Source organism: Meriones unguiculatus, chromosome 18 (genome assembly GCF_030254825.1).
Source record: "Meriones unguiculatus strain TT.TT164.6M chromosome 18, Bangor_MerUng_6.1, whole genome shotgun sequence".
Taxonomy (NCBI): Eukaryota; Metazoa; Chordata; class Mammalia; order Rodentia; family Muridae; genus Meriones; species Meriones unguiculatus.
Window position 1 is genome coordinate 36,649,977 of NC_083365.1, and position 58,018 is coordinate 36,707,994.

At 42.3% G+C, this 58,018-nt stretch overlaps 1 protein-coding gene, 1 long non-coding RNA gene and 1 pseudogene across 5 annotated transcripts; 2 read left to right on the plus strand and 1 right to left on the minus strand.

Annotated features, from left to right (window-relative positions):
• The first annotated feature begins 6,550 nt into the window (after positions 1–6,550).
• On the plus strand, positions 6,551–9,145 carry LOC132648967 (small ribosomal subunit protein eS1-like; annotated as a pseudogene).
• A 20,945-nt stretch (positions 9,146–30,090) lies between these two features.
• Prrg4 (proline rich and Gla domain 4) lies at positions 30,091–56,912 on the plus strand. Of its 4 annotated transcripts, none has more exons than XM_060372191.1 (6): positions 30,091–30,278; positions 31,080–31,192; positions 38,820–38,983; positions 41,277–41,325; positions 43,338–43,470; positions 52,146–56,912. In XM_060372191.1, the coding sequence occupies exons 1-6, from the start codon at positions 30,193–30,195 to the stop codon at positions 52,375–52,377; spliced, it is 777 nt and encodes a 258-aa protein (XP_060228174.1). In that variant the 5' UTR covers positions 30,091–30,192; the 3' UTR covers positions 52,378–56,912. The 4 variants fall into 4 exon arrangements, with proteins under 4 accessions (XP_060228174.1, XP_060228173.1, XP_021502034.1 ...); XM_060372190.1 differs by having other exon boundaries at positions 30,092–30,278; positions 31,068–31,192; XM_021646359.2 differs by lacking the exon at positions 30,091–30,278 and adding an exon at positions 30,337–30,710.
• Positions 32,188–41,388, minus strand: LOC132649086 (uncharacterized). The gene is made up of 3 exons (XR_009587514.1): positions 41,250–41,388; positions 32,882–32,984; positions 32,188–32,603 (listed from the first exon to the last, which is right to left on the minus strand). It is a non-coding gene; the product is annotated as an uncharacterized LOC132649086 (long non-coding RNA).
• Positions 56,913–58,018: the final 1,106 nt, after the last annotated feature.

The window sequence follows — 58,018 nt, forward strand, 5'->3', positions numbered from 1 at the left end:
ACTCAAGGAAAAGTTGCTGATAACTCACAGCCTCTCACATAACGATTGGTAGTATCACCTGTGGCTGAAATCTCTCTAAAAATTGCTGGATTTGTTGACTTTTCACTCTGATGCATTTAACATGGCAGTCATCGATAGAATTGAAGACACCATGGAGGAATCTGTAAGGCATTATCGAAATTATATGCTACACATGAAAGAGGCTCTGCTGTGAATTTAATTCATTGATTACGTATACACATGGAAAGAAAAAGGAAAAGTGGGGCTAGAGAGAGGTTTCAGCAGGTTAAGAACACTCATTTCAGGTGGCCAACTACCACCTGAAACTCCAGCATGCCTCTGGCCTCCTCAGAAACCTGTACCCATATGCACATGCAGACACATGAACATCCATGTAATTAAAATTTTTTAATCTCTTTTAAGTTTTAAGAATACCAAAATGTGGGGGTTTGAATAAGAATGGACCTCATAGGCTCATATTTTTGAATGCTTAATGACCAGGAAGTAGAACTGGTTTCAAAGGATTAGAAGGATTAGGAGGTGTGGCCTTATTGGTGTAGGTATGGCCTTGTTGGAGGAAGTATGTCACTGGGGTGGGCTTTGTGGTTTCAAAAACCCATACTAGGTTCAGGCTACCTCTCTCTGCTTGTGGATCAGGATGTAGCTCTCAGCTACTTCTCCAGCACTATGTCTGCTTACTGTCATGCTTCCAGCCATGATGATAATGAACTAAACCTCTGAAACTCTAAGCAAGCTCCCACTTGAATGTTTTCTATTATAAGAGTTGCTTTAATCCCACCACTTGGGAAGGCAGAGGCAGACAGATCACTGAGTTAGAGGCCAGCCTGGTCTGTAAATCAAGTCCAGGACAGCCAAGACAACACAGAAAAACCCTGTCTTGAAAGAACCCATGCCTTTAGTCCCAGCACTCGGGAGGCAGAGATCAGATCTCCAAGTTCAAGACCAGCATGACCTACAGGACAGCCAGGACTACACAGAGAAACTCTGTCTCAAAAAAAAAAAGTTTCCTTTGTCATAGTGCCTCTTCACAGCAATAGAACAGTGATTTAGACATATGTTATTCACTTTACTTTGCTATTCTAGATTCCTCCTCAGACTTTGGCTTTTTTTCCCCTGACAATTATCCATCTTTGTTGGTGTTCTGTTTATTTGAATTTCTAAGTCAAACTAAATGAAGGGCTCAACAAGAACACTCACTGCATAAAATGCCAGCCACCAAGGCTCACAACATGAGTTTAATCCCAGCGACCCACATGGTAGAAGGAGGGAACTGACTCTTTCATGCACACATGTACATATACACACATGCACACATGAGAGAAAGAAAGAAAGAAAGAAAGAAAGAAAGAAAGAAAGAAAGAAAGAAAGAGAGAGAGAGAGGAAGGAAGGAAGGAAGGAAGGAAGGAAGGAAGGAAAGAAGGAAGGAAGGAAGGAAGAAAGGAAGAAAGGAAGGAAGGGAAAAGAGAAGAGAAGAGAAGAGAAGAGAAGAGAAGAGAAGAGAAGAGAAGAGAAGAGAAGAGAAGAGAAGAGAAGAGAAGAATGAAAAAGTAAAGACATAAAAGAGTGACTTGACAATTTTATAACATGTACCTTCTTGGCCCTCTGAACTGAACCCTCATCCTGACTACCTTACTTGTGTTTTAATAACACCATTCTCCCAGTTAACCAAAAAACCTGACACTTTCTCTCTTAGTCTTCTCCTCCAAATTACAGGTCTTCCTCACAGATTTGGGATGGAATAAGTAAAAGAAAGTGAAAGAATGGGTTCTAAGATGGGTTGGTGGGGTTTCCACTTAATGAAATTATATTTTTTAAGTCAACATTTTAGGGATAAAATTTTTAATTATTATTTAGGGTGCTTCCTTACTACAGATAACAGAAAAACTCCATTTAAGTTGAGTTAGGAAAAATATTGTTTCAGACCAAGGGGAGGCAGACAGTGGACTCCAGATGTTGTTGGATCTTCTCAATGATCCCCTCTGAAATGGGCACCATTTTAAGACAGCTCGCATGACAGCTTTCAGGTCTGAAGACCAGGTTCAACATCCAGGTACATAACGCAAAGATGAAGAACAAGACTGTCCTGTCTAGTGACTACTTAGAAGAGAGAAAAGCCTTTTCTAGAAACCTCCCAGCAGACACGCTGCCACGACTCATTAATTAATTAATACACATTCATTCATGTGTAAACTATTAGCAGCTGCGCTGGCCATGCTTGCCCGGGGGTCACCAGGATCCACCTCCATGTTGAATATGGTGTCACCCACCTGTAATCTCCGCACTGGAAGCTGGGGCAAGATCATGACTGAGACCAGTCTGGGCTATGCAGAAAGACTCTGTCTCAAAAAGAGAGAAAGAGAGAGAGAGCTGGTGAGATGGCTCAGTAACTAAGAGCACACACTGCTCTTGCAGAAGTCTGGAGTTCCCAGTATGCACATCAGGAGGCTCACAGCTGCCTGTAACTCCAGTTCAGGGACATCCAAAGCCTCTGACCTCCACGAGCACTGACATACAAGTATACACACACACAATATCAAATAATTTTTAAAATAATGATCAGCAAATTGTAACTAGCATGTGTTGCCATGCTGAACGTACACAAATTAATTAGCCTAGGTAATATAATGAGGCGTGATGCCATGATTTTTATATTTGAAAATTAGACTGCTGCTCAGGACCTGCTCTCTTTAATTCTAATATGTGACCCTAAAGCTTATGGTCTTGTCAGAGTAAAGGCTGTCATTTCCAGTTACCTTTTCCTTCATGGTCAGGAGTTTTCTTTACTAACTAGAACTGGTTAAAATACCAGGGAGGGACTGGAGAGATGGCTCCATGGCTAAAATCACTAGCTGCTCTTCCAGATGACCCAGATTTTAAAGTGCTCAGGTTGTGCTGAGCCTCCCGAATTTTCTTCCTTCTCTCTAGTGTACCTCAATTAAAGAGATAGGCCACAGCCTCAAAACACAGGTTTACTTGTGTAAATGTCTGCTTACCTTTGATGAATGGAGTACAGATATTCACTTCTTACTATTCTAGAGCATGCAACACATGCCCATCCTGTCCAGCCTTTCTTCCTTGAATATTAGTTACGTAATGTAGATGAAGCACCTTATTAATGTAGGAGTCTCTCCCCTCTCCAACTGAAGAAAAGAGTAGATATAGCAACAAAGTATCAGAGAATAAAACTAACCAGCAAAAGAAACAGTCTGTCACTGGGATCAATGACACCGGAATACAAATACACAAAATGTTGTTTTTTTTAATTTTTTGTGTATGGGTGTTTTGTCCACCTGTATGTATGTGCACCTCACGTGCATATGGTACCTAGGAAGGCCAGAAGAGGGTGTTGGGTCCATTAGGACTGGAGTTGTAGGAATTAAATCGTCATGTGGATGCTGGGAGTAAAACCCGGATCTTCAGGGAGAGCAGCCAGTGTTCTTAACCACTGAGCCATCCATCAATCCAGCCCCATACAGAGCCTTTTATGCAAAAAAAAAAAAAAAAAAAAAAAAAAAAGATATTCCCTTCCTCAGCCTGAGTAGTGAGTCCCAACCTTACAGAGAACAATGGGGCAGCTACCCAGTTAATTAACTCATTTGCCCCTCCAATTCTGTCCAGTTGCTTAACTAAATGTATCTTCAACATCCTATTTGTCTGTCTTCAAAGAACTAGGGCTTCTATACAATGTTTACAAACATGCAGTACCATTTTTATGCCGAAGCATTGCTCATCAACTTTCCAAGGGCACAGACTCTTCTCTCAATCACAGTAAATCCCTGTCACATTAATTAATAGAACTTTTACATAGAAGGAAAAGGATGAAAGAGCTCTTAAATTTTACACTGCTATAAAGTACCCAGAATATTTGCTGGGCTCCTCTATTCACAGGGTTCGGTAGGTCAAATCAAGTGTGAGAAACCGTATCCAAAATGTGCGTCTAACTTAAGCACAACACATAAGCAAATTCAAAGCCAATTTGAGGTAGTTTATCTAGAAAAGTCTTCAGACCCGATTTCTTGAGCGTGCAAATTCAAATTCAATTGAATGAAATGTTGCTTAAAACACCCAGTGGAGACCAGCAAGATCTTGGCTCCGGGGTAAAGGCGCTTGATATTACAAGTCTGGAAACCTAAGTTCAATCCTCAGAACACAGGGAAAGGTGGAAAGAGAGAACCACCTCCACAGGGTTGGCCTCTCAGGGCCGCATGCACACTGTGGCACACACACTCACACATCCCCGTATGGTGCATACAAGCAGACAATAATAATAATAATTTAAGACATTCATCAGGAATAGGTTAACAGCTTCACTCCAGGATGCAGCAAGAGAGCCTAGGACACTACTGAGCAAAGCCATGGCATCACTTCTGATCTAACTTCCCATCTTCACATACTGTCCTCCTACTCCTGAGCTGCCCTCTGTACCACAAAGTGCCAAGGGTTACTGGACCTGACCAGAGTTAAGATCTGTACTCAACTGCAGCATCAAAGGTTTTAGAGCCAGAAAAAAACAAAACTCTCAGTTCAAACTCCTGGGCCACAGATTTAAAAAAAAAAAAAAAAAGTCAGAAGGCCAGAGAATTCAAATAGTCTCCCCAAAGTCAAATACATTCCTAATGTATGTTCATCTGTGCTTCAAAGACCAAAGACTCACTGATTAGACTTAACATAATAAATGTTGTTTAAATCATTTTGCCCTATATAAATCTCCCAACTACTGTGTATATATCCATGCTGTGGACCACTAATGTGAGAAACAGGATTATGTAAGAAGGAAAAAAAAAAGTCTTCTAAAGAGACTTTTCCAACATAATTAGCTTTCCAAAGTCCAAGTAACAGAACAGCCCAGAAAGCTTGAAAAGTATGTCTTTTGGAGACCATGGCCAGGACAATCAGAGCCCATGAGGAAGACAGGTGGCAAGGTTGAGAATTCTCATTTGGTAGGTCTACCATAGGAGAGTCCAGACAGTCAAAATTCTGAAAAGTCACCATTTGATGCTGGTTCTGACCCCTGTTGATAAACAATGACAGGCAAAGAAAGAAAGTCTCCATGGAACTGGAAAGATTAAGATCATGAACAGGACCCAAATTTGTTTCCCAACACCCATGTTGGTCAGCTCACAACTGCCTGTAAGTCCAGCTCCAGGGGATCTGATGCCCTCTTCTGGCCTCTGCAGGAACCTGCACTCACATGCACATACACACACAGATACACACATGTACTTAGAATGTAAAATATATATATATATACACTATTTTAAAAGAAAAAATTCTCAGGCTGAAGATGCAGCTCAGATAGCAGAGTTCTTATCTAGTATGTAGATGCTCTGGGTTCAATTACCAATACCTCCTAAAGCCAGGTACGAGGGTGCCTGCCTACAGTCCTAACTTAGGTGTTAGAAGCAGGACAATCAAGAACTTAAGGTCATCTTCAGCGACATATGGAGTTTGAGGCTAACACATATGAAAAAATTTTGCTATTCAAGAATGAAAAAGTGAAAAACAAACAAACAAACAACAACAAAAAACAGTGTAGATTTCAACAAGTGTTCTGGAATTCAAATTCAAGTAAAAATAATTCAGTGTAGTGAAAGATCACATGCAGGAAATAAAAATCTATTGTATTCTCCCCCAGATTCTACTGGCTGCCTTGCTGCCTATTTCTTTTGTTTGTTTGTTTGTTGTCTTTTCTATTTTTGTTCTTCATTTTATTTAAATGTAGCCAAATAAAGTCTCACTCATTTAAAAATAAAAAAAAAAAGAATGAAAAAGTGGTGATGACAGAAATATGGCTAAGTACTGTAGAGCAGTCCGTGTCCAGAAGCAGGAAACAACCTTGCTTCTCTAGCCAGGAATGCAGGAGGGAGCTGTCATTTCTTACCTCCTCCTAAATGAGTCCTCCTACCTAGAAACTATGAACGAGGGTGGAACTGAAACTCAGTCCACACACTGATCTCGTCAGGTAGTCAGCACTGAGATTACACCACTAGATTTTCATGGTGGAAATTGGGTTATATCTATTCCCTAGTTTCACCCCATTAAGATCTCCACTCTTAGGGGAAAATGTTACAGTCGCCTTACAGGGCATTGAGGTTATCAGGACTCTGCTGAGTCTCAGACAAGGAAAGTTATTTCCTCTTGATCAACAGAATGGAATCTACGTCTGGCCTTGGGTGGAGGCATGACATTCTGATCTGCCCTAAAGATTAGAACATTTCATACTGTTGTCTCCTCCCTGAAGCGACCAGTTGGGCCTGTCAATCAGCTGGCCAAGAGACCACTCTTTAGGAAGGATGGTTCATCTTAAGCCATACTAAAGAATGGGAGGAATAATGAGAATAATATATTTTTCTCTTTCAGAAACCCCAATCTTGCTTACAGAGCCTTCTGCTAAGCCTGCTGCCTTTTCTGAATTTCTCTTTCTTTCAGGAACTGGCCAGAACCAGTTTCAGAAAAAGGCCTGGACATATTCTTTCTGACACTTTGGGCTCCTTCAATCTTTCTCTGAAGTTTCTCCCAGTACCCTAACATGTGGCTGCTTGCTGACCCCCATGCCTCCTTCAAAAGGTATGACTTTTTTTTTCCCTCTTCTTCCATCTTTCTCTGATGGCTGCCAATTGTTGTAACTTGCCTGTCCTGTTTTTGTTTGTTTGTTTGTTTGTTTGTTTGTTTTTGAATTGTTTTGTTTTAACTCGAATAAAATTGTCCCTTAGCTTCCTTCTGGGTCTACTCTTAAATTCTTTCATTAAAAAGACTTAGAACCCACAGAGAGGTCCTCAGTTTACCTTGATAACATAGGGGAATCCCAAATGGGCTTCCCCATAGTTTCCCCAAACTTTCACCTAGAAAAGGAAGCAACGATGTTTTGGTTTTTGTTTGGAGGGAATTTTGTTTTGCCTTTGTGGAGTTTGTTGTTGTTGTTTTTTGTTTGTTTGTTTTTTGGTTTTGGTTTGGTTTGGTTTGGTTTGGTATGGTTTCTGGAAAAGGGCCAAACAATAACTATCTCAGGTTTGCAGACAATACAATCTCTACCATAGCTCTGTCCTACTTCATAGCAAGGAGGGAAAAAAACAAACAAACTGTTGTAACCTTTGAGAATGGCCCACAGAGGCTCATATGTTTAAATATTGGTACCCAGTTGGTGGAGCCCATTTGAAAGTTGGGAAAGAATTAGAGTGTGTGGCTTTGTTGTCAGAAATGTGTGAAGCCTCAAAAATCCCACACCATCCCCAGTTAATCTCCTTCTGCCTCCTGCTTGTGGATAAGATTATAAGTAAGCTCTCCTCCAACACCATGTCTACCTGCTACTCTGCTCCCCATGGACCACTGAAATTGGGATCCCCAAATAAACTTTTTCTTCTATAAATTGCCTTTGTCATAACATCTCTTCATAGTCATAGAAAAGTAGCTAAGACACAGTGTGGGGAGAAAGAAAAACCTCACAGATCTGGGCAGGGCTATGATAACAGACTTGAAGCCTATTGGTACAGTGGCTCATTACTGCAATCTCAAAACTCAGATACTAACGTGGAAGAAAGACACATATTTGAAGTAGGCCTGGACAGTGCTGTGCACTCCTGTCTCAAAAGAAAAAGAAAAAAACTGGCGGCATGAGTTTGTCCTCAAAACCTAGAATATTCAGAAAAATGACACCCTATAAAATAAATTTTCTAAAACCTTGAGAAAAATTTAGCAAGTCCCTGATTCTTTTTTTCTCAGTTAGACCTAGGAATAAATTGAACTTATAACAGAATAAACATTCATTAAAAACCAAACAATTTTAAACAGAACAGGCTGAACTTTAAAATAGTTGTCAAAATTAAAATTGAAAGCTGGAAATATGGCTCAGTGGCTAAAAGTACTTACTGTGTGACCCCGAGGACCTGTTCAGATCCCAACATGCATGGGAGAAAAATGTGTAACCATGTAAGCATCTGTATTTCTAGCACTGTGGGGTTGGAGACAAGGGTGTTTCTGGAGCTCACCAACCACCATCTTTGCTCCAGGCTCACCAGGAGACCCTGATTCAAGGGAATAGAGAGTGGTACAGTATGGCACCCAATGTTTTCTTCTGACCTCTGCTTAGGTACCAACATGGCACACGCACACACATTTGAATACTTTACACAAACACTCTGATCACAGACACACACAAATTAAAATTTCATGGAAAGCAGTGTACAAGTTGGAAACGGAATTAGGCAGGAGTTGGATTCATAAATTTAACCAAAATAAGAAAATCCAAGAGAAAAGAAAGGTGTGAGAACAAGAAATGCATACATAGAAGAAAAAGATGTTGAAGAATTCCTAAATGGAACAGACACAATTGTGTGTATAGATAGTCCTAGCAATTTGGCTTCTGCATTTATTTATTTGTTTGGTTGGTTATTATATGCAGAGAGGTCACATGTGTGTTGTAGCACTGTGTGAAAGTCAGAGAACAGCTTGTGAGTATTGGTTTTCTCTTTCCACCATGTGATTCCTGAGAATGAGGCTGTCAGGCATGGTATATCTGTGTCACTGCCTGACCTGGAGGGTCCCAGCTCCCTGAAGTAGAAGAATTGCTTGTGTCCGGAAGTTCCAAATCAGCCTAAATAACACAGAAAGATATTATCTCAAAAAAAAAAAAAATCCAGATACTCTCTGACTAGTTTTTAAGCTGTGGATCTTCCCCAGGACTAAATGTGTTCCATGGTCAAAAAGCAGCCACTCACTACTGAAGCACATGTTAATGTCAAGACAGACATCAGGAGGTTATTTGCTCTGTCTGTTCTGTGTTGGTTTCACTGAAAACAAACAAACAGAAAACAAAAACAGTTCAACAGCTAGATCAGGAAGACGTCCAGATCCGGAAGATGACGATGGAATTCGTGACAGAGAAGGGCAGACAAATGACTTGAAGGAAGTGGTGAGTAAAGTGATTCCAGGGTTGGGAAAGTCAGGAAAGGTGTGATCCTCTTCACGGTGTCTTCCTTAGAAAGGTAAAAAAAAAAAAAAAAAATGCTGAAGAAACCCAAGTTTGAGTTGGAGCGTCATGGGGAAGGTGGTAGTTCTGGAGAAACTACTGGTGGTTAAGACAGGTGCTAAAGTTGAGCAAGCTGATGGATGTGACCCACCAGTGTAAGAACCTGCTTAAAATCCAGATTTTGAATAGTGACAAATAAAAAGTCCAATTTGAGGGAAAAAAAATCCTAAAAAGTAAAGTAACACACATATGTATAGAACACATATGTATTGGTTAAATAATAATTAAACAAAAAAAAATCTTCCTGAGCTGAGAAGTTAGCGTGAATAAAGAGGAAAAAAAAAAAAAAACAAGTATAAGATGGTTACTATTGTTCTGGTTTTGTAAATTTCTCTGAGAATCAATTTTAAATTATTTTTAGGATTTCTTCATTATGAAATAATTTACTTTAGCTTTTTAAAAATGTGTTTAAATTTTACATATTTTCTGTGTATGGGTGTTTTGCCTGCATGTATGTACGGGCACCACATGTGTGCCTGGTACCCATGGATGCCGGAAGAGGGCATGGGATCCCCTAGAAATGGAGTTACAGAGGTTGTATACTGCCGTGTGGGTACTGGGAATCAACTCTCAGTCCTCTGGAAGAGTAGGCAGTGCTCTTAACTGAGACCCTTCTCCACAGCCCTCCACTTTAATTTTTGAGATGGGGTCTTTTATGGAACCTGGAGTTAGTTCATCATCTCAGCCTGCCTGGCCAGAAAGCCCCCCAGCACCTGCCTGGGTCTGCATTCCCCCGCCACCGTCCCCAGCTTCTGTGTGAGTACTGCGGATCAGAACTCAAGTCTTCATGCCTGGGCAACAAGCTACGCTGATTGGGAAAACTATAATTAGCAAAGCTTGTAATAGTTGCTATGCTTCAGACACAAGAGATCATCAGTAAATTTTGCTAAGTCAAACATCCTGAGAAGGAAAGATATTTTGCCCTAACTACGTCACTACTAAGCAAGCTTGGCTTTTACAATTGCAAAAATTTTAAGTTTACTTTTAAAACATTGTTTAAACAACAGCAGACGCTCAGAGCCTTAGGTGAGAGAGAGGAAGAAAAGCCCCCAGCTGGTTCAGTTGCTCAGTCTGTTACATTAATTTCTCAGCCTGTGAAGGGGTGGATTGCTCCTTGAATGGTAATGGGAAATTAGTTTCTTTATTTCTTCATTAAGACCGTGGGAGGAAAATTAATACTCTCTTCAGCTTTTCCAAATTAATAGAATATATCTTTATTAAAATGATGGATGGATAGGCCTACTTTTTTTTTTTTTTTTTCTGGTTGAGAGGCCTTTTTACACAAGGGATGCTTAAAGCTGAGCCCGGGCAATTGTCCAGTCCAAAAACTCAAGTTCAGTGAGGCCTAGTTATAGATTCAAGGTCACACTACTAATTAAGGACACCGTCATATAGCAGGCTGGGTCTGTCTTTTTTTCCAATTTTGTGTTTGTGTGTGTGTGTGTGTGTGTGATTTGCATGTGTTTGTTTGTGAGTGGGAAGAGGCCAGAGGAAGCTGATGAGTGTCCTGCCCCACCACTCTCTCTTTCTTATCCCCTTGAGAAAAGCTCTCTCACTGAACCTGGATCTAGGCTGGCAGCCAGGAAACCCGGACAGTCCTCTTCCTCTGTCTCCCAGGGCACGTGGTTACAGGCATGAGCGGCCATATCTAGCTATTAACAGGAATGCTAGAGCTTCAAAGTCAGGTCCTCATGCCTGTACAGCCAGCACCACTCACTCCTTCTCCCGCTGCATCCAAAAGTTAGGTTTTGGATTCTTTTTTGTAAGATTTATTCCTTTTCTCTTATGTAAATGGTTGTTTTTCCTGCGTATATATATATATGTGCACCCTGAGTGCGCATTGCCCACAAAGGCCAGAAGAAGAATGCACAATTCTCAGGGACTGAAGTTACAGGTGACGCTGCCTCCAGCGGCCTGGTGCGTAGCTGCAAATGTATACGCCCAAGTGTCTATTTCTTCTTGAGGCAAGAATTGGCCCTTCTTTCCATCACACGCAATGCTAGTGAGAATGTTCCCATACCCATCTCCTGCTGGCGGGCGGGCAAGAGCAACCCAGTTGGACCTGCTGGACAGCCTGGCACGGTGTCTTCAGGAGTGTCTGGAGATATTTTTGACAGTTTCCCTTCACCTCACATGGTTGGCTCCCTTTTATCGACATCTGTGAACATCAAACACCGTTTTGTTTTGTTTTGTTTTGTTTTTCAGTTCTTCCAATTAGAAGTTTTATTTTACTTTTATCTGGTTAATACTGATGATTGTGTTGTCAGATCCTCACTGGCCATTCTAATTTGTCTGGTGACCATTTTTACTGAATTACCTTTTTCTTAGCAGTGGGTGCGAGTTCTTTATACGTTCTGAATGATGTTTCTTGGTTATCTATTGAGGGTTTTTTTTTTCTTTTTGTAACTTATTTTCATTTTTTTTTCACTTGTATTTTTTGAGACAGAGTCTCACTGTGTAGCCCTGACTGTCCGGGAGCTTGCAATGTAGACCAGGCTGGCCTCAATCTCTGCAGGAAGTGCCAGGATTAAAGGGCTGTGCCAGCATGCCAAGCTATTTTTTATTATTTTTCATTTTCTCTGTTCACATATAAATCTTTAAACATCCCAAAATATATTTCTATATAGTGTATGAGAAAAATGTGAAAAATTGTCTGGTATGATATCTGAAACAGCCCTTTAAATCTTTATGTCAATGCCAACTCTATTGAAATGGGGTTTAAAGTCACGAATTCTGCGTGTGTCTGTTACCTGGCCTATATTCAGTTCCATTAATCATATCAGTCTGGTATCACACCATCTTAATCCCTGTAGCTTTGGAAGTCATATTATCATCTGATCAGGCATCTCCTTCCACCGTATTTCCTCTAGGAGAGCCTTGGTTATTTTTAGTTTTCTGTTTTTCTAGATCAACTTTAGAATTGTTAATGTCAAGTTTTCACAAACGATCCTGTTGGAATTTTTTTTGAAGATTTATTTATTTATTATTTATACAACATTCTGCCTGAATGAGTGCCTGCACACCAGAAGAGGGTGCCAGATCTCACTATAGATGGTTGTGAGCCATGTGGTTGCTGGGAGTTGAATTCAGGACCTTGGGAAGAACAGCCAGTGTCCTTAACCTCTGAGCCATCTCTCCAGCCCCTCTCCCATTGGAATTTCTATTCTATTATATTGAGTTGTCTATATGAGGAAAAAGCCAACCTTTCTGTGATTGGACATGTTCTCTTTATGTAGGGTGTTCTTTTTTTTTGCTCAGTAAAGTTTTCTAGTTTTCCTCATAGAGTTTACATGCTAGCTAACGTTGCTTAAATTTATTTTTAGGTTGAATTCAATACTTCTCAATCAAGTTATGCCGAATGATTTTAATCAGGAGCCTTGAATGCAGTTATCTGTGGGGTCAGTATAACAGTATCTGAAGAACTGGCAAGAAGGCTTAGCAGGTGGAGGTGCCCAAAGCCAAACCCGACAACCTGAGTTCAGTCCCTGCGACCCATGGATCCACACGGTGGGAGGAAAAAACCAACAACTACCAGTGTTTCTCTATCCTCCACATGCACACGGTAGCACACGTACGTCATGGCTCACATGCACACACATAAAAATGTTAAAAATCAATGTCAAAGGAAGCTGTGCTGGTTAGGTGTTGTCCTTTGCTTGCTTGCTTGCTTGTTTGTTTTTGTCATTTTGTATGACTGAGACATTGCCTCCGTCAGACTGGCCTTTAGGTTCCTTTAGACCAGTCTGTGGGCACTTCCTTGGTAAATGATGATGTGAGAGGGCACAGCCCATTGTTGGCAGGGCCACCTCTGGGCAGGGGGTCTGGATTTTACACAGAAGCAAGCTGGGTGATCTGTGGGGAACAAGCCAGTAAGCCACATTTCTTCATGGCTTCTGTTTCAGTTCCTGCCTCGCCTGAGTTTCTGCCCTGAATTCTGATTAGGATGGACTGTACCCTGTACAGTAAAATAAACCCTTTCCATCTCAAGTTGCTTTGATGTGGATAGCACTGGAAAGCAATCTAACACAGCAGCCCAGGAGCAACACAGAAGCAAAGGAGTGTTGGAGGTCTCTACCTATTGCTATTATTATTATTGTTGTGAACGCCTCCAATATTTCAGGCTAATCAGAAATGCCCTGTGTAGATGGCTAGTTTCAGTCACCTCCAGATGATCTGAAGTAAAAAAAATGGAGAGTAAAATGCAACTTGCCAGGTGGTGCAACCTGAAATACCAGTGACTCATGCTTGGAACCATACCTTCAAGGAAGATGGAGACAGAAGGATTGAGGGTTTTTTTTTTTTTTTTGGCTTCTCAGTACAGCTAAGAAAACTTAAGCTCCAGGTTCAGGGAGAGACCCTGCCTCAAAGGAATATGAAGGAAATGACAAAGAAGTGCTGTAGAAAATGGTTATTAATATTTACTATTAATCCATTTGATTATTGCAGGGGTTATTATTTAACCAGCTATCCCATCAATAAAAGACACAGACACCTGTTAGATTGTTAACATACCTAGACACTGGAACTGGGCAGAACTAACCCCTTAAACTATCTTTCACCTGCCAGCCCCACATTCCATGCCATTTGCTCTAACCATTCCTAGCTGGGCTACTTTCCATCCAAACTCCCATAAATATTTGCATGTTTTCCATCTAGGCTGCTTCTCTCCATCTCCCAATCCTCAGAGCCAGCTCGTCCCAGCCACACGATTCTAGCTCTAGCTTAACCCATGGCAGCTCTGTGTTCTCTTCTGCCTCTCCTCTTCCCCTGTCCTCACCCCCCACCCCTGCTATGATCCTTCTGTCTTACAAGCCCAAGAACCTTTTGCTCCACCTACCTCACTTCTGCCCAATCCAGGTATGTAGGCAACTTTATTTAGACAATCAGGGATAATTTGGGAGGCAAGGTTACACAGCATCACTTGGCATACACGAGGGTTTGCTTGTAAGAATCTCGAGGTGGGGCAAGGAAAAGGAGCAATTAACATCTGAATACCTGGTGGCTCTAGATCAACTACCACAATTCTCCCTTTCTGTCTAACTTTAAAAGGCTGTTTTTTATAACAAACAATATACAGTAAGAACAATTATGAAACAATCATAAAAACTATTAGGTGAGACATATATATAATGTTCAGTGAATATGTATTTGGCAACCTTGAAGAAAATACTATGTATCCTGTCTTGATGAGTCTGAAATTATTTGCTATCACTGCTTGTATCTATCAACCTAACAACATCTTTCTAGACCTTGAAACATCTTCTTAGGGACTGGAGAGATGGCTCAGTAGTTAAGAGCACTGGCTGCTCTTCCAGAGGAATTGAGTTCAATTCCCAGCAACCACATGGTGGCTCACAACCATCTATAATGAGATCTGGTGCCCTCTTCTGGCATGCAGGTGTACATGTACCTACAGAACATTGTATACATAATAAATAAACAAACAAACAAATAGTTCTAAAGAAACATCTTAAACAACTAAGTTTACTTGCAAACTGTAACTATACGGTCTTCAACCTTACCAGAGACTTGAGAAGGAATAAAAAAAAAAAACAAAAAAACACCTGTTGTTGATAATCTAAAAATAAGGTCTAATAATGTTTTTATTATCCCTGTAATTATTATAGTGGAATTATCTAACCCACTAGTATAATCAACAAAGAACACAGACATCTCATAGATTTAACAATAGCCTTATTTCACCTGGGGCAAGGAGGTATTACCTCCCAAGCTACGTTTACCTCCCAAGCCCCCATCCCACATCATCTGTTCTAATAATTCTTATCTGGGCTACTTCCGGTCCATAATCTTAAAACACTGGCTAATGGTCTTCACCTGGGTTGCTTTCCTCCATCCACTCCAATCCAGCCAGGTGCTCCTCTCCACACCCATCATGGTTCTTGGCTTCCTTCCTCTTCTGGTACCTGTCTCTGTTCTTCCCAAGATCCTTCTCTCCCCAAAGCCTTCGAACCCGAGCCATACCTTCCTCCTGCCCTGCCCAAGTGTAGGCCTTTTGATCAGCCAATCAGGGATAATTGGGGAAATTCCTTATCATCACTTGGGTACAGGAGATAGTTCAATATTAATAACAATGCCCATGGCAGGGCGGTAACCAGCATTCAAGGCACTGAAATCAGCATCTGAAAACACAGATGGAATGGAGGTAGGCCTGTTAATCCTAGCATTTGAGAGGCTGAGGCAGGAAGATGGAAAGTTTAAGGTCAGTTTAAGAAAGAGAGAGACCCTGCCTCTCAATTTAAATAAATAAATAAATAAATAAATAAATAAGTGGTTATAAACAAAATGACCAGGAAGTAAAAATTGTCCGTGAAACTTTAGTAAGTACAGGTTGTAATAAATTGTTTAAAATTTTGCTTAACAAATTTCTCCTCGTTTTATTATTTATTCATTTAGTTTTAGATTATTTGATCTCACAACCACTATCACCCTCCTTTTCTTTTCTGTTTATTTAGTTAGTTAGTTAGCTATTTCAACAGAGCCTGATGAATTCCAGATGGCCTCAAACTTCCTGACTGAACTAGAACTTGCCATATAGCCAAGGATGACCTTGAACCTCTGTGTGTGTGTGTGTGTGTGTATGTATGTATGTGTGTGTTGTGCATACAAATGAGTGTGTTTGTATGTGTGCATGTATGCATACAGACATGTGTATGTATGAGTGAATTTGCACATGTGGGATCAGAGATTGACAGTGGATGCCTTTTTCTTTCTTTTTTTTAATAATTTATTTAACTTTTATTTTATGTGCATTAGTGTAAAGGTGTCAGATCGTTTAGAATGGGCATTATAGACAGTTGTGAGCTGCCATGTGGGTGCTGGGAATTGAACCCTGGTCCTTTGGAAGAGCAGACAGTGCTCTTAACAACTGAGCCATCTCTCCAGCCCCCGCCTTTTTCTTTCTTTGAGACAGTCTCTCATTGTGAACCCAGAGCTTTATCTCCAATTGCTAATTTTGCTTAATATTGCCCTAAATAGGATCTTTCTCCTTGCCTTTTTTTTTTTTTTTTTTTTTGCTTTTTATCTTTCTCCATATCACTTCATCTTGCGTGTCCTGACCAGTTCTGAATCAGGACTCCTGTGGTCTCAGTTCTCTATTGAGAAAGTTTTATTCACTGTCTGTAAACAGAGGACTTTTTTTTTTTTTTTGAAAGCGTCTCTCTGTGCAGCCTGGAACACACAGAGATTCCCCAGCCTCTGCCTCCGGAGTATTAGGATTAAGGGCGTGACCACCACTAAGAACTCGTTAGCCTGTTATGTAAGGATCTGCAGTGTGGCTTCCTGGCCCATTTCTTACCTCAGCATCCACTTTCTTACACATACTGTCCGGGTCATGGGGCCATCATTCTCTTCTAAAGCATGACCCACAGTTTCTCATCTCTTTGTCATCAGCCAGTGATGAACATTTACGTCACCAGTTTGACACATCTCCCTTCTCTCACCCATGGCAGGCACTGCTAATTAATCATCCCACCCTTTTCCACTGAGCAGGGATAGAGTATCTCAAGGTAGAGCCACAGACCGCTGCATCTGATGGCACGAAATGGGCGTTTGAAGTGAAACTAACTTTCCAATGGCCTTTTCACCTAGCGGGCATTCTCCCTAGCTCCTCTTCTGGAATCGGTTCAGTGAGATTCTTTTCAAATGCTCCCTCCTTTTCAGTCTCTGCTCTCCACCTCCAATTCTCTAAACACACAGTCCAGCTCCTGTACTTCTGAAACCTCTGTGCCTTTGAAAAAAATAAAAACCGTGTGCTATCTCATGTGTGTCTTAAAACAGTAAGAGGGCTAACACTTCGTGTTCTGGAGCCAGACTGCGTGAGAGGACTCTTCAACCAGTCGCTCATTGTCTTTGAACATCAGGATCCTCAATGACAGAATGAGACCTACTGCAGAAAGTTGTGAGGATTTGATGAAGAAAATGCAGGTCAGATGCTTACCCAAGTAACATGCACACACACACACACACACACACACACACACACACACGTGCGCCCAAAACCTTCAAGAATATTACACAGAGAGAAAGAGGCAGGCAAATCTCTGTGAGTTCAAAGACCAGGCTAGTCTCATAGCAAGTTTCAGGTCATCCAGGAATGAAAAAAAAAAAAAAAAAGTTACATATCTGGAGCTGGAGAGATGGCTCAGGGATTATGAGTGGGCACTACACTTGCAGATGAGGCCAGTTTGGTTCCCAGAACCTCCATCAATCAGCTCACAACCACTTGTAACTCTAGCTTCAGGGATCTCACACCCTCTTCTAGCCACTGCAAGCACCTGCTCTCATGTACGCGTGCACAGACTCACAGAGTTAAAAATAAAAATAGGGGCTGGGCATGGTGGCACACTCCTTTAATCCTAGCACTTAGAAGGAAGAAGCAGGTGGATCTTTGTGAGTTCAAGGCCAGCCTGGTCTACATTAGCAAGTTCCAGGCCAGCCAGAGAGATCTTGTCTCAAAAACAAACAAACAAACAAAAAGCATAGATGGATGGATAGATAGATAGATAGATAGATAGATAGATAGATATAGCAAAAAAAATTAAAGCACATGTTCACACAAAAACTTGTACGTGTGTGTTCATACTCACATTATTGATAATAAAACAGCCCAAATGTACATCAACTGGTTAACAGCTAAAGCATGATAATCCGTTCATGCAAGAAAACTCAAGCTTAACAGGGGATGAGTGGTCTCGGGGCGTGTAGCTCAGTGGTAGGGCACCGGCCTCACAGGCTTGAGGTCCTCATTTCTATCCCCAGTACTTTCCCCCAAGGAAAGTATTGACACATACTAGAGCGTGTACGAACTTTGAAATGAACGCTGAGCAAAGCAAATTATTAAGACCACATATTACACGATGCCGTTTATGTGAAATATGCAGAAAAGGCAACTCTATACAGAAAGAAAGTAAATTGGTAGTTGTCGGGGGAAATCGAAATGTTCTAGGTGACAGTGATAGGGTTATGAACAGACTGTGCATTAAACTGTGCATTTAAAATGACATAATACTGGCTTGCATATGTAAATTTTGTATCAATTAAAACAAAACAAAGCACCTTGTTGACACAAGCCTGTAATCACACATGGGGAAGCTGAGCAGGAAGAATGGAAGTTGGAGGCTAACCTGAGTTGTATAATGAGGCTCTGTTTCAAAAAACCATCAGGTAAGGCTGTAGCTCAATGCAGCCCCAACCCAGCATGTCCAAAACCCTGTGTTCAAATCCCCAATACCACCAAAAAAAAAAAAAAAAAAAAAAGTCAGGCCAGCCGAACTGTATATCAAGACCTTGTTTCAAATAACAACAACAAAACTCTAAGTAAATAAATGAGTAAATAAAAATTTTTAAAGAAAAGAAAAATGGGTGGGGCATGGTAGTGCATGCCTGTACTCCCAGCACTCAGGAGGCAGAGGCAGGAGGATCACTGTGAGTTTGGAGCCAGCCTGGTCTACAAAGCGAGTCCAGAACAGCCAAGGCTACACAGAGAAACCCTGTCTCAAAAAAAAACAAAAAAAAAAACAAAAAAAAAGAAGAGAAAAGAAAAATGTTACTTAGATTGCCATTTGTCTTTAAGTCCTACAGAAATTTAAGAAAAATCGTTTTTAGAAAAACGATTTTTCAAAAGGGTACTGTATTTAAATATGGTCTTAATGAAAAGATGAAGTAAGTAACCCATTTAAATAATAGATTATAATTTGCACACAACAAATCAGGAAGCGATCATTTATTCCTCTACAGAAATTCCAAGAATAGACTAGACCCCACTAGAGCCAGAAGTGCAATCATGAGAGCTAAAGATAGCCCGCCGCATTGGCCTGGCCTACACAAGGCCCTCGGTTCAGTCTCGGATGCCCAGCACCAGAGCAAGGAGCAAACATGGGTCACAGCAGGCAAAATACAGTTTGCAGCAAGTGCTGATGGAGAACTCAAAAGAGTACTATAAATAGACAGTCTATGTTTAAATAAATATTCTTAAATTATATATATTACATATAAATATATATTTATATATTATATATAATTGCTCCAGGCTTTTGCTTTCATCCCTAGCAAAATCAGGTACCTACTTAAACAAATATCTTTGTCTTTATTCTTTCACAATTTCATACGTACATATAATACATTTTGATTATTTTCCTTCTCGTTATCCTCTTTCGCTCTCCTCTTCCTCTCACTAACCTGCTCCTTCTTCCCAAGTTCTCCTCCTACTTTCTTTCTCCTGCCCCTGCTTTTCTCAATCTGTGTGACCCACTGTGTTTAATTTACGAGTATTTGCACGAACATGAATAGGGGGCATTTACTTGAATAAGGGCGACTTACTGGTGGCTACGCCACTGAGGACTATGGCTCCTCTCCCCTGGCCGTCATTAACAACTGTCTATTACTCTTCAGGGAAGGATAGGGTAGCCAGCTCGCCCCAGAGGAGTCCCCTGTCTCTGCCTCAGGAGTACTAGATAGCTAGAGTAACGCAATTGGTGAGCTCTGGACTCAAGGAGAGACCTTACCGACAACACACATGTGCACACACAAATGTGAAAGTGTTAATATCCCACACTGATGTGGGAAATCATGTTCTCCTTTGTCATTTTTGTTACACAAACATTTGTAATCCCTTCCAGAAGTTAATTTGAATGTGTTATAACTAGGAAAGGCCTGGAATGATCATCTCCAACTAGCATACTTAAACTTGTTAGACTTGGCATTTTTGTTCCTCCCCCCTGCCCCTTTTCCTTCTACACTAACTGTAACTATTGCTTTTACAATAAAAATGATAAAAGTTTTGGTTGGTTTTTTTGAGTCTTGGAGTTTTAGAGGTAAGCTTTGTTTGTTTGATTGTTCTGAGGCAGGTCTGTAGCCTTGGCTGTCCTGGAGCTTGCTATGTAGATCATGCTGGCCTAAAAAGTTATCAGTGACTAAGTACTGGGATCTCAGCCTTTGCCAAAAAACTAGGCTGATGAAAAATATTTAATTTTTTGAAGATCCATGCAGGCCAGGATTGGACTAACTAAATTTTATGGAGGTCCCTCTGTAATCTTTTTTTTTCTTTAATTCATTTATGAAGTAGAACAATTTTGAGCTTGCCTGGAAAATGACGACAATGTGAAGCACAGAATGAACTGAAGAAGTGCCGGGCCTGTAATTAAACAGTGACTCATGAGCTGCCTAAGGAAACTGTCGAGAAACTGCAACGGTTAAGTCACTGGACCGGATGACGCAACGCTGAGGTACCCAAGAGCAAAACCCCCACAGCTACTGAAGTGTACAGCTGCTTTCTGAGGTGGTTCTACCAGCACTGAACTCTGAGTGTCCTGTAGCCACACCCTTCCCAGCCCACTCTTTTCCACATCAAGCAAAGCAGTAAAAACGAATGTTTGTTTAGCTCTTTTTTGTTTTACCACAAAAGATTATAATTTCCTAATTTTATTGATGATTTCCCTTTATTGTTTTATGAGTTGTCCATTTGTTCATAAGCCTGCTTCGTAGAGCAGGCTGGCCTCAAACTCACAGAGACCCATCTGTCTCTACCTCCTAAGTGCTGGGATTAAAGGTATGTGTCACAATGCCTGTCTTGTTATACTTTTTGAGATTTATTTTATAATTTATTTATTTGTATGTATATGCTGTGTGTGTGTGTGTGTGTGTGTGTGTGTGTGCGCGCGCGTGTGCGTGTGTGCTCGTGTGCGCATGCCCGTGGAGGCTAGAAAGGACCATGCCCTGGAGTTAGAGTTATAGGCAGCTGTGGTGCTGGGAATGGAACTCTTGATGCTCTGCAAGAGTAACAAGCTCTCTTAACCATTAACTTCTTGATTCTGCACTTTAAAGACTCTTCAGCTCAACCCTTCATTTCTCATACATGATGCTAAGATTTTCTGTGTCATTTGTTTTAGTGGTTGATTATATTACCTAAGCATATTTATGAGGTAAAATCAATTTTTGCTTTTCTTGATATTTTTCTTTTGCTCTTATTATCAGAATTTTTCTTCTCTGTACGTGAAGAGTATTAGTGACTTGCATTTTTGTTGCTCAAATTTCTTCCTTCGGAGAGATGTAAGAACACCCACCCCTTTTTCCAGGGTACCAAACCAAGCACAATTCCACCAAAGTTGATGGGAAGCCAATGAGTTTGTCGCCTGCAGAGCTTAGAAGGGATGACTTAGAAAGATATGGGCGCTTCTCCCCCAAAGGCCACACCTGCAAAGCCTTAACTCAGGAGAGACGAGAGCTTCTGTGTGACTTCGTAGGTGGACACTGTCCCCCAGTCTGTCTGGCCTACCCACTCCAGCCCCTCCCTGAAGCCTCAGACAATTGTAGCAAAGTCACATACAATAGGTCATAGGGAGTGTTTGGATACTCAGAGGAGAATCTTGTCACCCCCCCCCCCACACACACACACACACACTGCTCTAACAGTCGAAAAGGCCAGGTGGAATAATCATTTTATAAGCACACCTGAACTCCTCAAGAAGGTAGTCGCTTGGCTCAGAGGATAGTCACACACAATTTTCTTCTTGTATTTCATTTGTTCTCCAATTTTTTTTTCATCTATTTATTAAATTCTTAAAGCCATCTGGAATTTAGTTTCAAGTGGCTACTAAAAAGGTGTCTTAAGACACATTTGGAAAGGCTGGAGAGACAGTTCAGTAGCTTAGAGAACTGGCTTTTTACTTTTCCTGAGGACCTGGGTGAACTCCCAGCACCCACATGGGAGCTTCCAACCCGCTGTAACTCCGGGGAAATCTAACACCATCTTCTAGCACCAGCACCATGCACAAAGAAGTACACAGACATCATGAAGGTGAAACATCCATTCACATAAAATTGAATGAAAAAATAATAATAATAAGGAAAGAAAAGGACGTGATGGCTCCTAGGGATGGTGGAGAATGTTTATTATAGATAGAAGGGAGAGCACAGCCAGAAAGAGACATCTGGGAGAGTCCAAAGTGCTTATGACCAAGCTGAGCTGGGCCATGTGGGAGAGGGGGAAGGGTAAGGAGGAAGGCAGAGAAAGGAACCAGGTGCAGCAGCCAGCAGGCCAAAGGTACAAAAGGGATGGGTAACCAAGATGGCTGGGTTATATAGGGAAGAGCCTCTGGGGCATGGACAGCCAGCCCCTGGGTAGAGTTCAAGGTAGAGGGTGGGGTATGCCAACCAAACCCGGTACTGAGGAATGCTGGGAGAACTTGATGGCCAGGCCCACTTTTAGATGTGAAATAGGCACCTCAGCCATTTGTCCCAGGTTTGAAACATAAAAAAAATAAAATATTAAAAATAAAAGCTTGTCATTTTAGAACCTTTGGCATCGCAACAGATGCTATACAAAGAAAATAGTTACAATAGTAAATGTGTCCAAGGGATCACAGAGCAAATTTTCCTGTAACGTAACCATTTTAACCCTTCTTCAGGTAGGCCTGGTGATGCAAACCTTTAATCCCAGCACTCCAGGGGGGAGAGGCAGGCAGATCTCTGAGTTTGAGGCCAACCCCGTCTGCATAGCTAGTTCAGGCCAGCCAGAGCCATGTAATGAAACCCTGTTTCAAGAACCCAAGGAACCAAAACAAACCAGTTCTTCAGAGTTGGTTTTAAAATGTGTGAGCTCTGCAAAACTTTCCCTTAGGGCTGGAGAGGTGGCTCAGCACTGGTTCCAGGGAATAGATGCCCGGGGTTTGATTCCCAGCACTCCCGTGGAGGTTCAGAACTGTTCATAATTCCAGCCCCACGGGGATCCAGCACCTTCTACGGGAACTAGGCATGTATGTGCTACACATACATACATATATACATACAGGTGAAACAACCACGGACCTAAAATAAATAACTCTTTGAAAAGTATGACTTATAAAACTTACTCTAATAGTTTTACTTTAGGAAATGTACCCTTCTAATAGTCCTTCTATATGATTTGATGTCTTTCTTTCAAATGTCCAGTCGCTTTGATATCAAATACCTGGGGTTTTCTTTTTAAAATAAAAATATAAAGTATGTCCTTCCCGGCATGAAAGGGTGATGCCCATGTCAAAGTTAGAGCTTGAATTTCACCTTTTTTTGTGTGTGACTGAAAGGGAACAAAAGCCTCTCTTCATGACTCATAAGACATGAATCACAAGAGCAATGACTGAATGATTAAATAGAAATCAAATGTCAAGGGGGTGAAGTCGAAATTCTACTGAGGTAGAAACCAGAAACCCTGGTTTCATCGTCTCTCCTCATTCATTTGCCCAATTTCCTTAAACTAAGCTCTCACCATCTCTGCACCTGTTGCCAGTGCATTAGACAAAGATCTCATTTGATTTGTTAGAAGCGAAGAGCTTATGAGTTACCATATTAAAATACTAAAAGCATCTTGAAGTCAAAATCCTCCCCGGATGGGGTCAGTGATCCTAGCAACTCAGGAGACTTCAGTGTTTTCCCTAATTAGGAAGACTCTTTTTTTTTCCAAGCCTCTGCCATTATTTCAACACTCTGAAAGTTCTGAGGCCTGCTGAGGATAGCAGAGTGCCAGAGGGAACGGTTTGGGAAACGCAGACATGCCAAATTACTGCTAATGAGACTGAAACAACAATTCATTTTTAGAGCCCTAACCTTCCTTCCGATGCCTGTGATATGGAAACAAGCCTTTTCTCTCTTTTCGAATAGGTCAGCTCTTGTGAGATGCTGCTCTGTGTACGTACATACACAAATGCTCACAAGAAGATGTGTGCATGTAACTTCGTTCACTGCCATTCAAATCCACAGAGGACAGCACTGAGGCAGGAGACCACAAGACAATCCTGAGCCTTCCCTGTATCGCATTGACGCGAAGGATGATGGAAAGAAGGAACCAGTAAATGTGTTATAACTGTGATTATAGTCTCTGCGTCCAGCTGTGGTGGCACAGGCTCGCAACCCCTGCCTTCTGGGGGTAGAAGCAGGGCGATGGCAAATTTGCTGGTCGCCTGTAATACTCGCGCGCACACACACACACACACACACACACACACACAAAGATTCTGAGTTCACAGTTGATACGCACACACACACACACATACACAAAGATTCTGAGTTCACAGTTGATACAAAGTTCTCTAATTTAATCTAGACTCCTGGGCTCTAAAACACAATTTCCTAGAATAGTTTCATCAGGAAAGGCTTTGCTGAGTCATCCGTTCGGCAAATGTTGAGTGCTGAGGAAAACTCTTAGGTTAAACCATGCGAAATTACAAATGTTTGACTGTTGTATTTTGGTTTTTACTTCCGATGTACAGAAAGTGGTAGTTTCAGATGGTTCAAGCCAAGAAAGTTACACAGATACTTAGAAAGGGCAAGGATGGCGATGCCGGGATGCAACTCTGTGGTAAAGAGTGTAGCATGCGTGAAGCCCCAGAGTGAACCCCAACATCAAACCAACAGGCAGGCAGGTGGGCAGGCAGGCACACGGAGAAAGAAAAAAGTGCAATCCTAAGAATGTTTACCAGGACAACTTTTAAAAGATTCAAAGGAATAAAAAGAGAAAGAAAAAGTTAAAATTGGGACGAGGAAGAAAGGAATATATAAAAACAGAAAGAGACGGGGACATTAAAAACAATGGAGAGATGGCACAATGGTTAAACTCAGGGACTGTTTTTCTAGAGGACCTGTGCTCAGTTCCCAATACCCAGAAGGCAACTCATGACTGTCTAAAACTCCATTTCCAGGGGATCCAGACGCCCTCTGCTAGTATCTGCAAACTCCAGACACATGTGTGATGCAAAGACATATACCCAGGCAAAGCACTCATACACAAAAAATTTTTAAATTTAAGCCAGGTGGTGGTAACACAGGCCATTAGCACCAGTACTCGGGAGACAGAAGCAGTCCAATCTCTGTGAGTTCGAGGTCAGCCTGGTCTACAGAGTGAATTCCAGAACAGGCAGGCCTACACAGAGAAACCCTGTCTCAAAAAGTAAAACAAAACAAAAATCTACATTAAAAGAACAGGGCTTATTTGTTTTGGTGTTTTATTTTGTTTGTTTCTTTTGATACAGGATCTCACTGTGTGGCACTGACTGGCTTAAAACTCTTATCTGTAGAACAGGCTGGCCATGCCTGCCTTTGCCTCCCAAGTGCTGGAATTAAAGGAGTAAGCCACCACTGCTGGCTGACATTGTTCAGAAAAATGACAAATCAATATGCTCTATGTTTTTAAATTCTAAATTCTGAAAAGGAGAATCTTTTTTGTAAAAATATATATATATATTTTATATATGTATATATATGTATATATACACATATATACACATACATATACATACATACATATACATATATACACACACACATACACACACACACACGAATTAGAACAACTAAAAAAATAGTTGAAATTTTTTTTTTTAAGATTTATTTATTTATTATGTATACAGTATTCTGCCTGAATGTATGTGTGCAAGCCAGAAGAGGATACCAAATCTCATTGTAGATGGTTGTGAGCCACCATGTGGTTGCCGGGAATTGAACTCAGGACTTCTGGAAGAGCAACCAGTGCTCTTAACCTCTGAGCCATCTCTCCAGCCCCTAGTTGAAATTCTTAATTATGCCGCATATCATGGTGCTGGCCTATAATCCCAGCACTCATCTAGGGCAGGAAAATTCCTTCAGCATTCAAGGCCAGCCTCGGGTACACAGTAAAATCCTATGTCAAAAAACAGCGATGAAAAAAAATCCCAAATTTACAATAAAAAGTTGGTAATTTAAGACTATTTAGAATGGGAAGAATAATTGGCAAATTATTGGAAATCTACACTCTCAGTTCAACATTTCAAAGCTTGGAGACGAGATGCTAGGTGAAACAACATAGGACTAGCTCAAAGAGAACTAAGGGAATCCTGTTTGTGCATTTTCTGGAAGCAATGCCGCATGTTTGTCTTTCTTTTCTTTGTGTGTGTCTGTTTGTTTGTATCCAGGTGTGTGTTCGTGTGTGTATGTGTGTGTATGTGTGTGTGATGTGTTAGTGTTTGTGTGTGTATGTATGTGTGATGTGTTAGTGTTTGTGTGTGTGTGTGTATGTGTGTGTGATGTGTTAGTGTGTGTGTGTATCTGTGTGATGTGTGTGTGTGCGTGTGTTTCAATCAGTAGAAGCTCCATGGCCACTGCTTTTGCGTTGTGCAGCTATGTTGCCTAGGCTGACTTCAAGCTCAAGATCCTCCTGCCTCAGCTTTCAGATTAGCTGAGATTACAAGTGTTTACCAGGTTCTTTCTTCTCACCCTACTGGTGCTGAGAATAGAGCTCAGCACCTTCCAAAAATAGACAGACAAGTGACGGACTAGTGAGCTGCTTCTCTCACCACACTAACTCATCAACGCTCTAAGTTTCGGGTGGAAACGCAGGATTTGTTTCATTTCCTGTACGTGCCTTATACGAAAAGCGTGGCTTAAATACAAATGATTCTGCATAAAATTTGCACAGAAAAAAAAAAATCTTCTCGTGTGGAATACTATGATTACTTGAAGACGAGCTAGCAAAAGGAGCCAGGAGAGTTGTGTGGTGGTGGGAGTGAGCGGTGATGAACACATGTCATCCCAGTTTTGAGAAGGACCAAGATTGGAATGGAAGGCCAGCCAGGGCCGTAGAGTGAAAACAAGCATACAACAATCGACAGAAAGAAAGAAGATAGCAGACAGCAAGCTTATGATAATAAGTGAGTGATGAGTAATGAACTAATTGATTACAGCTGTAAAAAAAAAAGTCCACACACAATGACAGCTCTATGACAAGCTGTGACAAAAGTCCTTGTCACAGGGCCCTGGGGGCAGCTTAGAACCACACCATTTTCAGGTTCCTGGGTACCTTGGAAGAAATACAGGCTTTTTGTTTGTTTTAATCGGAACATATAATTCTCCTCATGGACCATGAGAGGAGCTAGAAGACATTTCTCAGGGTTCTTGATTTTATTGAGTTACTCTGCTATCAATAAGCACTGTTCTTCAGTGATGAAATTGAATCTAAACTCTGTCAAAAGCTTCCCAAGTGGGCTCCACACAAATGTTTAAAGCAGCCTCTAGTCTATAACTGAAAAACACCTGCACACACAAACATAATTAACATTGAGGAGTAGGAACCATTTCTTTTCTGCTTCCTGATTTTACCGGGATAAACTAAAACAGCAGCCAATTGCTGTTGAAATGTCAAGGCTAAATGTCACGGAAACCTCAATTCAGTTCCTCTCCTATCCCAGGCACTCCAGTGCCACAGTCAGCCATGTGTCTCTAAGGAAGCGAACGTGACCTTACACAGAAGAGTTTCCTGACCGAGACCTAAACGTTTCCTGTCACAGCCCTTGAGTCCATCCTCATGCCCACACAGAAGCCAGTTTCCATTTCATTCTTGAATTCACATAGGTAAGTGGGCGGGTGTGTAAGTGCTCAAACCCAGAGATGCGTTAATACATCTTCCAAGTCCATTAATCTCATTCCTCCGGTTTTTTTTTTTTTTCTTATTTCCTTTGAAATTAAACAATTCTTTACCCATTGCCCTTCATTGCTTAGTAATTCAAAGGAAGCACCAGGCAGGGTCATTGGCTTCTCCGTGCTTCAACATCCCTCTGTGTGAAATGAGAATCAGAGGATCTGGCCCAGCTCCACAGATGGCCAGAGAAATACTATCTAGGAGAGAACTTAAAATACTTTAGGGGAAAAGGTCTAAGAATACTGCGATTATAAGAAAATAGTAAAATAAGAAATTAAATGCAGAAAGAAAATAACAAAAGAAATTAAGGGTCCGCTGCTAGCTCTCTCCTTCCTGGCCCCTCCTCCCCCCCCTCTTCTCTGCTAACCTCTGAAAACCTTTCAGTTCCACAGTGGACCCGTATCAAAAAGGAAACGCAGCGGCCTGTCATTACTGACTCCCCCCTCACAGTCAGTCCTTAAATCCTGATGTTCAATGTGGGCACAAAGCTTCATTTGTTCGAGCCCAGCTTTCCAGTGGTGTGGGTGGACTTATTCCACCAAGGAATGCTCTCAGATTCCCGGCTGCTGACTTCACGGCAGGAAACTTCTCACTATTTGCCTCTCCCTAAAATAGTGTGAGGCTGACAGCAAATACAAGACCTTCCAAAGCGGAGCGCTAGCTGAGAAGCATTCATTCGGCATTTGTCAGCTTTCTTTAATGCCTTGTGATTCCTGATATGGCAGGAAAAACCCTACCTTGAGGAGTAGCTGGGTGGGTGGAGTGGCGAGGGTCGGTCAATACGGGAGGAGTTGCGGAAGGAGAGGTGAATAACCATCAAAATACATTATATGAAACTCGCAAAGATTTAATAAACTGTTGTTTGAAAAAACAGTCCGGAAAAAAAAATTAAAAAGCAAGAGGGAGACAGATGGAAAGATGGCTTAGCAGTTAAGAGCACTGGCTGCTCCTCCAGAGGACCTGGGTTCAATTCCCATCACCCACATGGCAGCTCACAACTGTCTGTAACGCCAGTTCCAGGGAATTTGATACTCTCATTCCACTGCACACACACCAAAAAAAAAAAAAAAAAAAAAAAAATTAAATAAATTATTTTTTAAAAAGTCAACTTCAAAAAAAAAATCCTAAAAAGTGTGGCTGGGTGGTGGCAGCTGCAGGCGCCATGCACAGCTTTGACCTCAGTGCTCTAGAGGCAGAAGCCGTTCTAGGACTGCCAGGGCTACACTGAGAAACCCCATCTTAAATACCCCCCAATAAAGAAAGAAAGAAAGAAAGAAAGAAAGAAAGAAAGAAAGAAAGAAAGAAAGAAAGAAAGAAAGAAAGAAAGAAAGAAAGAAAGAAAGAAAGGAAGGAAGGAAGGAAGGAAGGAAGGAAGGAAGGAAGGAAGGAAGGATAGAGTAAAGCACTTCTACATGACAATAAATATTGCCACCTATCAAAATGCACCAGATAGAATAACAAGGAGGCCCCTTCTCTGAGAACTGAAGTAAAGAAACCTGCCCTTGCCCTGGGAGGACCTGACAAGTCTGCGTTCTTAGATTCAGATCTCAGAAATACCCAGTTCTCCCTAAAGGAAAATGGTGTTTATCCCTCTATGGCCAGGGCTTCCAGCGGTTAAATTGAGAAAGCGGGAGAACGGGTGTTTCGAGAGAGGTATTTCCGGTTCCTGTACTCAAGAATAAGGTATTTCTAGCTTCTCCAAAGTCTGATCTCAACTGCTTAAATGAGGGGGAAGAGCGGACTCTTCTCTAGACCGCTTGAACCTCAACATGCAGAGGGAAAGAGTGTGAGGGCATGGTTACTGCTTAGAAGTAAAACAAAAACAATGTCTGCAGAACAACCTGGAAGTTTTTTACTTTACTCCATTAATCGGAATAAAATAGATAATAGCCTCGTGGGGAAGAAAAACAAATTCGGTGAAAAGTGAATTAACTGAAGACTAGAAAGGAGTCAAAGATGGTATTTAATTTTGTTGTTTCAACTGCCCCAAGTTCCAGACTCCTCTGGCTAAAGAACAGAACTTACAATACCGTTCCCAAGAGTCACAGAGCGTGTTCTTTGGACATGAAGGATGCGGCTATACACTGTCTCCCTCCCAGTCTTCATCCCCTCACCGTGAGCTCAGGGCCTCTACAGTTATTTCTAATTATATGTCTCACATAATATTTTAAAAGAGAGACATTCTCAAAAAATTTACTTCATCTCATGACAACGAAGGATGCTTACTGCTCTTTCTGTTTCTGAAAAACAAAAAACAACTTCAACAAGAAAAACACAAAGTTTAAAATCTAAGATTACTTGTCCAAGAGGAATAAAGTTTATTAGCTGTCCGGGTAGCTATGACTGAAGATACCTAATAAACGCAGAAATAAACTGAGAACAAGCACGATTTATTAAATTTGATAAAATCTAACCGACTAATGTAGTAATGTGGAAGATACTAAACATTGCACGTGTTCAGCCATCGGTGTTTTATTAGTTAGCAGAGTGATGGTATCATTACGTGTCAAACAGCTTCTGGAAACTTCCACTCTAAACTCGAGGAAAAAAAAAAAACGAAAGTAAAAGAGGTGGAAACCATGCTTTGTTATCGTGCAAACAAATTTGACTCGGAGACATCTTGAAAGCATTTTGCAGACATCCCAGATCTGTTGAAACACATCTGAGAACTGAAGTAATTGAGTAATTTGTGGGTCACGTGACAATGCCAATCCCCAACGAAGTGTTTTTTCCCCGGATGAACTCTGCGTTCTCACCCCTGGACCACCCTGGGAGAACAGTTGACCGAAGGTAACCTCGGGCCCCTAAGTTTCCCGTCTGCATTGGGAAAACGCCCGATGCGCCTGGGGCGATCTGATCGGCCTGGGAACCGAGAGCGTCCGGGTTGGTCGGGGAGGGCTGAGGACCGAGGCCGAGAGGAGGAGGAGGAGGAGGAGGGCCGCCAGGTGAAGACCCGCCTCCCCTCCGTGTCCCGCGGCGGTGGGAGCGGCCCCGGGGACACAAGCTGAGCCCGGGGAGGCGCGCGTCCCCCGAGCGCCCCTACGCGGATCCCAGGCGCCTCCTCCGCGTGCTGGTGTCACCCCGGCGCCGCCGCCAAGGGCCAGGCTCCGACTGTCGCCGAGATCCAGACGCGCCAGCCAGGCAAGACCAGGCCGCCTCGGGGACGAGCAGGCAGCTCGGCTCCCGCCCAGGGGCTGCTGGAACGCGCGCCCGAGGACGCAGGTGCGGCACCGGGGGGCGAGGCGGAGCGGGGAGGAGGGGGACGGTCCCTCGGAGGTGACACCTCGGCCGGTGGCCTTCCTAGCTGGCCTGCCGGTCTGCGCGGACCGGCGTCCGACCCCTCTCCTCCGCAGATCCCCGGGAGCCGCTTCTGGTCCCAGGCGCTCCGGGGGTGCCGCCTGCCCTCAGCTCCGAGAGATTGAAAACCGCGCGTGGGGCGCAGGGTCAAGGCGGCTTTGAGTACAACAGGTCGTTGACTCGGTTCCAACTCAAACCCAACCGGCTGTGACCGGCTTCTTCTTCTTTCTTTCTTTCTTTCTTTTCTTTTTTTTTTTTTTTATGGGTCTTTGTTACTTTTAGTTTGTTTGGCAGTTGCTGCTGGACTATGTTTCTGCTTCTGGTGGTACTCAGCCAGCTGCCCAGACTTACCCTCGCGGTTCCTCATACAAGAAGCCTAAAGAATTCTGAACATGCCCCAGAAGGAGGTAAGTAAGGCCGATTGGGTGGACACCAGCAGCCGTCTACTTTATAGATCTTAAGTCAAAGTGTGTGTGTGTCGGGGGGGGGGGAATTACACGCCCCCGCGAACCACAGAGCAACAGCGTAGCCTTTGTTTTAATTTGTGGCTTTCTTGTTTAGGCTTGTGGGTTTTTTTAAACTACAATTACGTACAAACTTATCTCCGGGTTCCCCTTGATAAATAGATGTTTTAACACCTGGTTTGTGGTTAGCTAACTTGAAAGCCTGTTTCCGAAGTCCGAAAATCAGCGAGTGCCTTTTCCTGGATGAAGCTGTGTGTTGGTCGTAAAGAGCGCGGCTGCTTGGAGAGACTGACAGAGAGGCCAGACTCTTGTCAGGACTCGTTTGTGCCCCGCTGGGAGGTTCCCCCAACCCCCAGACAAGTGCTCTGCCACTGAGCGACGTCCTGTCCCCTAGTGGGGACTTGTGAGACCTTGAGCAAGGAACTCTACCCTCGTAGCCTTGACCTACTTACTCTGTAGAATGATGGGACAGGGAGGCAGAATGACCCCGCTGGTGATTTTTTTTCCAAAGGCTGTCAAGATAAAGGCAGATGGCTGGGAGATTGTGCGACTTGCTAGCCCAGAATTTTCGGTTACAGGTCACACACAGATTGGTTCCGGCTTCGGTCTTAAAAGCCTTAACCTAGCAAAAGGGGGCGGGGGGGCGGTAGAGGAAAGCCCTAGGCTCTCCGCATCCTTCTCCCTATGTAGTCATTGTGTTTTGCTGCCAGCACTTTGAATTTACTCACACACCTGCCCCTTATCCCTTTTTTTTTTAATCAGATCCAGTTCTCAGTTCATTTTCACTTGAGTAGGATCGATTACTAATACCCCTAACAGGCTTCTTAATGATTGATGAGGTGTACTTCCCTCACGCACAGGCAAGCGTGTAGTTGTGTGTGTGTGAGAGTGTGTGAGTTAGGAAAGGGGAATAAAGGAATCAAATTCTGGTGGCAAAATTCTAGGCAATTGGATAGGCCAGTGTGAAGCAGAGAAGTGTTTTAGAATGAAAGGGATCCTTCCTGAGCCTTCCAAGCCCCCCGTAATCCATAAATTCACCTGTGGTGGTGGCCCATGCTCAGTAAGACACAGCCTCTGGGATGATGGTGAGTGCATTCATCCACATGGTAGGTGTTGGAGTTACTGTCACAAACATAAAGTAACGGAGAAGGCAGACACAAGTGCAGAAGGCCACAGAAGTTTGTGGGAAAGGAAAACGAGTCAGGAGCCATATGTAAGCGCATGCTGGGGGGGGGGCGCTGCTGGAGACACAGAGGGGCCTCTCCTTCTTGTCTCTGGGGAACTCTTGTTCCGGCATGGCTGGGCAAACAGGTACTCTCAGTAAGCGCAGGAACGGAGATGGGAACAGAGGACCCTGAAAACAGAAGAGAGTAAGTGGCAGATGCTCATGCTGGGAGAGTCTTACAAAGCTTCCCATCTGCAAATGAGACCCAAGTAAATGGAAATGTTGAAGGCACAGTATCCCTTCCATGATCTTCATTTCAAATTCTCCAGCAGATACCCAAACTATACTGAAACCTGGGGATAAACCCAGCATGCCACCAGACGTGGTCTGTTCAAAAGTCACTGTTAAATGACTGATGGGCAGGTGGTGCATATACTGTGGATACTGTGAACAAAGGGGTGGTTCACCTTCTGGGCAGAACTAAGTGAAACGGCAGGAGGGCCTGTCATGTTCCTCAGAGTGCCGTGCAATGTTTCCAGTCCATGTTTTCAGACATCGGTTGACCTGAAACTATAAAAAGTGAGATTATAAACATGGAAGTAAGTCCTGCTGAAACGGGGGCTGGGAAAGGGAACCTCCAGCAGGGTTCTGCTAAACATCTTAGGACAGTGTTCACGCCGAAGGCTCTTATTTAGGAAACAAAAGAGAAGAATGGAATATCAGAGTAGCAGAACTGTAACAATGGACTTCCTGGACAGCCAGCCTCTTTGGAGAACTCAGGATGGGAAAAACACAGGCTCAAAAGGCAGTGCGCTCCCCACCCCAACCCCAACACATACACACAGACAGTGGTCAAGGGAAAGGAAGGTAGCAGCTCTCACTGGGAACCCGGAGCACTCCAAGGAAGTTTGCTGCTTTCCAAATAGGAGCAAATTCAACAGTGTTTCTCCTGAGGTCACGAGGAAGGCAGGGAAAAACGTGAGCTGGCCCTGAAGGCCGTGTATAAGGTTAGCCACTGTCAGAATTGGAACTTTCACACTCAAGAGGAGTGGCAAACTGCAGATCCAGGAAGGCACATTTAAGTGAAGTTCAGCTACAATGTCATGATTAATCATACGGTGTATTTATGACCCTGTCATAAATATCACTTCAGGAAAAGTAAAAATGTTTGTAGCTCTTTTTCCTTTGTTTTCTAATTAAAAGTATTTTTAATAGCCTGGTGTGGTGCACACACCTATAAGCCCAGAATTTAGGAGAATTTTAGTGGATTCAAAGCCAAGTGAGTTCCAGGCCAGCTTGGGGTACACAGAAACACATTATTCAAAAAGAAAAGTAGCTCTCCAGTAAGGTAGAAGGGTATTCTTGAGTTGGATGATGGACTGTCTATGGGAGAGTTAGCAATGCTTCTTTTTACTTTGTTTTGTTTTGCAAAGTAAGCTATGATCTCACTCTATAACCCAGGCTATTCCACAGGCATGGTAATTGATCCCTGCCTCAGCCTTCCGAGGAATGAGCCACCATGCCTGTATTGGCACTGTCTCTTTAAGCCAGTAAAATGTAAAGATCTGAGTTTATGTGACAAGTAGCAGCACACAGCAGGCTTACAAAGTGGAGCTGGGCAGGCTCTAAGCTGCTTCCTCACCAGTTTCCTCTGCCAAAGCTTGAGTTATACAAGCTTTTCTTATGAATTGCTTCTCCTTGTGGAACTTAGGTCTGAGTGTAAAGGCTGAGACATGGTTAAGAGAGCTTGCTGTACAATCGTGAGGACCTGAGTTCGGATCCTAACACCCACATAACAAGCCTCTACACATGTAACCCCAGCTCTTAGTTGGGCAGACAGGAGGATAGCGGAAGCCTGGCTTTAGGCCTAGCAGAGGAAATATGAATCCTCTAGGTTCACGGCAAAACCCTGCTTCAAGGGAATAGGCTGAGAGATAGAAAGGACACCAGACAACCCTTCTTGCCTCTGTACGTTTGTACTCATACGCGTATGTGGTATATTCTGCTCGCTCTTGCTCTCCCTTTCTCTCTTTCTCTCTCTCTCTCTCTCTCACATAGTCTCTCTCTCTAAATAGATTAGATAGAGAGATTAAAGAATATAATATAAATCCAAGAGTGCTTTCTGGCAATTAAGAAAGGTAAATTTGGGGCTGGAGAGATGGCTCAGAGGTTAAGAGGACTGGCTGCTCTTTCAGAAGGTCCTGAGTTCAATTCCCAACAACCACATGGTGGCTCACAACCATCTATAATGAGATCTGGCGCCCTCTTCTGGCCTGCAGACACACATGCAGGCAGAATACTGTGTACATAATAAATAAATCTTAAAAAAAAAAAAAGTAAAATTGTTCACACCGTCATTTTTTGGCCTCTCTTCCATGCCAGCAACCAGCATCTCCCTTTTTGTGGATCCTTTGCACTAATGCAGAGAACCTGAAGGCTGAAGAGATGGCTCCGTGGTTAAGAGCATTTGTTGCTCTTGCAAAGGAACCAGGTTTGGTTTCCAGCGCCCACGAGGCATGTCACAGCTGTTTGTAATTCCAGGTCTGACACCCTCCGGCCTCTACGGGCACCTGCACATACATAGTACGCATAAACTCGCTTAGGCACACACAATTAATTTAAAAACACTTTAAAGAGAGCATTATGATCCATTAAGTGAATTAAGTGAAGTGCATTATGGTGAATTAAGTGAAAAAATTAAGGGGAAAAAAGTAAGTGGGGCTAAGTGCTGTAAGGAAAAGCAGCACACGGCAAAATGTGGCGATTGGATAGGATGGAGGCCAGATTAACACTGAGCTAAATCCCAAGGGAGGTGAAAGAACAGACTAAAAGGAAGCTCCGCTCCAGAAAAGCAGCAAGCACACAGGTGGGGAAGACCCAGTGTGGAGCGAGTGCCCAGCTTTGTGCCCCCCCCCCCCCCCGCAGCAAGCTGCAGCAGAAGACCCGAGGGAGGTGACAGGAGCCCAGAAAGACAGGGGACCGCATAGAAGAAGCATCAGGTCACAAGCGGCTTTTTGCCTCTTCTTCTGTGAGCGGCCGGATTTCCCTTCGGATGTTTGGGATTTTGGGGTTTTGTATTGTTTTGTTAAAGATTTATTTATTTATTTATTATGTATGCAGTGTTCTGCCTGCATGCATGCCTGCACACCAGAAGAGGGCACCAGATCTCTTTATAGATGGTTGTGAGCCACGGTGTGGTTGCTGGGAATTGAACTCAGGACATCTGAAAGAGCAGCCAGTGTTCTTAACCTCTGAGCTGTCTTTCCAGCCCAGGGTTCTTTTTATTTTTTTAATGGAATATTTTTATTAACTCTCTGAGAATGATACTAGAAAAGTATGAGAAGGCAAAATAGGAAAAATGTTTGAGGGTTTTTTAAATTTGTTTATTTTTATTTATTATTTTCAGACAGGGTCTCGATATGTTGCCCTGATTGGCCTGGAACTTGCCATGTAGACCAGGCTGGCCTCAAGCTCAGAGAGATTCACTTGCCCATGCCTTCTGAGTGCTGAGATTAAAGGTTTTTGCCACCATACCTGGAAAAAAAAATTTGATTTTTTTTTTTTGAGACAAGGTCTGTCTGTGTGGCCCTGGATATTCTAGAACTTGCTACGTAGACTCCTGAATATGGTCCTCTGACATCCACAAACATGCCATGGCATGAGCATACCCACATACACACACATTTAAAGCTTTTTTTTTTTTCAAGACAAGGTCTCTCCATATTTTCCTCGCTGTTCTGGAACTGACAGAGATCTGCCTGCCTCTGTATCCTGAGTGCTGGGATTTAAGGTGGGCACCACCACTCCCAGTTAAAACATTTCTTAAAGAATCTCTCTGGCTACTGTGTTAGCATCACGTTGTAAAGGAACAAGGAGACCACTTGCAAGCCACTGCAGGCAGTGAAGGCTTCAGAAAGTTGTCATTCCACCTCTGACAGAGCAAGGAATCTCTAGAGGACAGTGGAGAAAGAACAAGAGTGTCCAGGGATCCCGGCCTCTCTGCCTCATGAGATAGAGCAACTGTCACCAGTGGTTCCATTATCATTTCCCCATGGTTCCAACAGCTTTTGCGTTGTTCTAACCGAAAAACTGGCACGAGGACCAGGTCTGTGGCTCCAGAGTAGAGTGCTATCCCAGCACGACCCTGGCTTCAATCTCCAACACTGCCAAAAAAAAAAAAGAGTAAGAAGAAATAGCTGGACACCCTGGAATGATGATAAGAAAAGAATGGGAGGCAGAGGCAGGTGGATCTCTGTGAGTTCAAGGCCAGCCTGGTCTACAAAGCAAGTAGCAAGAAGTCCAGGACAGCCAGGGCTATTCAGAGAAATGCTGTCTCGAAAAAAAAAAAAAAAAAATTAAAGAAAAGAAAAACTATGTGAATCACATAAATGTTTTTTTTTTAATAGGCATAATTTAAAAAGCAAAAAGAGGGCTGGAGAGATGGCTCAGCTGTTAAGAACACTAGCTGTTCTTGCAGAGGTCCTGAGTTCAATTCCTGGCAACCACATGGTGGCTCACAACCATCTATAACGTAATCTGATGCCCTCTTCTGGCGTGCAGGTGTATATAAAGATAGAGCACTCATATACATAAAATAAACAAATCTTTAAAAAAAATCAAAATCAAAATCAAAAAGAAGCCAGGCATGGTGGTGTGTACCTTTGATCCCAGCACTCCTGGTATAGCTCTGTAATACATAACAAGTTCCAGGCCAGCCAGAACTACATAGGAAGACCCTGCCTCAAAAATGAATTAATTAAAGCAAAAAATAAAATAACAAGCAAAAAGAAGTAGGTGAAATAATGTGTTAATTTGTTTAATAGTAGGTTTAATAATGTTTTTAATTTTTCCTAAACTCAATAATGCACTTCCAAAGTATACACAATCTAAAACTTACCTGAGTTCTTTCACGTCTTTCAATATGAAATCTAAAATTCTCTCTGTGTGATTTATATCTCAGTTAGACTAGCCATTTCTTTAGTGGTTGCTAGCCATACATGGCCAGGAACTCCTGCACTGGCCAAGACAGATCTAGAAGATTCTAACTTAGATAGTTAATGTATAGAAAAGTATCTTGGGCAAAATATGAGTATTCTTATGACACTAAGAATAATGGCCGGCCTTGCCCCCCTTACGCCTGTAATCCCAGCTCTCAGGGAGGCAGAGGCAGGCAGATCTCTGTGAGTTCAAGGCCAGCCTGTCTACAGATCAAGTCCAGGACAGCTGAGGCTACACAGAGAAACCCTGTCTTGAAAAACCAAACAAAATAAAGAGAAAACGAAAAGAAAAAATAATAATGGCTAACCTGAGATTACAAAACTCACAAGTCACATTCCTACTCCTTCACTATCCTTTTTTGCTGTCAATCTTGCTGTGTGGCCCAGGCTGACTTTCAAGCTCCTCTTACCTTACCCTCTCACATGCTCCACCTTATATTTCTCAGCAAATGTGGAAGAATTCCCAGAATATGGTGGACACCTATCACTTGGGGAGGACGAATGGAGGGACACAAGCTATTCCTTTGGGATGGACTGAATGGCTCTATGTTAATCTTGTAATTAGCCTATAATCTTATAAACTTGGAAGTTTAGAGTTCTTTCAGTAGAAGCTTACATAAAACCTTCAGTATAAAAACATGAATTTGGGGCTGGGGAGATGGCTTAGTGGGCGAGAGCTCTTGTCATGCAAGCCCCATAACTTCAGTTTTGGTCCACATCACTCATGTAAAAGCCAAGAATAGCCATTCGTGCACCTGTGATCCCGGCACTGGAAAGGAGAGACAGGTGGATTCTGGGAGTTTGATGGCCAGCCAGAATAGCCAAAGTTATGAGTTTCCAGGTTCAATGAGAAACTCTGCCTCAAAGAATACGATGGAGAGAGATAGGACACCTAACATTCTTTTCTGGCCTCCATCTTTGTAGGTGCACCAACACAAAAGCACACATATCACAAACACAATACATACACACACACACACACACACACACACACACACGCCAAAAAGCATAATAATATCATTAAGGCTCTGGGTTGGATTCTAACATTGTAAAGAAGAAAAGGAAGGAAGGAAAATTAACAGGGAAACAACCTTTGGAAATAGAGGGATTTCATCTGCTATTTACAGGAAAAAAAAATCACCTGGAAGGATAACTGACATGTTAATATTTTTATTTACGTTAACTTGGGGCATAAACAATTCATGTATTGTGTGGAATTGCCAACATTTCCCAGAAGCCATTTTACAACTGCTACTTGTGGGGTCCAAGCTGAAAGTCCATCAGGATAGCCTGGTACAGTTTTTTCTTCATGCCAAGAGAATAATTTTTTTTCTCCATTTAAAAACAGAAAGTTTCTGCCTTATCTTTATTGTATTTGAAATCTTTTTTTATTTTTTATTTTTATTAGTCTTTGCATCAAAAAAAGCAGCAAGCATCTTTATGCACCGTCGCCTCCTGTACAATAGATTTGATTTAGAACTCTTCACTCCCGGGAACCTGGAGAGAGAGTGCTATGAGGAGTTCTGTAGTTATGAAGAAGCCAGAGAGATCCTCGGGGACAACGAAGAAATGGTAATTTGTCTAGTGATGCTGACCACCTGGAAAGCTACTTCGTTATACTTTGAGACAGTGGAACTAAATACATGGTAGAGCTATGTGCTTTAAACCAAATCAAACTCATATGCCCGTTGCCTCTTCCCACTTCTTAAAATGCTAAGTAAACCCCTTTAAAGTTGGCTTTGTACTTAGCTAACTGAGTTAATAGTAACTAGCAAATTATGTGCTGTGCTGTGGTTCTGTATTTAACATTTTGTAGTTAATTAATTAATTAATTTGTTTTTTGTTTTGTTTTGTTTTGAGGCATGGTCTCTTTGTATAGTTCTGGATTTCTTAGAACTTCCTATGTAGAAAACTCACAGAGCTCCTCCTGCCTCGGCCTCTCAAGTGCTGGAATTAAAGGCATGTGCCACCAGGCCTGACCATGTGTTCAGTGCTTATTACATTCAAAATTGGTCTCAGGGCAGGTGGATTTTAATTCGAGATGTTATTTGAAGGTGGCTCAGAGGCCACAGCACTAGAAAGCCCCTGGGTTCCGCCTCCAGCAACACTGCTAAGACATTATTGGAGTGAGTACTTTGGCTTGAGCATCAATCATGTAAGACTTAGCACACTTTTTCCTCTCAGTGAGTTTCATTTTTTTTTTTTTTTTTTGATTGCCCATATCTATGTTTCAGCGATTTTACTCCTCTGCACCAGGCACAGAGGATGTTAAGGGTTTATTTATTTCTGTGTATATCTGTGTCTGTATGCATACTTGCACCATTCACATATGTGTGTGGGTGTGGGTACCTGTGTACATATGGCTAGAAGAGAATGTCAGACTCCAAGGAGTTGGAGTTAAGGGTGTTTAGGGGATGTACTGTTTATTGTCTGAATGCTGGGGCCTGAGCTCCGGTCTTCATGAGCAAGCCCGCTCAACCACTGAGCTGTCTCTCTAGCTTTGGGCCCTGAGGATGTAAAGTAGCTTCTGGTATTTAAGGTTTCATTGATTTGTCTGTATAACTTAAGGGAGGAATTTTTTTTTTTTTTGAGTTGGGGGGTCTCAGTAAGTGGAGATCTTCCTGCTTCTGCTTCCTGAATGCTGGAATTAAAAGCATGCACCACTCACTATACCTGGCCTAAGGAAGAAAAAGGCTACTTTAAAAAGTAATTCCCTATTTTTTATGCAAATGAGTGTTTTGTCTACATGTATGTCCTCATCGCGTGCTTGCGAGTGCCTGAGGCGGTTAGAGGAGGGGACTTTCCAGCCCCCCAGAACTGGAGTTAGGGATGATTGTGAGCCATGTGGTTGCTAAGAACTGAACTGGGGTCCTCTGCAAGAGCAACAAGTGTTCTTAATCTCCACTGAGCCATCTCTCCAGCCCCCAACGTTTTAAAAATTCTCCGTTGAAATATGAGGACATCCTGCCTGTTAGCCTAGGTAATGCAGAATGCAGACAGGTGACCAGGTGCCTGCTGTAATATGGAATCTTCTGGAGGAATGAGTGCTAGGCTTCCTCTGTGGGGAAGCAAGGCCAGTGCCGGCTCTCATTCCTCAAGCATCCTTTGCTCTTTCTGAATAAGAAGCTCCCCATTCTTCCATAGTCCATCCCAGCCACTCATTTCCTACAAATATTTGCTACATGTATTAAAGTGAGAAAACAAAGATGACACTTTGTAGTTGTGCCTCTTAGGATTTAATTATGTTTTTCATAATTTAAAAAAAATTCTAATTTAATCATGGTTCCTCAAACAAACAAACAAACAAACAACCTTCTATTCTTTCAAAGCACATGCGACTTAAACTGCTGCAGAGGTAACTTTGCAAGTCTGTAAACTCAACTCTCCTAGCAAACCGAGCCCCACGCGCCCAGTGCAGAAAACCAGGACTGCGTTTCAAAGATGATCAGCCTCAACTCCCCCCATTTGCTACTCTTGCTGCCTCTCGAATGTGGCAGTCCCCACTGTCTCAGAGAGGGCCCCAGCTGGGTAAGGGAGCATGGTAATGGAGAGTGAGGGATCAGCCTCAACTCCCCCCATTGCTACTCTTGCTGCCTCTCGAATGTGGCAGTCCCCACTGTCTCAGAGAGGGCCCCAGCTGGGTAAGGGAGCATGGTAATGGAGAGTGAGGGATGGGGATCCCAACTAACGGGACAGCAGACACAGCAGGGTGCGTCACTCCCTGGAGCTTGAATGAACTGCTGTCCTGCCTGTGTCCCGTGCCAAGAGCTTACCGCCTCCAATCTAGGCCACCGGGAACAAATGAAATGATAACAAATTACATAAACAAATTACATACTTGAAATGGTTCATCTTTTGTTTTCAGATCACATTCTGGCGGGAATATTCAGTCAAAGGACCAACCACAAGATCAGGTGAGGCGAAGAACTGCTGGCTTGTAACGCTTCCCTCACCTCCTGCCATAGTGACATGTTTCAGTTTGGATGTTTGAGTTTGGCTGTTGCTCAACACGCATGCCGAGGATGGTTTCTCAATAATACGCTGGGCTGTGGGAGACAGGAGGCCACCTTCGTCTGTTTACACACTGAAAATCAAGTTTGGCGAGATAGTAGGGAAATGAGGTAATGGGGGTTTTAGGCAGCTCGGCGGAGTTAAAACTTGCACAAAAGTAGGAGTCTGTTAGTCTCAGTTTATAAACTGGTTTTCTTGTTACCATTACAAGTGAACATAATACCTACGGAAATGAGATTGACTGCTGGATGAGGCTGAAGGTAGGGCTGGGGCTGAAGCTTAGGTCATAAGTGTTTACCTAGCAACCCCATATCCCTAGGCTTGATCCCCAGCAACACACACACACACACACACACACACACACACACACACGTGTGCACATGCGCGCACACGCGCGCACACGTACCAACGCCATGCAGAGCTGAAGGTAGATAGCCCAGCTGCTAGAGTGCTTGCCTGAAGCCTCAGGTTTGAGCCTCAACATAGACAGCATAAAAACAGGGTGTGGTGGTGTACAACTATAATCTCATTAGTCACCTTCCTCAGCTACATAGTGAATTCCAGGCCAGCCTGGGCTCTGGGAGACCCCACACCACCCTGGGGGCAGGAAGAAGAGAAGGACTAAAGATGTAGATCAGCAGTAGAATACAGGCCCAGCATGTACTAAAGTCTGGGCTCAGTCTCCAGTACCGAAAAACAAAACAAAACAAAAACAGTAGAGCAGGAGAAATAAGTAACTTCTGGAGAAGGGAAAGCCTTCGGTCTTACCTGGGTTGGTCATCTCAAGCTGCTTTCTTTTCATTTTAATAATTGGATGCATAATTGTACCTATTCACGGAATAAAGTGTGGTACTTTAACACCTATGTACAATGTGTGGTAATCAAATCAGGGCACTTAGCATATCTCCCACATCAGACACTTGTCCTTTGAGGTGCTAATACACAAAATCTTCTAATTTGAAATATCCAATGAGTATCAACAATAGCTACCCCAACATGCTACAGAACAGTAGAACTTACCGGTCCTATCTGATGTCATTTTGTTCCTGCTAAGCAATTTTTAAAAAATTCTTTCTACCTTTCTTCCTTCTAGCTACGTTTTGGTCCCTTGTTTAATTAATCTTGCCCTTGATTCTTTCATTCCTCTTTGGTAGGCTCCTCCTGTAGGAGACCATTACAAGGTCACCTGATATATGTACCAAAATGTATCTCGCTGAGCAAAGTACATGTTTATCCCACTTACTGTTGCATATTATCCCTGTAATATGACCTATTTAAATAACTGAAAGAATAAACATAATTAGATGTCTAAGAAATCCTATTTAAGAGCTGGCAAGATGGCTCAGTGGGTAAAGATGCTTGCCATCAAACCTGAGTTCAACTCTCAGGACTAGCATGGTAGGAGGAGAAAAACCAACTCTCAAAAATTGTTCTCTGATGTAGACACATGTGTCCTGACAAGCCCCCCCAATATTAAAAAAAATATTAAAAAAAAGAAATATAAATGTAAACGAACAAATATCGCTTACATTTTTTTTTTCAGGTAGATTCTCTATCACAAAGACTTTAAGATAAATCGGTATCTCCTGGCCACATGGTGGGACATGCCTTTAGTCCCAGCGCTCTGGAGGCAGAGGTGGGTGGATCTCTGTGAGTTCCAGTCCAGCCTGGTCTACAGAGTGAGTTCCAGGACAGCCAGGGCTAAATAGGGAAACTCTGTCTCAAAATTATCAATGACAAGATTCTTTTTATTATTATTATTATTAATTACACTTTATTCACTTTGTATCCCCCCTGTAGCTCCATCCCTCCTCCCCTCCCAATGACAAGATTCTTAACAATGTGTGTGTTGTTATTATGGATGATGCTTTTCAGTCGTGCTATTAATTTATTTGAATGTTGTTTTTTTTTAAAGATGTCAACAAAGAGAAAATTGATGTTATGGGCCTTCTGACTGGCTTAATTGCGGCTGGAGTATTCTTGGTTGTTTTTGGCTTACTTGGTTACTATCTGTGTATCACCAAGTGTAATAGGCAGCCATATCAAGGGTAAGTCAAAATGTTAACTTTATTACTGTGCATTCTGTACTGTTATTTTTAATTGGCTCAAACTGAGACCTTTTGTTTTTAGTTCTTTATTTTAGAATAATGTTAGATAATAAAGAAGGTCACAAAGACAGTATTCAGAGAATTTTTATGCACTCTTTACTCAGTTTCTCCCATTTTTTCCAATTACGTTACCAGAGTAGATCTGTCAAAACTAAGAAAATAGTGCCAGAGATAATGGCTCACTCAGTAAAGCCCTTTCTGAAAAAGCCGAAGACCTGAGTTCAGATTGCTAGCAACTAGAAAAGTTTACTGTGGCAGCATGAGCCTGTAACCCCAGCTTCAGGGAGGTAGGGACAGAGGCTCCCTATGGCTCACCAGCCTGGCTTAACCAGCAACTTCCAGTTCAATGAGAGACCCTGTCTCAAAAAATACAGTGGGGAGTAAGTGAGGAAAACACTGATGTTGACCTCAAGCACACACAGAGAGAGAGAAACATTATAACATTATTAACTAAACTGGATTTATATTTTGCCAGTATCTCTGTTAGTGTCCTCTCTCTACTTCAGGGCCAGTTAAGGCCCCATACTACACTTATAGATTGACTTCCCAGACTCTAGGCTGACAGATGTTTGATGTTCTGATAACCAAATTAACAACCTAATGATGCTATTTCTAAAATATTTAAAATGCATTTATTTATTTATTTATTGTGTATGTATGTGGGCACCTGTTTGTAATGACAAACATATGTTATTTCTAAGTTCTTTCAAAAGAATACAAGATCTAGGGATAGGAGCCCATAGCTACAGTCCCAGCACTCAGGAGGTGAGGAAAAGGATTCAAATTCATTACTGATCTGGGCTACATGCAGAGATTCATTTCAAGAACCCAAAGCCCAGAGCTACAGCTCAGCCGTGGAGCATTTGCCTAACATGTATGTGCCACTCCTTGGGACACCACTGCCCCATTATTTTCAGAAACAGAAAGTCCAATGGTTAACCGAGTCACAGACTTCACAGATCTGTGTGGCAGAAGCAAAATAACTCAGGGAAGGGGGTGCCACTCGGTTGCTGGAATGTTTTCCTAGGGTACGAGAAGCGCTGGATTCAATCCCCAGCACCACACACACCTGGGGCAGTGGCCGGTGCCTACAAATACTGGTACTAGTGAGGGGGAGGCAGGAGGATCAGAAGTTCAGGCTCATCCTTGGCTATATAACAAATGGGATGCCAGTCTGAGACATATAACGCCTTGTTTTAAGGGTGGAGGTGGTTGTGAAACTGGCTTTCAACTATTATTGATACCTTAGAGTTAGTAAAACAAAATTATTACTGATTAAGGATAAATAGTGTTATAATAATAAGAATCTACCGAAACATATTTGGTATAAGAAAGAAAGTTTATTGTGGGGGAAAAAGGAAAGGGGGGGGGGATGCACCCCAGAGAGAAACCGAGAGACAGAAAAAGAAAGAGAAACTGAAGGAATGAGAGAGAGAACGCACAGGGTAGCAGGCAGATTCATATACCCCATGCACCTGGTGTGTACTTGGCTTTGGCAGATGATGACATCAGAAGTTGCTAGGCAGCCTGGAGGCAGGCTATTGGAATAATATTCCTCCATTTTTGTTTAGCCAAAAAAAAAAAAAAAAAAAGAGGAACTAGGAAGGGGTGGCAAGGCAGGAATGAAGACATTGGACTGCTTCTCATGTAGGACAAGTTAAAGTATATAAATGCAGGTTCATTGGAAGCAGCTCTTGGCCACCATGCAAAAGGGGAGAGGAGAAAGAGAGGAGGGGAGAGGGAAGCAAGATTATATGGTAAAGGGGGAGGGGAAGCCCCTGCCCTGGAAAGTTCAGGGCAGAGGGCTGGGTATGCCGGGCCATGCCAGCCATGCCCTGCAGCAGGTAGGGACAGAAGAATGCTGGGAGAACCTGGAGCTTCTTGTCCCGGATCTGAAGTACATCATTCTAGCCTTTTGTTGTTGATAAGTGGATAAGGGGTAAAGAAATCATCTTTGACTACTTCCTGCTGACATTGGGACAGTGACGGGGAGGGGCCAAAAGGCTGAAATGTTGACCAAGTTTGGAAAGAGCAGGCTGTCCTACTTGCTGTCTAGGATCTGAGAACATCGGCAGCTGGGAGGGAATATGCAGGTCCAGCCGACACAATCTGCAAGGTTAGACTGGAGCACCGTGGGTAGCTGCTTTGCTACTGTTATGGATATAGGAAACATCTGGACTTGACAGAATACTGGAACATATATATGGGCAGAAGACAGAGCTAAGCAGGTTAGGGAGAAAAAAAAATTCAGGTGCACATTTGAAACTCTTGGACCCATGGTTTTGGTAGTTGCTGGGGAGGAGTTCCATGCTCTGAAATAGGGAATAAGTGGTAAACTTAGGTTTTGATTGGCAGTACTTATCTGGAGTCCATCTGATGGATTTGGATGGATTTTCTAAGGCTTACAGGAATCCTTTTAAAGTTTAAAAAGATGATGAGTTTTAAATATGTTAGCATCACCACTGTTTGCAATTTGCAGTGAAATACACATTGTAGAAAAAAAGCAGTAGGCCCATACATCTTTGTGTCATAGCACAGTAGGGGTTTGGGAAATGATTTGGGGTTAAAAGCATGAGCGCTCTTCCGTGAAGCAGAAAGGGCAAAGGCTCACGTGGTCTTGATTTTCCGTGTGATGACACATCATGAAAGAGGGGTGTTGTGCTCATTTTAAAACTCTGCTTTATTTGGGTTGTTTAGGCCTCTACCTCCGTTCCAACCTCCTGATCCTATGTAGGAGAGAGAAGGTTAGTGGGTGAAAGGGTACCTTTACTTCTCCTGGCTGCTTAGGGTCTAGTGGTTCTTTGGGGACTATACCAGTCTCCATCAACAGCAGATGCAGCCAGCAGACTCCTTCAAGCCACTGAACCTCAAAGCCTGTCTCTCTGTCTGTCTGCTCCAAGCTGACACACCATCCGTCTCTCAGGTCTCTCCAAACTGCTACAGAACAACACTGCATGGACTTTCAAATTTATCCCTCCCCCCCAGAGTCCTAGACCACGCCCCTCTCCATGCTGCACATGGCACGAGGTAGGCCGTTACCAGCTGAGAAAAGCCTGCAGGAGACAATTCACAGCTGTGGACAAACTCTAGACTAACTAAACTCTCACACTTGGGATGAAAACAAAAACATATTTACATAACGTAACTGAGTTTACAAAGAAACCAAGACTTCCATTACAGAGGGGCTGCTTCCAGAAGACTGGAAGTACCTAAGTCTAGCACAGTGAGAAACAGTTTTAAGTCTATACTTACAAGACAGACTAAAGGAAATTTTAAAACCTTGAGCTCGGGACCATGATAATGGATCGTATAGTGGAATGTTGTATCAGAGGTAGATTAATAAACCAGAGAGCCACAGTGATTATTGTCAAAGCTCCGAACAGTCTTAATACCACAGTACCATAGCAACAGGAAGAACTCTGAAGCATTTTTTATTATTTTTATATAAATTGTTTTATAACTATCTGGGCCTAGGAGCAAGGCATATCTGTTTTCCTTTTAAATAGGAGATCTAGTGTTTTAAATAGGAGATCTAGTGTTTAGTAGTTTTTAACTAGCTGATGAATCAACTACGACTAATAAACAACATGGTGGATTACCTTGGGATAAGGAACTAATTGCCTGTTTGTAGTTGGCAAGCTACCATTAGTTTAGCCATCACCATAATCAGAGATCTGAAAAGGATAAATTGTAAATGAATTCATTTATCCTAAATGAATCTATGCACCAATCAAAATGACAGAGATGATTAGTCAGGCCACAGCGTACTACCTTCTTGGGGTCTTCCTGTCAACGTGGGCAGAGGCAGTCTGGCCAGAAGATGAGAGGCTTCTTCTGTGGGGAAAGAACATGGGAGAGACTGACCTCACCTCGTTTTCAGCAACGTGAGACAATTACTCTCTGGATGTCCAGTTTGTCCACAGGTCAGGCTAGGCCCTAGCAGCAGGCAAGGCTTTGGGGGCAGTCTTTCCCAGTGGTTAGCATACCACAATCCAGGGTTGAAGTCATCTATTGTTGTAGCCAAATCTTCTCGCAGATCTTGGGAGTTACTGTCAGGATTTGGGAGTCTCCGTCTATCGTAATAAGCTTAAACATATTGAAATGCCATATTCAGGAGGTCTCTGATAGATTTGAGGGCCAGCATATTTGAGCTAAGCAGTCTTTGTCTGTCTTTGGTAATCTGCTCTAAACTATACTTTGCAAACATTAAACACAATGTTATTATCTGTAATTATGTCATATTTTGCAGATAAGTGTTTCAGAACCATGTTTATCTCAAGTAGATCTAAATAGACAAGCTTTACTTTCTGTTTAACTTTGAAAACATGTACAAGAGGCCAGATAAAGCTTACTCCTGCAGTCAATCACATTGGTCCTTGATCATTTATAAGATGAGTAACTATTAACTTGCATTTCTTAATCATTAAAGACTAGAACTTTAGGTTTTATCCTTATTAAGTTGGAGCCTTAAAAATCATGAACATAGCCCATAAAGAGAAAGCATAACAGTTTCCTGTATGATTTAGTTTATAAAAGGTCTAGAGCTTATAAAAATCTAAAGTCTAAAATCTAAAGTAACATTAGCAAAAATAACATGTTTTTGAGGCAGTGATTTAGAGCATAATAACCAAGTTCTGACACTGTAAACCATTGAATGTCTCTAGAATTTAATATATCCCAATGTAAAAGTATCTTTGGAATTATATCACATGGTTTAAGATTATCTAAGCACAAACTTTTAATTAGTAACCTTGAGTTATGAGTTCAACCATATCCTGGACTTTAAAACATGCCTGGGTCTGAGAAGGTGTGAACAGTAACTTGCTTCTAGAGTCAGTAATACATTAAAACAGTATAAAACAACTTTAAAGTACATTTGCATTGATTATATCAAATCCATTGGCCAGAGGTGGACCCTGAGCAGAGGCAGTTGGTGGCAGGAGAAACAGCATTTATTCATGCATCCAAGAACTAGCTAAGGAATCAGTAGTTAGACATACATTTTAAATATGAATAGACCTTTATATCCTTGAAAGTCTACTATCGTATAAAGTGAAAGGCATTCAAAGAAGACATAGAGTGATTACCATTTGGTTAAGGCAAGAGAGAAGGACAGGGAGGGAGAGAGAGAGTCCAAATATAAACATACGAAAGGGCTGGGTAATCTCAGCGTGGGGAAGACAGTGACAGGTGAAGCCTCCGTGCGTGGAACAAGAGGAATTAAAAGGAAGGCTTCGGGTTTTTGGAAAATGTTTTTGAGAAAGCTGTAATGTGTTGCATCCTGGGAACACAGTGGTGGCTAAAGCAGACACATTGCTTAAATAATACAAAGCCGAGCAGGTAGAACCTGTAGGGTAGAGGAGTGCCCATTGGGGTGCCAGCATGGGATCCCCAAGGGAGGTCAGAAGTCTGGGCTTGTCTCTAAGGGAAGAGGAGCTGGGAGACTTGGTGGCTAAGAGAAAGCTTGAGGAGATGCAGTGAGAATGTGAGTTCAGTCTTGACTTCTGGTTGAAGGACTAGGGGAAAAATGAAATTTGGACTTGACAGAGTAAGATAATATTTTAGTTCAAAGATGTTGAAGACCTGAAGAGATGGCTCAGCAGTTAAGAGCAAACAGCAAAAGGCAAGCTGTAAAAAGATAAAGGACTTGTTCTCCAAAGAGGACAGACAAGTTCCGTCACCTGAGATGACAGTGAGCATGCTGGGCTAGCACATGCCTGTGCTGCTGTGTCTGGCTTCTGCGTAGCTCTGGGAATCCAAACTCAGGTCATCAGGGTTTCCAGACAAACTGGCCCCTAAGTCAACTCCCCAGACCCAAGTTAACTCTCCCTCAGTCAGAAAAAAATACCATGGACTAGAGGTTAGTCAAAATTGTCTCTGAATCTCAATCATTTTATTACCCTTAACTATAGGAGGTTAACTTATGCGCTGATACTTTATGTAGTCCTCCAACTTCACAGTCTAAAAAGCTCAGGTTGCTAATATTGAAATTGCAGGTGATGGACTAGCAAGATGGCTCCGTGGGTAAAGGCACTTACCACCAGTCCTGATGACTCAGGTTCAATCCTTGAGATTGAAATGGTAGAAGAGAATTGACTGAAAAAGTTGTTCTCAGACTTCCCCAAGTCCACTGTGGGCTGTGTGTGTATACATATGTATACATATATACACACAAACAAATGTAACTTAAAATTTTTAGTGTAGTTTGAAATTCACAGGAGAGAATGGAAAAGCATAGGTTGAAAATATCAGACGCACGTGGCATTTTAGTTTTCACTGACTGATAAGGTTGTACAGAATTGTTAGAATCTGTTGGGTATGTTGGTACAAATCCACAATTTTGGAACGAGGCAGGAGGATGGAGTTGAGTTATAATGGTGAGTTCAAGGCTGGCTTAGCAGCCTGGAAAGATCCTGTCCCTCCCAAAGTTTTCAGATGACTAGAGATGGTTACTCAGTGGTACAGCTCTTGTCTAATAGCTCAAGACTCTGGCTTCAATCCCAATCTGAAGAGAAGACAGGTGAAGAGAAGAGGAGGGTTAGACTAGAACTAAATCTTTTTTGTGTGTTTCAACACTGAGGGTGGCACCCACATTTTTACACACACTAGGCTACTGCTTTAATATGTAGGACTCAGGTAACTAAAGCCAGAGAAAAGAAAAAGACAGCATTCCCAGAATGGAACAAGGCCAGTCAAGGGGATGTAGCTCAGATCATAGATCTCTCCAAGTCAATGGTTCAATCCCCAGCACTGCGTAGAGCATGATTGTACATGCCTATAATCTCAATGCTGAGGCAGGAATTCAAGGTCATCCTCAACTACATGGTGAGTTTGAGGCCAGTTTGAGCTACATGAGACTCTGTTTAAGGAAAGAGAGAGAGAGGGGAAGGGGAGAGGAGTGTAGGGAAGGGATTGGGGCAAGGGAAGAGAGGAGAAGTAAGTGAAGAGAGAAGAAAAGAGAAAATGGGGGGGCCTGAGAATTCTGAATTTATAGCAGAGAAGAAAGTTATGATATATATGGTGAGGTCAGAGTAAGGGAAAAGAAGTATCACTAGTTACATAACTGTAGAAAGCAGGTCATTTCTAGACTACATGACAGAAATACTGCTTGGGAAGGGTCAAGGGTCAGCCAGGCAACAGGGCTGCAGGAGTACCTCTGTGGCGTCATCTTCTTGGCGTGGTGTTGAGCCTCCTCCCAGCAAAGCTGTGATTTGATTTTAGGAGCAGGAAAAGGAGGACTTCACTGCTGGAAACCTTACATCAAACATCCTACTCAGTCCACACCAACTCTGTGGGGGCAGCGTCGTTATCCTCATTTCAGAGACGAGGAAACTGAGTCAGGGAACTTGACTTTGATCACAGGATGACAGAGTCTAGTTTCAGACCCACATCTGACCCAAGAAAGACTTCAAAGCTCTTAATGTTTCTATTATGCCAAGTAGAAAGACTAATCTGGGCCTCCATGTGTAAAGCAAGCTTGCCGTGATATTAATGGATTGGGTTAACAGGTATCAAAAACAGTTGATACCTGTTTTTGTTTGTTTGCTTGCTTTTGTTTTTCAAGACAGTGTTTCTCTGTGTAGCCCTGGGTGTCTTGGAACTCACTCTGTAGAGCAGGCTGGCTTCAAACTCAGCGATCCTCCTGCCTCTGCCTCCTGAGTGCTGGGATTAAAGGTTTTTACCATACCAACTGCATTTTCTTTTTTTTAGACATGGCCTCAAGTGTATCAGGCTGTACTTAAATTTACTATAGACAGCCTTGAATTCCTGATCCTCCTGTTTCCACCTCCCAAGTGCTAATAGTTTTGTAAATGGGCCACTATGTACAGTTTAGGATTTGTACCCACCAATGGGTTTGTGCGTGTGTTATATGGATGTGTGCACATGTGTTGTTTGGTTCACGCTCTTATATGAATATGTTTGGAAGCCAGAGGTCAACATCAGATGTCTTTCTCAATTGCTTCTCTTCCTCATTTTTTGAGATAGGGTCTCTTGCTAAAAATGGGCTTAGTAGCATATGCCTTTGATTCTAGGACTTGGGATGCAGAGGCAGACAGATCTCCCTGATTTCAGGACCAGCCTGGTCTACATTGAGAGTTCTAGCACAACCAGGGCTCTGTATAAACAAACAAACAAACAAAAACTTCTAAACTGGGACTGGGAAGATAGTTCAGTGGATGAGGTGCTTGCTATGAAAGTGCATGGACCCAAGTGTTGCATATACATATATGCAGGCAAGACAGTCATAGACATAAATACAAATATAAATAAATATATTCAAAAAGTTGAGTATGGTGGTGGATGTTTGTAACTGTGCTGAGGAGGGAGAGACACTTGGATCCTGGGTACAGTCCAGCTGAAATGGTGAGTTTCATTTTCTTTTCTTTCCTTTCCTTTTGAACTTGAGACAGGGTTTCTCTGTCTGTCTGTCTGCCTGCCCTGGAACTCTGTAGACAAGGTTGGCCTTTAACCCAGAGATCTGACTACCTATGCCTCCTGAGGGCTGGGATTAAAGGCATTTGCCACCACAGCCTGGCTTCTGGAATTTTTTTAATGTCACCGTGTTAACCCAGAAATGCACCTCTCTTAAACCTAAATGTTATCTCTCTGTTTAGTTCTTCAGCTGTCTACACAAGAAGGACCAGGCACACACCGTCCATCATTTTCAGAACCCATGAGGAAGCTGTCTTGTCTCCATCGTCATCCTCAGAGGACGCGGGACTACCTTCCTATGAACAGGCAGTAGCTCTGACCAGAAAACACAGTGTCTCACCACCACCTCCATATCCTGGGCCAGCAAAAGGATTTAGGGTATTTAAAAAGTCAATGTCACTCCCATCTCACTAAGCCCACCTTGCCGCCTTGCTGTGGTCTGAATAATATGTTCTTCCTGAAACAACAACAACAAAAAAATTTGCCTGTTCAGCTTTTTATGACAAAGCACAAGGAATAAAGGAACACTATATACAGAACAGAATTCACCACAGCCCCGCTTTCAGCTCTGCCCCCAACTGGATTGCTGTCTTGGTAAGAGACTTCTACCGTGCTTCCTCGAAGTTAAGAAGAAAGTGCCTTTTTGCAATGTAAACTGTACTGGTTCAAACATTCTTGCTACAGCTAGGTACCTATAATCCCCACCTTCAGGAGACTTAGGCGGGAGGGATGAGAGTTCAAGGCCAGCCTGGGCCCTGTCAGGACGCTGTCTCAAAACAAAGTTTGTTATCAATAGAATAATTAGAATTAACAAACTAGGATTTTCAGTCTTAAGTCATGATATTGGATCTTCTCTTCAGTAAGGTTTCTTTTTGGCTAGAAATACTTCATAGAATTTGACATTTTGGTATACATCTGTGGCCTTGATACAATGACTTGATTTTCTGTTTTAATTAGTGCAGAGGATTCAGCAAATTTGCAGGTCTTCATTTTGTTCCCTCGCTATCCATCGATCATGTTTCAGTGTATTAAGAGGAGTCAGCCAGGCGTGGTGGCCCACACCTGTGATCCCAGCACTTAGGGGGGCATAGGCAGGCAGATCTCTGTGAGCTGAAGGACAGCCTGGCCTACAAAGTCCAGGACAACCGAGACCACACAGAGAAACCTTGTCTTGAAAAACAAAACAAAAACAAGAGAGAGAGAGAGAGAGAGAGAAAAGAGATGTCAAGAGGTTTTTGTTTTTTTTTTTTAAATTACTATTTATGGGCCTCACTTGGAAAAGTGCTTGCCATGCAAATAGAAGGACAGGAGTTCAATCCTCATTACCCACATTTGAAACAAATAACAAGAAAAACAAACCAAAAAACCAAAACAAACAAAATCTTGAGAACTTGAGTGAATACCGGTAACCTCAGGGCTAGGCACTGTAACTGAATCAGGAGCCTCCAGATCCAGGGAAACGCTGTCTCAACAAATAAATAAATAAGTAAGTCAGTGAGGTGGTCTTTAAACCCAGCACTTGAGAGCCAAAGGCAGGCAGAGCTCAGTGAGTTGGAGACCAGCCTGGTCTACAAAGCAAGTTCTAAGGGAGCCAGGGCACAGAGAAACCCTGTCTGAAGGAAAAAAAAAAAAAAAAAAAAGTAGAAGAGGAGCTTAATGGAAAAGCCCATTCTTAGCATGTATGAATGTGTGCAAGACCCTGAATTAGATTCCAAGCACCAAAATGAAACAAACAAAAAAATGTAACAGAGTAAGACTTATAAGTTTGGGGCACATAGTCACCAACTACATGCTTGTATATCTGAGTTCCTTTGCTTGTTACAGGGTAAGGAACAGCAAACTCTGCTTGTCACAACAGACCATCTGCAACACTTCTTTGTAATTAGAGGTATTTTTTAAAGATTTATTTATTGTTTATACAGCATTCTGCCTGGATAGGCCTGCACACCATGAGAGGGCACCAGATCTCATTACAGATGGTTGTGAGGCACCATGTGGATGCTGGGACTTGAGCTCAGGACCTCTGGAAGAGCAGCCAGTACTCTTATCCACTGAGCCATCTCTCCGACCCAATTAGAGGTATTCTTAAACCACCTATACCTCTAAAGTTCTGCTGTTCTTCACATCTTCCCTCCATAGCACCTTTTCCATTGTAACTATATGCTTTGCACTCGTTTTAATTCTCTTTTCAAAAGGTTACTAGAACTGACTTTGCTCAATTTGTAATAACCAGGGTTTAAGGCATGACTCGCCTGAAATCTACCAGCTTGGTAAGAGCTGGGTAAAATGAGTAAACCAGCTTATCTAGTCCCATCTCATACTTTACAGGGTTATGCTCTGGACAAGTAGAGATATAAAAACATGAGAGGGATAGAGAGATTGTTCAGTGGTTAAGAGCATTTGCTGCTCTTTCAGGGGACCCAACTTTGGATCCAAGCACTCATAGCCACCTCTAACTCCATCTCCAAGGGATCCAGTGCTCCCTTCTGGTCTTTGCAGGCACTGCACTTATGTGGCATGCACTCACACAGACATGCATGCATATACGTAAATCAAAAATAGGGTTTTTTAATTTTAATTTAATTTTGTTTTAGTTTAGATTTTTGAGACAGTGTTTCTCTGGGTAGCTCTGACTGTCCTGGAACTCCTTCTGTAGACCAGGCTGGCCTCCAAATCAGAGATCTGCCTGCCTCTGCCTCCCAAGTGCTCGGATTAAAGGTGTATACCACTACATCTGGCTTTAAAGTATATAAATTTAAAAAGATATATATATATAAAGTATGTCCTTTAAATTTACAGTGCTGGGGACCAGAGCCCATGGCCTTGCTCAAGGTAGGGGAGCGTTCTGCCCCCAGCTACACACACCTTCATACCCCATCACTTTCACTGAATTGTAATTTGAAATGTTCCCCAAGCCTAACCACAAAGCTAACTGCAGAACCTGTGACAACCTCTCTCTGGCTTACCTTTGTCATATACTTGTCGTCTACCCTAACTTGAAGGGACCTTGAATTCACCACTAAAACTGTGATGTCCCTGGTATTTCTAGAGCATCCAGTTTTGATGTCATGATACTTTAAATACAAAAGAAAAATGTAATAGAACCTTTGTTAACAAGCACCTGGAAACTGAAGGGGAAATCTCTCAATGTAAAGCTGCTGACACAGATTTCTGCTCCACTGACCTTTTTTCTTTCCTGTGGTGTGTTGGGTGCTGAGTCATTTTGTGTAATTACTATGGGGCTTTTGGTTGTTTTGTTTTTGCTTCTTCTCTGGGGGATAGATTGGTGCTGAACATAAATTTCTTTACACATAGGCTTCATAAAGACACAACTATAAAACTCTGCCTTTGGCAGGACAAAAAAGGAGCACAAGCGTGAGCCAGTGGTGACACATGCCTTTAATCCCAGGACTTGCGAGGCAGAGGCAGGCAGATCTCTGAATTTCAAGGCCAGCCTGGTCTAATGAGTGGCTTCCATGTCAGCCAGGGCTACACAAAGAGACCTTGTCTTGAAAAACAAACAGACAGAGTACAAGCTTTAGGTGTGGGAGTCTTACACCTGTAAACAGTGTGCTCCTGAGTAAGGAGCTGGAGGAGGGATGCTCAGAACCATTCATGCTCTGGAGGAATCTGGTCCCCTGTACCTTTGGTTTTCTGTTACCTCCAAACATTTGTCTTTTTTGTGGTGGGGTTGCTGTTGGGAATCAAACCCAAGGCTTTGTCCATGCTAGACAAGCACTAGATCGCTGATTTGAATGCCCCCTTCCCCTTGCATTGGTCTCCAAATTTCTTATGAGATTTTTTTTTCTATTTCTCAGATTATTTATGTGTATACTCCTTCTAAGTGTACAAAAGAAGTTTAATGCTAAAAGACTTACTGGTGCTTAACAAAAGCTCACATTCATAATATTTTTTTGTTTTAATTAAATGTGAATTAAATTTTACTGGTTGTTTGATCTCAAATGTTATGTATGCCATTTATGCTATTAGAGGAATGTCTAGTATTTCTGTAATTTTTTTTGAAAGATTAGATTTTTGGAGACAGGCATGGTGATGTTTACCCAGAATACCAGTACTTGGGAAGCTGAGGCAAGGATTGGTGCAGGTTCAAGGCTAGCCTTCACCTTGAATAGAATAAGACCAAAAAAAAAAAAAAAAAAAAGGCAAGGAAAGAAAAACACAAAGCCAAAATAATATGTAAGGTTGATGGAACAGTGGTAGAATGCACACTGAGCTTCACACAGGCACCGGGGTCTGATTTAAAACACCCAAGTGAAAAAAAAAATTGGCAATAAGCTGAAGAGATGGCTCAGTGGGTAGAGGCACTTGTGTACAAGACCGATTGAGTCCAGTCCCCAGGTTCCTGCAGGAGGTCTCTGATGCCTTCCACGTGCGTGCAGTGGCACACACATTCACCACCCTCCAACAAGTGAATAAACGCAATAAAAATGTTTCATTAAAATAAAAAAATAAAAACCATTACCTGTTGTAGATAGTGTCTCTGGTCAGCTGGAACCTGTATGATATATGATGATGCCTTCAGTCCGATGGATTGTGTTTCTTTCATGTTTTAGGTTTACAGACTTTTCTTTATCAGTTTGAAGTTAACCAGTACAAATGTATCAGTATTTGTATTACCTGGAAAAAGCAACCCAGTTTTTAATGCATAGCCTTCCTGAAACATAATTGTGTTTTATTTTAATGAACTTCTTACATTTACTTTTTATACATGTGAATAAACTTTATATTGAGTAATATTTATTGTTTATTTTATAATGACTCACATATGATATTATGCAGGCTAAGCCTGAACAACTAATTGCATGTTTTCAAAATAATGTTTATAGCATATGTATCTTTTCTTTGGCTGGGCCAGCATCCTGTTTGAACAACTGAGCTATAGTTGTGTGGGTTTATTGTTTAATAAAGTTTTAATATTTAATATACCATTTGAGGCAAACGGATTACTCCTTAAAACTGACCGTATGTGTGCTGGGATGTGGCCTAGAATGTGTGAAAACATGCATCTGATCCTTACCTCAGCCCCAAACCAAACATACTTGTTCTTCTCTGTACTCCTAACAGTCAGCTCTTCTCAGCACTGACTAACATTGCCTTCTCTGGATGGACACAGTGTATCCATTAACCCTCTGAACAACATCACACTGCTTTCAGGTTTGGAAATTGTAAATAAAGACACTCTAAGCAGCCATTTGTAGGGTTTTTGTGTAGATATGAGTATACCCATGACTTAATAACCTGGCCAACAACGGTTATTTTGTAATTGCTATGCTCTGATGGCTACATACTGATATCCTTTTGTGGCTATTACTAGTCACCTAAGGCTCATCCACATCTTGTCATGACTTGAAAACTCCTTTCTCTTGAGCGTTAACTAATATTCTATTGTTCAGCCAGCCTGGCCTACTTAGTGAGTCCCAGGACAGCCAGAGTAAATAGAGAGCCCTTGTTTGGAAAAAAAAAAAAAAAGTATTGTCTGAGTATACCAGTTAAGTTATCTGTAGCAATTACTTTTTTTCCACTGTTGAAACAAAATAGCCAACAAAAGCAACTCAAGCAAAGAAATGTTTATTGGGATCCTTAGAGGATACAGTCAGTTCATCATGGTGGGAGGACATGATGGAGAGCTATAGCGGCTGTTCAGACCTGCCAGCATACGTAACGATGCAGAGGCTTTTTAATATTCTAAAGCTTAGGCCTTTTAGCTGGGGCAGTCTTCCAGCCATCTATCTTGCTTAACCTGACTAATTCTTTTATTTTATTTATTTATTATTTTATTTTATTTTTTTGGGGGGTTTTTGAGACAGGTTTCTCCATGTATCCTTGACTGTCCTGGACTCACTTTGTAGACCAGTCTGTCCTCGAACTCACAGAGATATGCCTGCCTCTGCCTCCTCGAGTGCTGGGATCAAAGACGTGTGCCACCATGCCTGGGTTAACCCGACTACTTCTTGGCACTACCTCCTGCCACATGGCTGGCTCTACTCTGCTCCACTCTGGTCCTTCCCTTCACCTCTGTGTCCACTGGCGAATC

Bases quoted from the DNA above. Each gene is read 5' to 3' on its own strand.
- Prrg4 (XM_060372190.1), top strand. From the start codon at position 30,193: ATGCCAATCCCCAACGAAGTGTTTTTTCCCCGGATGAACTCTGCGTTC. The intron at 30,279-31,067 runs GTAACCTCGGGC...TGTTACTTTTAG, and splicing joins GGGAGAACAGTTGACCGAAG to TTTGTTTGGCAGTTGCTGCT. The intron at 41,326-43,337 runs GTGAGGCGAAGA...TTTTTTTTAAAG, and splicing joins AGGACCAACCACAAGATCAG to ATGTCAACAAAGAGAAAATT.